At 41.4% G+C, this 72089-nt stretch overlaps 1 protein-coding gene across 1 annotated transcript; it reads right to left on the minus strand.

The window, feature by feature from the left end:
- Positions 1-17509: 17509 nt before the first annotated feature.
- On the minus strand, positions 17510-46410 carry LOC124804735. Its single transcript, XM_047265029.1, has 2 exons — positions 46202-46410; positions 17510-21156 (listed from the first exon to the last, which is right to left on the minus strand). The coding sequence occupies exons 1-2, from the start codon at positions 46364-46366 to the stop codon at positions 20845-20847; spliced, it is 477 nt and encodes a 158-aa protein (XP_047120985.1). The 5' UTR covers positions 46367-46410; the 3' UTR covers positions 17510-20844.
- Between the last annotated feature and the right edge of the window lie 25679 nt (positions 46411-72089).

The following is a 72089-nucleotide window of genomic DNA, read 5'->3' on the forward strand; positions in this document are numbered from 1 at the left end:
CGGTTATCAAGATTTAAGTGAGTTTGAACGTGGTCTCATAGTCGGCACACGAGCGATTAGACACAGCATATCCGAGGTAGCGATAAGTGGGGATTTTCCCGGACGACCATTTCACGAGTGTACCGTGAAAATCAGGAATCCGGTAAAGCATCAAATCGACATCGCTACGGCCGTAAAAGTATCCTGCAAGAACGGGACTGACGCCGACTGGAGAGAATCGTTAAATGTAACACAAGTGCAAGCATTCCTCAAATTGCAACAGATTTCTGTGCTGGCTCATCAACAAGTGTCAGCGTGCGAACCATTCAACGAAACATCGTCGATATGGGCTTTCGGAGCTGAAGGCACCCTCCAGTACCCTTGATGACTGCAGGACGCAAAAATTTACGCCTCGCCTGCGCCTTTAAACACCGATATTGGTCTGTTGATGCCTCGAAACATGTTGCCTGGTCGAACGAGTCTCGTTTCGAGTTGTATTAAGCGGATAGACGTGTACGGGTATCGAGACAACTTCATGAATCCATGCAACCTGCATGTCAACAGGGCATTGTTCAAGATGGTAGAGGCTCTGTAATGGTGCGAGGCGTGTGCATTTGGAGTGGTATGGGACACCTAATACGTCTAGATACGACTCTGATATGTCACACTTACGTAAGCATCCTTTGTGATCACCTGCATCCATTCATGTCCATTGTGTATTCCGACGGACTCGGGCAATTCAGCAGGACAATGCGTCAACCAACACGACCTGAATTACTACAGAGTGGCTCCAGGAACACTCTTCTGAGTTCACACTTCCACTGGCCACCAAACTTCCAGACATGAACTGTATTGAGCGTGTCTGGGATGCCTTGCAACGTGCTGTTCAGAAGAGATCTCCACCACCCCCCCCCCCCCCACCCCCCGCCCCCGGTACTCTTACGGATTTAAGGACAGCCCTGCAGGATTCATGGTGTCAGTTCCCTCCAGCACTATTTCAGACATTAGTCGAGTCCATGCCACGTCGTGTTTCGGCACTTCTGTCTGCCTGTGGGGGCCGTACACGGTATTAGGAAGGTGTACCAGTTTTTTTTTTTTAGTGTACTATTACACAGCGTCACTAGTTCAGACCCGGTCCAACTGTCTTAGTGGGCAAGTGATAGGAGAATCAAAGCAACGGCTGAAGAACAGCCGAGCATAACACTTTGAAGTTGTGGCGGTGGAACTTTTTAAGTTCTGCGCCACCCTTCGACGATGGAAGGACAGAGGAGGGGTGCAATAATGCGCCAAGTCTATGGAGAAGGAAAAAAGTGGCTGGACGAGAACAGACCACGGCTAGTGACTGCACGAAAACGGACAGAAAAACGTGGTCATATTGGGCCTATCGTCAATCATAGCCCGAATCCGAGTCCTCCAGGATGGTGAGCGGAACGGGGTGTCGGTGCCAGCGCCGTGGAACTGTGGTGCCGATGGTTTGGAGTCCAGCGACCGTCTCATGGAGGGCGTCCGCTTTACTGTATAGCTGGCGAGCCTTATCGCGTATGGTCGTCTTGAGAAGGGCCGTATTTGTCTCCTCAGGCAGAGTGACAATCCTCGTGAGCAGAGGGGTGTGAAGACTCCACCTGAGAACTTTGTTCTGTAGGCGCTCGAGCGTCAGCATCTGGGACTTACTAACCGAGTGATACAGCCGGAGCCTGGTATCTAAATTCAGCTCTCGGCTGGAGAAGAGCGGGTACAAGACCTTTGTCAACTTTAACCCTTTATGGGTGATGTATTCTGCGTGACGGTGGAAGAAAAGTTTCTTATCCAACCAGACCCCGAGATACTGGGTAGCTCGGGCCCACGGGACCCGGACGCCCCCGATTGAAATGTTATGGCGGAGTATAGAGCGCCGTTTATTGAAATACACTGCCGTAGGTTTGGCCTCAAGGGCCATCTTATTGGAGCGACACCAGGTGACCTTTGCGTCCACTTGCCTTTGGAGGCGAGCAATGATTTGATCGTGATTGTGACCGGTCGTATAAAGCGCCGTGTCATCGGCGTATTGCTACTAGTTTCTTTGGATCTTCAGTATATATAGGCATGACTGCCTTGATAATTTCAGTACGGACGCACATCAGATCCGAGCCTCTTTCGGGAATACAGAACTTTCTTTCTCTCTCTCTCTCTGTTTATGTATTATATTTCATTAACCATATAATATTGTTAATTGACTAGTACGATATTTTATCATTATTTTCTTGGAACGGCGTCTCGTAGAGTAAGATGGGCCCTCAGTCGGTTAATTTCCTCTGAGCACGTCCCGCCTACGCGGCATTCTGGCGGTCACGCCAACGAAGGGCGCTGATTACTTACTACACTCTGTTTTCATTCATTTGGAACTTGTAGTATTTGTTGTATCATTTTCATATTATTCTGTGAACTTCATTATAGTTTTATCTACAATTAGCCACAAGAGAGTATCAGAATTATTGTCACTTAACTACTTCCCCTTTAACAATCTACCTTTGGTCAGGTTTTAATTTATAGCATTTTATTTATGGTATGTACCTGGTGAGTCCAATACAGACTTTAGCGTTTGTATTCTTCCTTTTATTCCATACTGCACAATTATATGACTGAAGAATATGTGTACGCCTACAGTAGTGACAACTGACGAGCGTGCAACACGAACATTTTGCAGCTACTGTACGGCAGTTTTTTTTAACAATAGCGCTGTTAACAAAATGACTCTAGTGTATAAGATATTTCATTTATGTGTGACAATGCTGAGCTGATTTTGTATTTATCTTTTGACGGTGCCACTATGACTCCATTACGTTGGGACACGTTTTTAAAACAGGTATGCCTCGTCATATTTAAAGCGCGTAATTTCCACTTGTATGTCAGTAATACTTTTCATTATGGCCTGTTTTATTTTTTTAAGCTGTAGAAACATACTAGCTACATTTGGTGTTCCCCATGTTTTGCTGCAAATCTGATGATGGTCATTGCCCACTGAAACCGGTAGACCGAGGACCTATCATTTTGTGATCAAAGACGGAAACAAAGAAATTTATTCTACACTTTTCTGGATTACTGCTCCGTTCACGACCTTGAGCAAAAATGGTTCAAATGGCTCTGAGCACTGTGGGACTTAACATCTGAGGTCATCAGTCCCCTAGAACTTAGAACTACTTAAACCTAACTAACCTAAGGACATCACACACATCCATGACCGAGGCAGGATTCGAACCTGCTACCTTAGCGGTCTCGCGGTTCCAGACTGAAGCGCCTAGAACCACCCAGCCACAGCGGCCGGCACCTTGTCGCAGCTTGTGAACACAGAACTCGCTGCGAGCAAATGCGTGAATGGACAGTGGACGCTAATAGCGTGTGGCAAATTGAGACTTTTGGTCTGATGGCCGAGACGGTTAAAGCGAGAGATCCGAGCTCGCATCCCGGTCCGGCACAAGTTTTCAACTTTCGCCATCGAGTTATTTCCATTCCCTATTGCGGATGGGTCGGTCTCTCTTTCGAAATGTGGATTTATGACGAAGCACGCATTTATCGCGCTGTTTACATATTTTTGTCTATCCCCATGTAAAAACTTCACATCACTCTGTCGTTTTTGTTGACACAATTCGGAGAACTGTAACCGGTTTTGTATGTCACCGCCACAGATGAAATGCGTTGCAACAAAGTTTTCGCAGAAAACTGCTTTGGCTGATCCCACTCGCCCATTCAAGCTGCTTCGTGTAGTGGTATGTGGGTTGCATGTTTTAACACGGATAAAACCAAATCCACTTCTCCGACTGACACACACGACGTAAAACTTTAAAACAGCTGGACGAGCAAGTAGAATCGTTGTTACAACAGCATATCATAGACTGATGGTCTTAAAACACACAGGTAAACGAACCGAACCTCTGTCACTGTTAACTTACATTTGGTGTAGTTGAGCAAACATTCGTAGCATCTCTTCTCCTAACAGCGGGACAATACTTGAAGGCACTCTTGTTAATATTTCATCCAGCTCCATGCATTTTATGTCTTTGAAGTCCTCTCTGAAGATTCTTTCTAATGCTACAGATAAAGTATACAGTTCCATAAAAGAGTTGGTTTCATACTTCGGCAGTTATAAATTTATTATTATTCGCGCACGTCCATAATTAGACATAAGTGTCCACTGTAACTTAGCGGAAACATGCTTCTATTTACACTGAGGACCCAAAGAAACTGGTACCCCTACCTAATATCGTGCAGGGCCACCGCGCGCACATAGAAGTGCCACAACACGTTGTGGTATGGACTCGACTAATGTCTAACGTAGTGCTGGATGCAATTGAGAACTTGGATCCTGCAGGGTTGTCCATAAACCCGTAAGAGTTCAAGGGGGTGGAAATCTCTTCTGAACAGCGCGTTGCAAGGAATCCCAGACATGCTCAATAATGTTCGTGCTGGGGAGTTTGGCGGCCAGTGGAAGTGTTTAAATTCAGAAGAGTATTCCTGGAGCCACTCTGTAGCAGTTCTGGTCGTGTGGGGTGCCCGTTTGTACTGCTAGAGTTGCCCAAGTCTGTCGGAATGCGCAACGGACATGAATGGCTGCAGGTGAGCAGACAGAATACTTATGTACGTGTCACCTGTGAGACTCGTGTCTAGACGTATCAGTGGACCCATATCACTCCAACTGCACACCCCGCACAACATTATAGAGTATCCACTAGCTTGAACAGTCCCCTGCTTGACATGCAACGTCCATGGATTCATGAGGCTGTCTCCATACATGTATACTTCCATGCCCTCGATACAATCTGAAACGAGACTCGTCCGACCAGACAACATGTTTCCAGTTATCAGCAGTCCAATATCGTTGTCGACGGGTCCGGGCGAGGTGTAAAGCTTTGTGACGTACAATCATCAAGGCTAAACGAGTGGGCCTTGGGCTCCGAAAGCCCCTATTGATGATGTTTCGTTGAATGGTTTGCAAGCTGACACTCGTTGATGGCCCAGCATACAAATCTGTAGCAAATTGCGGTAGGGTTGCACTTGTGTCAAGTTTAACGATTATCTTCAGCCGTCGTTGATCCCGTTCTTGCAGGATCCTTTTCTGGTCGCAGTGATGTTGGAGATTTGATGTTTTACCGTATTCCTGGTATTCACAGTACACTCGTGAAACGGTCGTACCGGAAAATCCCCACATCATCTCTACTGCTGTGTCCCATCAATCGTGCGCCGACTATAACGCCACTTTCAAACTCATTGAAATCTTGGTAACCTGTCATTGTAGCAGCAGTAACCGATCTAACAAATGCGCCAGACACTTGGTGTCTTATATAGGCGTTGCCGACCGCAGCGCCGTATTGTCTGTTTATATCTCTGCATTTGAATATACATGACTGTACCAGTTTATTTGGTGCTTGAGTGGATTTACTCTTCTGGATGTAGACTGCCGAGAAAAAGAGTGAAGCACACAGAAAACATGGCCGGATATCAAAGTAACTGCGTACACGAACACACCATCGGCAGGTAAGTAAATGGTTAGAGTTGTAATTCTCTGTAACAGAACAACCACGAGAGTGCATTAGTGTTGTTCCTGTTTAATGTTGTTACCAGGCCTGACAGGGTATATAAGCAGCGCGAGCCGGGTCAGGTGTTAAGTGATCATTGTGAAGGATATGGAGATGACGAGTACACGTGTGAGACAGCGTTATCAGCACCTGGCATAGATTGAAAGGGACCTCGTTGTGAGTCTCCATTTGGCCACTTGGTCGATGTCAAGATTTGTAGGGAATTCAGTGTGGACATTGGTCTGAGGTTGAGTTACTTGGGAACCCGTTGGCAGGCATACTCGTCTTCAAGGTTCCAGCCGACCACGTCTGACCACCACAATTGCAACTCTGTGTTTCAGCCCGCACCATGGGATAGGGACCTGCAGTAACCGCTTTAGGGAATTACCTTCCCATGTGTAGGCTGCCATTGACACCACAACACAAACGGCAATGTTTGTAGTGTAGCAGGACTGGGAAACATGGACTGCTGATGAAAGGCATCGCACTGTGTCCAACGATGAATCGCGGTTCTCCATTACCTGTGATGACCATCGTCAACCAGTATGGCGGCGGCCTGGGGAGAGGTCCCTTTCTTCTAATGTTTTGGAGAGGTACAGCTGCGTTACTCTTGGCTTCATGGTGTTGGGAGCCATTGCGTATTTCAGGACACAGCTGGTAGAGATTGAGGAAACTCTGGTGTCATGGACATCCTGCGTCCTCATATATCACCTCTCATGTGACAGTACTGTGGTGCCACTTATCAACAGGTCAATGCACGTTCACACATGTCACGTGTCTCTACGAATTGTCCACGTGATGTTTTGGTATTTCTGTGGTCAGAAAGATTCCCAGACCTGTCACCTATAGAACATGTGTGGGACCAGCTCGGATGTCAAATATATTCTGGTGCCAGTATCCAGGACATTAAGGACCAGGTACAACAGTATACTTATATGGATATGGTGTCTGTTCTTTCGGACATGTCCGAAAGACCAGACACCATTGATGGCCTGCAGCCGTCTAGAAAGAAATTACGAATATATATTAATACCTTCAGCTGCAGACAGGCGTTGATACATATCAACGGGGACAGGTGAAAATGTGTGCCCCGACCGGGACACAAACCCAGCATCTGCTGCTTACATAGCAGACGCTCTATCCATCTGAGCCACCGAGGGTACAGAGGATAGTGCGACTTCAGGGACTATCTCATGTACGCCCCCCGCAAGACCCACATTCTCACCTTATATGGCCACGCACTACATTCGTAGTGTCCCTACCCAACACACTCACTCGTGGAAGACATTCTTACCAAGTCCTGTAAGAGTTCGGGTAATATGTGTGCATATGCACAGAAGAGCTAGGTCATGGCCAGTATTGCCAGAACTATATACTTACATGTCTGAAAGAACAGACACCATATCCATATAAGTATATAGTTCTGCAATACCGGCCATGACCTTCCTCTTCTGTGTGGATGCACACATATTACCCAAACTCTTACAGGACTAGGTAAGAATGACTTCCACGAGTAATTAGTGTGTTGGGTAGGGACACTACGAATGTAGTGTGTGGACATATAAGGTGAGAATGTGGGTCTCGCAGGAGGCGTGCGTGAAACAGTCCCTGCAATCGCACTATCCTCTGTGCCCTCGGTGGCTCAGATGGATAGAGCGTCTGCCATGTAAGTAGCAGATGCCGGGTTCGAGTCCCGGTCGGGGCACACATTTTCACCTGTCCCCGTTGGTATATATCAACGCCCGTCAGCAGCTGAAGGTATTAATATACAGGGTGGTCCACTGATCGTGACCAGACCAAATATCTCACGAAATAAATGTCAAACGAAAAAACTACGGAGAACGAAACTTGTCTAGCTTGAAGGGGGAAACCAGATGGCGCTATGGTTGGCCCACTAGATGGCGCTGCCGTAGGTCAAACGGATATCAACTGCGTTTTTTTTTAAATAGGACCCCCTTTTTTATTACATATTCGTGTAGTACGTAAAGAAATATGAATGTTTTAGTTGGACCACTTTTTTCGCTTTGTGATAGATGGCGCTGTAATAGTCACAAACATATGGCTCACAATTTTAGACGAACAGTTGGTAACAGATAGGTTTTTTAAATTAAAATACAGATCGCAGGTACGTTTGAACATTTTATTTCGGTTGCTCCAATGTGATACATGTACCTTTGTGAACTTATTTCTGAGAACGCATGCTGTTACACCGTGATTACCTGTAAATACCACATTAATGCAATAAATGGTCAAAATGATGTCCGTCAACCTCAATGCATTTGGCAATACGTGTAACGGCATTCCTCTCAACAGCCTGTAGTTCGCCTTCCGTAATGCTGGCACATGCATTGACAATGCGCTGACGGATGTTGTCAGGCGTTGTCGGTGGATCACGATAGCAAATATCCTTCAATTTTTCCCACAGAAAGAAATCCGGGGACGTTAGATCCGATGAATGTGCTTCGGCGACCAATCCACCTGTCATGAAATATGCTATTCAATACCGCTTCAACCGCACGCGAGCTATGTGCCGGACATCCATCATGTTGGAAGTACATCGCCATTCTGTCATGCAGTGAAACATCTTGTGGTAACATCGGTAGAAAATTACGTAGGAAATCAGCATACATTGCACCATTTAGATTGCCATCGATAAAATGGGGCCCAATTATCCTTCCTCCCATAATGCCGCACCACACATTAACCCGCCAAGGTATCTGATGTTCCACTTGTCGCAGCCATTCTGGATTTTCCGTTGCCCAATAGCACATATTATGCCGGTTTACGTTACCGCTGTTGGTGAATGACGCTTCGTCGCTAAATAGAACGCGTGCAAAAAATCTGTCATCGTCCCGTAATTTCTCTTGTGACCAGTGGCAGAACTATACACGACGTTCAAAGTCGTCGCCATGCAATTCCTGGTGCATAGAAATATGGCACGGGTGCAATCGATGTTGCTGTAGCATTCTCAACACCGACGTTTTTGAGATTCCCGATTATCGCGCAATTTGTCAGCTACTGATGTGCGGAATAGCCGCGACAGCAGCTGGGCATCATCATTTGTTGCAGGTCGGGGTTGACGTTTCACATGTGGCTCAACACTTCCTGTTTCCTTAAATAACGTAACTATCCGGTGAACGGTCCGGACACTTGGGTGATGTCGTCCAGGATACCGAGCAGCATACATAGCACACGCCCGTTAGGCATTTTGATCACAATAGCCATACATCAACACGATATCTACTTTTTCTGCAATTGATAAACGGTCCATTTTAACACGGGTAATGTATCACGAAGCAAATACCGTCCGCACTGGCGGAATGTTACGTGATACCACGTACTTATACGTTTGTGACTTTTACAGCGCCAGCTATCACAAAGCGAAAAAAGTGGACCAAGTAAAACATTCATATTTCTTTACGTACTACACAAATATGTAAAAAAAATGAGGGTTCCTATTTTAAAAAACGCAGTTGATATCCGTTTGACCTATGGTAGCGCCATCTAGCGGGCCAACCATAACGCCATCTGGTTTCCCCCTTCAACCTAGACAAGTTTCGTTCTTTGTAGTTTTTTCGTTTGACGCTTATTTCGTGAGATATTTGGCCCTGTCACGATCAATGGACCACCCTGAATAATTCTAATTTCGTCAAAGATACAACAGTTGTGAGTCAGCTTGTCTCAGGAGAGGATGTAATGGCTGTATGATACGCCCCCAGCAGTTGAATGAGTGCGTGTGTCCTGGCTAGAGAGGCCGCGAGATTATAAAGGTAAGTGAGCTCATACTGTCAAGACCTGTAAATTTGACTCGATTTTGGAATCACTGACCAAGATCAGATATCCTCTCAAATCGTGAAATTTCATTTCGTTCGCTCCCCCTTCCGGGTGCTTCACTTATTGTGAGGGTGTGTATTTGGGGTGGCCTGTCTTAGCTGCCACACGCCATAGTAGCGAGATCTTTTGCTAAAATGAGCAACGTGAACAAATAATTTTTTTTCGATTCCACAGTGACGTGGGCGCAACACATCGTTTCAGACTGTTGATTTACACGGATTTTAAGTGAATACGACACTTTGGTGTCCATTTCGTGTCTGTGGTGTGGGGTTGTAGGATGATAATTAACAGAGCCAGTTTTATGAACTAACACTTCATCAGTCAGATTTGGTACCAATTTTTTTCATAAGGTACTGTAGACGTATGAAGCCACTTTTAAGCCTTTAGAACAGGTAAACTGGTTCAGATGGCTCTGAGCACTATGGGACTTAACATCTGAGGTCATCAGTCTCCTAGAACTTAGAACTACTTAAACCTAACTAACCTAAGGACATCACACACATCCATGCCCGAGGCAGGATTCGAACCTGCGACCGTAGCAGTCGTACGGTTTCGGACTGAAGCGCCTAGAACCGCTCGGCCACCGCGGCCGGCTGGAACAGGTAACCTGGAGCATCTGTACTTACTGGTACTTTCTACCTCGTGGTTATAATTAGACTTTGCCTATTTAACACATCATAACACAGAAATTAATTACCATATGAGTACCAAACTTGGTATCATTAATGTCCAAAGTATGGGGTGCATGATTTCCATGCATCACAGTGCCATCGTTCAGTTCCAGCTGTAGTCACCAGGTGCTGTGATCAGTGATCGCGATTCATAGTCTCACACATCTGACGAGTCGCAGTGCACTTGTTGACGTGTTAACATGAGCTTGGACAAAAGAAGCAGGGCCTTGTTGGTGAAGCTCTATTATCAAAACAACAGTAATGCTGCAGCTGCACTTCGAGAATATCGCCGGCTGAAAGAATTACGGAAGGGCCTTCTTTCTCCACCTGCCGTGCGGAGCATTATGAATAAGTTCGAATCAACTGGAGAACTGACCGGTTGCACCGCAGGTGGTTGATGAAATCACTGTTGCTGTGGCAGACAACGTTGCGCGCAATTCTCGATTGACAGTCAGTGCGAGTGCTGTTTCACGGCAGTTGAACATCCCGTGGTCCACTGTACGGAAGGTGCTTCGAACCATTCTCAAATGGTATCCGTACAAGATCCATGCTGTACAGCAGCTTTCACCACAGGACGCACAACGACTTATTGACTTCCCTCTCCACTTTCTCGCAAGGATTGAAGTTGATGAGGACTGGCCCTGGACCATCCTATAGACAGACGAAGCTCATTTTTCTCTGATGGGCGAGGTGAACACACAGAATTGTCGAGTATGGGGATCTTCATCTCTAGTCACTGTATATGAAGCTCCTCTGTATGGTGAACGTCTCACCGTATGGTGTGGCTTCAAAGCCGCGTTCATCATTGACCTATTCCTTTTTGGACAGGTTGGCACTCAAGTACCAAAGACGTGCAGTGTGACTGGCCAGCGTGACTGCGATATGCATCGCCAGCATGTCAAACCCACCCTACAGGAGAGAGACGCATTGAACTCAACAATTTTCATCCAAGATGGGGCTCCACCGCGCATTGCTCGTGAAGTTCACCTGCTTCTCCGAAATACGTTTGGAAACGATCGAATTATCAGACTATCGTTTCCAAATGTTTGGCCGGCACGGTCACCTGACTCCCTGTGATTTCTGGTTGCGGGGCTACCTGAAGGAAAGGGTTTACCAGGAGGACAGTCACACATGTGTTAATCTGAAACGCAGCATATCAAAAGAGGTAGCCAACTTACCTACGGACATGCTTCTTTCTACTGTGCAGAATGCAATCCTGCGTTTTTTCAGACTCTTCTGGACACCGATGGGCGCCACATTGAGCCATTTTGTAGCAGTAATGATACCGGTATGTAATGGTGTGATGTACCGTAGCAGCACATTAAAAGTGTTTCAATTGAAATGATTCTGCGGTATTTTTCTTCCCCATGTCTTTCACATTAATGCTACCAAGTTTGGACCTCATTCAGTAATAGGTTTCTGTGTTATAACGTATTAAACAGGAAAAGTTCAATTATAACCACCCGGTATTTTGAAACAGAGGCGGTTATCGGACACATTTCTTTTTGAGTCATTAATCTTTTGACTGGTTTGATGTGCCGCACCACGAACCCCGCCCATGTGCCAAACTTTTCATCTCAGAGTAGCATTTGCAACCTGTGTCCTCCATTATTTGCTGGTGCATTCCAATTTCTGTCTTCCTCTACAGTTTTTGCCCTGTACAGCTCCTTCTAGTACCATAGACGTTATTCCCTGATGTCTTAACCCGTGTCCTATCATCCTGTCCCGTCTTCTTGTCAGTGTTTTCCATATTTTCCTTTCCTTGACGATTCTGTGGAGAATCTTCTCATTCCCTATCTTATTTGTCGACCTAATTTTCAACATTTTTCTGTAGCACCACATCTCAAATTCTTCTGTTCTCTTCTGTTCCGGTTTTCCCACAGCGTATGTCCCACTACCATACAAAACAGCGCTCCAAACGCACATTCTTAGAAATTTCTTCCTCAAATTAACAGTTGTGTATGATACTAGGAGACTTCTCTTGGCCAGGAATGCTCTTTTCCCAGTGTTAGTCTGATTTTTATGTCGTCCTTGTTCCGTTCGTCACAGGTTATTTTGCTGGCATGCTAACAAAATTCCTTAACTTCGTGAGTCCCAATTCTGATGTTATATTTTTCGCTTTTCTCATTTCTGTTACTTCTCATTACTTTTATTTTTCTTACCGAGCGAGGTGGCGCAGTGGTTAGCACACTGGACTCGCATTCGGGAGGACGACGGTTCAATCCCGTCTCTGGCAATCCTGATTTAGGTTTTCCGTGATTTTCCTAAATCGCTTCAGGCAAATGCCGGGATGGTTCCTTTGAAAGGGCACGGCCGATTTCCTTCCCCATCATTCCCTCGCCCGAGCTTGCGCTCCGTCTCTAATGACCTCGTTGTCGACGGGATGTTAAACACTAATCTCCTCCTCTCCTCCTCTTATTTTTCTTCGATTTATTTACAATACATATTCTGTACTCATTGGACTGTTCAATCCATTCAACAGATCCTGTAATTCTTCATCACTTTCACTGAGGATAGCAATGTCATCAGCGACTCTTATCATTAATGTTCTTTCACCCTGAATTGTAATCCTACTCTAGAACTTTTCTGTTATTTCTATCATTGCTTCTTCGACACACAGATTTAATTGCTCGGGTGGAAGATTACACCTCTGCCTTACACCCATTTTAATCCGAGCACTTCATTCTTGGTCCTCCAGCCATCAGATAAGTAGAAATCTTTATGTATCAGTATCACAACTTAGTGTAACTGAGCCATACTTATTTGTGGCAGGTTCTGTGGAGATCAGACATCAGATCACGTGCCATAAGTACTGCAACTATTTCCATCTGGTTGGGGGCTTCACCATCATGCAAGTTATTTCCTGATAAAGTATTCAACCACAACGAGACTCCAATGGACTCCTTCCTGTGTGGTGGAACTAATTCTGGTGTGTGTGGGAGTGTGTCCATTAATGGCCCTAATATTAATTTTAAAGAGACTCATATACAGGGTGATCAGAAACAGTCTGAAAAGCTTGAAAGGGTGTTGCACGTGAGATTGTGCTGAGAAAAAATTGTTGAGAAAAAAGTTCGATACATTGCGTCGTTTCCGAGTTATTAAGCACTGAATTTAGCCAATCAGGTCGCCGCTTGCGAAATTCAAGCACTTTCACGCGCTCAAATGCAGTAATGCACAGACACCTCTGGATCCATGAGTTCCACTTTTTCGTATGCTCATCACAAAGGTGTCCAACCTTTTAGCTTACCTGGACGACACTGGAAGAAGGTCAGGATGTTTGGACCGCACATAATATACTGAACACTATCAACAACCGCCGGTTAAAGAAGAAACGGTCGAAGTTATACAGTTAACACATATAAGTAATATGCCGTTTCCGCAAGGTACAAATTTAAGTTAGGAAACCAAACGAAGAACGCCTTTGATCACGTTGTCAGTAACAGGCTACTTGAATTTGCCCGTTCAACGACCTCTTTGGCTAAATCCAATGCTAATTAAATCGGAAACAGCACAACGTATAAAATTTTTTTCTTAACATTCATACCGTGCAATAGCCTTACAGAATTTTCAGGCTGCTTCTGACTGCCTTGTACACACAATCAATTTCATATATCACACTGAGCTAATGGTGTAGATCAGGGGCGTCCAATCTTTTAGCTTAACTGGGCCACACTGGAAGAAGGTGATTATGTTTGAGAAAAAACGTTCGAAGATCTACAGTTAGCACATTTAAGTAATGTAGAAAGTATGATTCTTTGTTCTAAATAATCAAGACAAAATTAACTTAATATTTTATATGTGAGATTTCATTAATAATTTCGTATACATGTGTAATTACAAATCGTAGAATTAATGTAACATTTGCCTTTCAGTTTGTGAAACTAATGTATCAATGCCAAGTTCGAAGTGGTTCCTATTCTCAGGATGTTCTCAAGGTGTCCATCTGAGATTTTCGTTCTATTTTTAATGTTTTTGTGTCTTTACTCTTGAAAGTAGCTGTTCACAAACGTACATGCTTCCAAACAAAAGTGACTTGTATAATCCATGACTGTACAGTAAGGAATATGTCTCTGAGAGGACACGATTTGTAGAAGTTCCACAAAGATACTAGAGCAAATTTTTCGTTTAGATGGATGTCAGACTGCAACTTTGTGTATTCCACCTGAAAATCTTCTGGCAACGTAATTATATTATTTGAAAAGATGTCGCATAAATACAACAATTTTGATTATTTTTTCGGAACTACTGAAATCCATTTTCAGATTCTTGCATCAAATCGAACAGTATGGCTGCACGTTTCATTACGTCTTTGGGATTATGTTTGGCCAAGGCACTGAAATGTGTTTTTTTTTTTTTTTAAGACGTACTGATAAACAGGATTTACCCTTGAGGACGCCTGTTTAAGTTACCTAAATGAGCAGTCAAATCTATCAAACATACTAAATCTGTTATCCAATAGGTATCGTCAAGTTCTGGCATGGATTTTGCTTTTGGTATCACGAACCATTGGATTTCATTAATCAAAGTGTAAAATCTTTTTAACATCTGGCGTCAATTCAGTCGCCTTACTTCTGTAAAATATACGATATCACCATACTCTGCATCCAAACTTCTGAGGAATTCCTGCAATTAATGATTCAGTCCCATAGGAAATTAGTCTGTGGGCTGTCGAATGAAGAAACTGAATTAAATTAAAGTTCATCCCCTTGCACCAAACATCTGCCATGATAGAAATTGCACGCAAAAGTAAAACGATTTCGTGAAAGCCCATTACAGAGACGTTAACGTTCAAATGTAGTTCTTATTTGTAGGAATGGATGTGATAGTTAATTAAACCTGTTATAAGAGAATTACTGTACTGTCAGACAGCAAAACGTGGACAATAATTGCAATCCATATGAAGATTTCTAAGTTCTACCACCTGGTAGTGATCAGAACTACAGTGAAAAAGGTTCTGTATCACAATTGTATTGCAACTGAAGTAGCCATAAGATAACAAGCCAGCACATTTCACGGACCAGCCGGTTGTAGGAACAAGACTCTGATGGCAATGAGATGGACCAATGAGAGAATAGCATCATGTGGCAGGAGTTTCAAACTGAAAATATTCAATTTATCAATAAGTTTACATACACGAATTTTTCTTTCTCCTTCATCATGTGATAGATGCTCATTCTTGGGCAAGATTGATACTTGCTTTGGGCCGCATACGGCCCCTGGATTGGACACACCTGCTATAGATCTTCCTAATCTGTGCAGCTTGCATGCTTACAATTGTAAACTCCATATTTTTAACACGCTCACAGTCTATGCATTGTGATGGGTGTTCCGCTGCCAAGTCAAGCCAGGCACACGGCGTGAGGTTCTTTTGTGGGCTCGGCAGGCACATGCCGTCACGCCTTAGGCTTTGCTGAGGCTCCAGTGGCCACATGGCAATCAACGTGTTAATATCCGAGATAATGAAAGCATCAGGATATGGAAAAATATTATCAGAATTTGCAATAAGTTATTCATTATCACGAATTACTTCTTCAAACATGTTTCATTAGTTAGTTAGTTACTTGTTCCAAAGATCACATTTGATAAACTTGAAGTGGAACGTATGGCACATCCAAAGATTGGCGTCCCATGGTAAAGATGCTATCACAGGTTGCAATCACAAGCCAAAGACAGTCACTGCCAGATGCAGCCATGAATGAGAGATGTCTACGAAGGCACACCCTCAGGAAGTTTTGCACATTGCCACTGCATGGAACTCTACTTAAATATCGTCCAACATATTGATGTCTTCTAAAGACAAGAATTAATTATTAAAGCAGTTTACTGAAATTGATCTAATGATATTTAAATGTTGCAGAAGCTCCTCGACACCCACCAGAAAGTCCAATGTAGAATGTCTAGCCTTGCTATGGCATATTAAAGTACAACCAATTTATTTCCATGGATAAACTGTCAATCAGTTTTATAAGTGTTTATTTCACCCATCTCTGCATAAGAGTGATTTCCTTAAAAACGTAACACATCTATTTTCCTTGTAGTATTGTACTCAGGGCTGGTTTCGGGCCCCAGTGGCAAGATTTTTGTGCAGAATGCAACAGAATTAGCAGTGGCCACTTCGGACACGAAGCTGAGAGGCATAAGGAGCACCCTAGTAAAACTTTTTTTGTACAGCTACGGTGCGTGCCACAATTAAGAGTGAAAACTGACACAGGTGAAAGTGAGTGAGGAGAAAGAGAAGAGCCTTGGGGGGGGGGGGGGGGGGTTTCAGGAGGAGGAGCTTGCCAAATGACAAGTCACTTGTGTGGAAAAAGTTCTCAAACCAGACCTGACTGTATTTGTGAATATGCTGTTACTCTGAAACTCAGAAGCATGTCAATAAATCACACAAGTCAATAAATGTAATGTAAGGTATTGGTTTTAATGTTCCCAGCTGCTTATTGAGATGTCTACAAAATACTTTCTTTTGTACAATGAAAATCCTTTGCTGAGTGAGGAGTTATCCCAGAATATTATCCTATTAGATGTAAGAGAATTAAAATAAGCGCAGTATGTTAAGTTACTTTTCCTGGGACCATTTCTGCAGTTGAGGTAAATCTGCATACTTTCTAATCAACTTATAGTATTTGTGGTAGAAATAAAACAAATTTTCAGTTTAATTCCATTATTAATTATATTCTGAAGAGTCTTCAAAAGCAGTGACATCTGAAAAAAAAAATGGAACAAGCAGTTATATCATTGAGGCTGCACGATTTCATGTATCAAAAGGACGGCCCTAGAGTAATGCATGTAATATGCTCTTCGCATCATTTAAATGTCATAGGTATTCTATTTGTACTTCATTCGATTATTCAGGTGGTTTTATAGTAATTTAATTGATGCTCTGCAAATCAAAAATGATTAATTACAACTTCTGTAACAGTTTTTAATGTGACACATGTGCAATGGAGACAGTTGTCATCAAACTGCAATATACTTTGACTTTTGACAGCTATTGATACTCCAGTGTACAGTGTGCTTTGTATTCTAAATCGAGATTGCTAACTTGGTATTCGAAGTCATTATTTATTAAGAAATACCTTTGACAATAGAACTTAGGTAAGTGACAAGATCATTGTGTATGATACATTTACAGCGCATATGGAAAATATGACTTCTCGTTAGAGAATGCACTCAGTGCTGTTTAATCGCAAAGTACATTTCTACAAATTGTATTTGGTAAGTTGGGAAAAGTTGTCTGCTCTTTCTGCTGTATTCATAGTTAGCCATATTAATTATGTGGCAGGATTATTAACTTTCCTTTTAATTATTTTAACTGTTTGATTTTCTGAAACAGACGCCAAATCAGGTACAAAAATAGCAAACAGAAAACTCAAAAGAAATTATTACTTTAATATTAGTTTTAAAAATAAGAAAACCATTATATACATTTATCAGTTTGAATTGTACACAAAACTGTATCTCAGCTGTATTATAATGACATCATTTTACAGTGCTATCCAATAATAGTGATTCTTTTGGAATGGACAGAGGTACAAAATGTTATCAATGAAATTTTTTCATATATTTGAGTTCCAGTCCTGTATTTAAAGTTTAATGAAAACATAATTGTTTTTGATACAGATTTAATGACAAACAGATACATATATTACACAATAAAAAGCACAAGTTTTCACAAACATAAGACATACACCATAAAATTCACATCACACAAACAATCAAGCATTCAAATGTTCACTGAAGTATAAAGTTGACTGCTAAAGGTCAAAACACACAGTGAAGTCAATAAATAAACAACATAAATAGTCTTTGGCATAAATTTAACAAAATTTTAACTTTCAGTGGCAGAAATAACTCTCACACATAACAGTCAAAAAATCAAATACTGATGACATTATTACAAGCAAGACAAGAAATTCCATACACCACAAAGAAAGACAGCCCACTGAGGATTGCTACAGAAACATGAAATATCAAAACTACTTCAACATAATGATAAATAATCTATAAAAATAATTATCACAGACAGACCACATGTTTGTATTCATGTGAAGTGCTAATAAACTAAAACAGTACAAATCACAGCAATGAAGTACTGCATTAAACACAAATGATAGTGGAAAATTGCTGAATATAAATTACAAAAAATTGTAAAAATTACTTAACTGCACTGAAGTTCAAAAGTGTATATGTATTAGTGAGAAAGCATCAGATATTCTGTTGCATCCCAATAGCATACAAATTAAATTTATACAGTTTATGCATTGTCAACGTAACTTGAATTCACCTTCGAATAGACGTCTGAAACCTTACAGAGGAACATGCATGTGATCAACCTACAGAATTTGTTTATGTACAATAGAATAACTGTACCCTTCCTATATACTCAAGTTAGTAGAGAGAAAACGTCAGTCATGTAGAAATGTACCTACATTGGTCGAAAATTTACAGAAAATATTGTTCCTATAGAAAACATACCTGTTTTGGTCGGGAGATTTTCAACTATAAAATTAGTCTCCTCATATAAATGCTATATACATTTCTTTTTGTATAATCTATGAAAAAGTGACCTCCAAAATAAACAGTACTGACTGATACATGTATAGTATATAGATCATTTTACTATTTAACTTAGTGTTGTACCAAGAGTATTTTATACAAAATGAAACACTACATCAGAGTTACTAGTGGTTTGGTCGTAGTCAGCACAAAGAGTTACAGATTAACTGCATTGTTTAACATGAACTTGCATTTGACAGAAATAACTTTTTAACACTGCTGTAAGGTTTTACTTGAAAAATGCTGGGGACTCCACAAGTTAAGTCAAATGTTACAGTAGCAAAATGATGATGAAATTGGAATTTGGTCTCATCTAAATAACTCACAGACATATTGTTTCAAAATTACTCTCAGAAATTGTGAAAGGTTTTCAAGAAATATATAATTTCACTTCTATTGGCTGGTATTAATAATGAATGTCAACTAAAGAGTTAAAGGGGGAGACCTTTGTCAGTGCTAACATGCCAAGTTCACAATTCAAAGATCTGGAACTTGCACATCACGAAAATTGGATGAAGCTATAAGATTATATTACAATATACTATAGTGAGTGTTAATGACAAACATTTGCTCAGAACCATTTACAGAATTCAAGATACATTAGACACATTTTTAAGATATGTCATCCACATAATCTTATCTGAATGAAATGAACAGTGTTTCAAATGCAGTTCAGTATGGAAGCACACATCTTTGATAAACACTTGAATCAGTTTACAACCTCCTTCAGTAGGTACTTGCAGCATTTTTGTCTTATTGTGAAATCTGAAGTAACTGCCTCTCTGCTGCACTAACAATGAGATACGGCTCTGCCTTATACCACCTTCAGATTTTTTTGTTGCAGCACTTCGTAAAAGGTCAGTTCAGAGCATTCCTGAGGTGGGGGACAGAGTGAACAATAGGACCACATATATATGAATTACCTTGCCAGAACTACAGAAGTGCAGGTCATGAATCTTCCCCTTGCTGTGTTTTCCAGTGCCACAGTAACATTTTTGGTATTTACCATTTATTGAGTTGAGTTAAATGGCCAATTAAATTTAGTTTTGGTGTTCCTTTATGATCATGTAATAAAAGTCTATGATGACTTGTACAATGAGAATGGAACAGTTTACTGAAATTTAGAGACATACAGGGAATATCAGACAAAAATAACAGTTTTTGTACTGAGACTGCTACAGTCCCAGGTTCGAATCCTGCCTCGGGTATGGACGTTTGTGATGTCCTTAGGTTAGTTAGGTTTAAGTAGTTCTAAGTTCTAGGGGACTGATGTCCTCAGAAGTTAAGTCCCATAGTGCTCAGAGCCATTTGAACCATTTTTTGTACTGAAACTTTTTTGATACAGTATCAGATAACAGTTCTTGTTCTTTATGTTTCTGCCATTAAGTGGTTCATCAAATGGAGAGTATGGAAAGTTAATCAGATACCATCTCACTGGTAAAATTTACACAATAATAGTACCCAATAAGACATTGCCTGATGGGAGCATATCCAGTGTACACCAAAAAAGTCAACAAACTTTAGGGACAGGTTCCTTAATTAGAAAATGTCTAATAAACATGGGTTCTAAAATGGATACCTTAAAAGCTGTGAGCATTTGCTCATCTTCACTATTGAAACACATCTCATCTACTGAACAAATGCTCAGTGTTTTGGATTAAGTATCCTGTACCTAAAGTATGTCTGATTTTTTGGGGCACCCTGTATAATCCTTCAATTTTCGATCATGACATGCATATTGTCTGTGGCCTTGTTGTTACATCAATTTCACACTGTAAAATAACTGCTCACTCTTCTTAGTCTGATATAATCTGCAGTTATTATATTATTCCTGCACAAATTCGCAGCTCCGTGCTCTTTTTTGTGTTGCTGATACACCACATCCCATTTAGAAAGACTGCAGAAAAAATTGTGGCAAGCTACACACTTTGCCAAATCCTCTGGGCTGTGTATCTGTTGCGGGTCTCGGTCCCTACACTCAGGAATGCAATAAGTGAGTGGCTGACTATAGTTCGCATAAGCTACCTTCCCTCTGCCACAGATCCACTCTTCTCGTGCGACACAGATGGGCTAAAGGAAAGGGAAATCAGTTGTACGACGACTCTTTCACGTGCAATAGAGAGTTATCCGGGGCATCCCCGCGCACGTGACGACACGTAGGACCTCGGCAGACTCTCCAGTTGTGAGCAGGCTGCAGGCAGATGTGCACCGGGGCGAGAGTAGTGCAGGTAGTGTGGGGTGATGCCTCGGGCGGACTACAACTCCTCGTCCTCGGCGACGGCAGGCAAGGGGCAGGGGGCGGCGGCGGCCGCTGCACTGGGGGACGAGGGGGCGGCGGGGCTGAACGCCTCCAGCCACGAGTCCAGGTCCCGCGCCGTCGCCGCCACGAACGTGAGGCTCGCATCCGCCGCGTCGCAGCCCTTGTGGCGTACGCTGAAGGCGAGCGGCGCGCCCTCTGGCCGGGACACGGTCGCGTGCCGCAGGTTCACCACGCCCAGCGGCCGGCACACCTTCTTCTGCGGGAACACCACCGCGAAGTGCTCCAGCGACGTGCGGTACACCTTCACCTGCAACAGCAGAAGGCGCTCTCAGTTTGGTTGGTTAGGCTCGGGTATAAAGGGACCAAAGTACAAGGTAATCCGTCCTTTTTTCCACAAGCAAACAAGTCTCTAGGTTGTTGTTGTTGGCCGGCCGAAGTGGTTGAGCGGTTCTAGGCGCTACAATCTGGAACCGCGTGACCGCTACGATCGCAGGCACGAATCCTACCTCGGGCATGGATGTGTGTGATGTTCTTAGGTTAGTTAGGTTTAAGTACTTCTAAGTTCTAGGGAACTGAAGACATTAGAAGTTAAGTCCCATAGTGCTCAGAGCCATTTGAACCATTTGTTGTTGTTGTTGTGGTCTTCAGTCCTGAGACTGGTTTGATGCAGCTCTCCATGCTACTCTATCATGTGCAAGCTTCTTCATATCCCAGTACTTACTGCAACCTACATCCTTCTGAATCTGCTTGCAAGGGAACCTCCCCATCGCACCCCCCTCAGATTTAGTTATAAGTTGCCACAGTGGATAGGCCTTGAAAAACTGAACACAGATCAATCGAGAAAACAGGAAGAAGCTGTGTGGAACTATGAAAAAAATAAGCAAAATATACAAACTGACTAGTCCATGCGCAACATAGGCAACATCAAGGACAGTGTGGTCTCAGGAGCGCCGTGGACCCGTGGTTAGCGTGAGCAGCTGCGGAATGGGAGGTCCTTGGTTCAAGTCTTCCATCTGGTGTAAAGTTTAATTTTTTATTTTCAGACAACTATTATCTGTCCGTCCGCCGTCCGATGCGATCACTTTTTTGGGAGTGATTATCACATCCACAAGAAAACCAAAATGGGGCAAGGTAGAAGAATCTTTTTACGCATTCGTCAAGTGTAAAAGTTAGGTGGGTAGACAACATATTCCTGTCATGTGACGCACATGCCGTCACCAGTGTCGTATAGAATATATCAGACGCGTTTTCCTGTGGAGGAATCGGTTGACCTATGACCTTGCGATGAAGTGTTTTCGGTTCCCATTGGAGAGGCACGTCCTTTCGTCTACTAATCGCACGGTTTCGCGGTGCGGTCGCAAAACACAGACACTAAACTTATTACAGTGAACAGAGACGTCAATGAACGAATGGACAGATCATAACTTTGCGAAAATAAGGAATGTAAAATGTTCACTCCAGGGAAGACTCGAACCAAGGACATCTCGTTCCGCAGCTGCTCAAGCTAACCACGGGACCACAACGCTCCTGAGCTCAGGCTATCATTGATGTTGCATATCTTGCACATGGACTACTCAGTTTGTATATTTTGCTTATTTTTTTCATAGTTCCACACAACTTCTTCCTGTTTTCTTGATGATCTGTGTTCAGTTTTTCAAGGCCTATCCACTGTGCCAACTTATAACTAAATCTGAGGGAGGTGCGATGGTGAGGTTCCTGTGTTAGTGTATTCATCTCCCCTCTACGATTTTTACCCTCCACGCTGATCTCCAATGCTAACTTTGTGATCCCTTGATGCCTCAGAACATGTCCTACCAACCGGTCCCTTCTTCTTGTCAAGTTGTGCCACAAACTCCTCTTCTCCCCAATTCTATTCAATACCTCGTCATTAGTTATGTGATCTACCCATCTAATCTTCAGTATTCTTCTGTAGCACATTCCGAAAGCTTCTATTCTCTTCCTGTCCAAACTATTTATCGTCCACGTTTCACTTCCATACATGGCTACACTCCATACAAATACTTTCAGAAACGACTTCCTGACACTTAAATCTATACTCGATGTTAACAAATTTCTCTTCTTCAGAAAAGCTTTCCTTGCCATTGCCAGTCTACATTTTATATCCTCTCTACTTCGACCATCATCAGTTATTTTGCTCCTCAAATAGCAAAACTCCTTTACTACTTTAAGTAGTAATCTAATTCCCTCAGTATCACCCAACTTAATTTTACTACATTCCATTACCTCGTTTTGCTTTTGTTGATGTTCATCTTATATCCTCCTTTCAAGACACTGTACATTCCGTTCAACTGCTCTTCCATGTCCTTTGCTGTCTCTGACAGATTCACAATGTCATCGGCGAACCTCAAAGTTTTTATTTCTTCTCCGTGGATTTTAATGCCTACTCCGAATTTTTCTGTTGTTTCCTTTACTGCTCGCTAAATATACAGATTGAATAACATAGGGTAGAGGCTACAACCCTGTCTCACTCCCTTCCCAACCACTGCTTCCCTTTCGTGTCCCTCGACTCTTATAACTGCCATCTGCTTTCTGTACAAATTGTAAACAGCCTTTCGTAAAACAACTAAAAACAAAGGTGTTGGGGAGGTAAAGGGGGTAAAACTAACGGGGAAACACACCGAAAGAGAAAACGAAAGAACCGAACCAAAGGGGGAAACGTACAAGAAAAGGTTAGAGGAAGGTATTAAAATCATATAGCAGATGGCTTGGGCTGGCTGCTCACAAGGATAAAGGATGAGCCGGCCACTCTGCAACATACTAAAATCGCCAGCCTAAAATACAAGGCGAGAAGAACACACAGGGAAAAGATGAACCCAGTACGTTGTCCTTGATGGTGAGTGTTCATCGGAGGTGAGGGTATCATCTGGAGTGCCCCAGGGAAGTGTGGTAGGTCCGCTGTTGTTTTCTATCTACACAAATGATCTTTTGGATAGGGTGGATAGCAATGTGCGGCTGTTAGCTGATGATGCTGTGGTGTGCGGGAAGGTGTCGTCGTTGAGTGACTGTAGGAGGATACAAGATGACCTGGACAGGATTTGTGATTGGTGTAAAGAATGGCAGCTAACTCTAAATATAGATAAATGTAAATTAATGCAGATGAATAGGAAAAAGAATCCCGTAATGTTTGAATACTCCATTAGTAGTGTAGCGCTTGACACAGTCACGTCGATTAAATATTTTGGCGTAACATTGCAGAGCGATATGAAGTGGGACAAGCATGTAACGGCAGTTGTGGGGAAGGCGGATAGTCGTCTTCGGTTCATTGGTAGAATTTTGGGAAGATGTGGTTCATCTGTAAAGGAGACCGCTTATAAAACACTAATACGAGCTATTCTTGAGTACTGCTCGAGCGTTTTGGATCCCTGTCAGGTTGGATTGAGGGATGACATAGAAGCAATTGAGAGGCGGGCTGCTAGATTTGTTACTGGTAGGTTTCATCATCACGCGAGTGTTACGGAAATGCTTCAGGAACTCGGGTGGGAGTCTCTAGAGAAAAGAAGGCGTTATTTTCGTGAATCGCTACTGAGGAAATTTAGAGAACCAGCATTTGAGGCTGACTGCATTACAATTTTACCGCTTCAACTTATATTTCGCGGAAAGACCACAAAGACAAGATAAGAGAGATTAGGGCTCGTACAGAGGCATGTAGGCAGTCATTTTTCCCTCGTTCCGTTTGGGAGTGGAACAGGGAGAGAAGATGCTAGTTGTGGTACGAGGTACCCTCCGCCACGCACCGTATGGTGGATTGCGGAGTATATAAGTAGATGCAGATGTAGACGAACAACAAGGCAAACAAAATCCAAAGTAAAAGTGATGAAGAGGTAAAGGAGAGGGAGGTTGGTGGCCTGGGAGAGGAGGCCAGACACCCAACCTTAGATGGTATGATAAGAACCACCCTAACGAATAAACGTAAAACTAAATCAGCCATTTTCGCATGGTCGCCCAACACCGTAGGCAGGGTTTTGGGAAGGTTAACATTTCGCCATAGAGGGGCTGAAATTGGGCAGTCCATTGGTGAACGACAGTTATATGGGTGCCACAGCGACACCAAGGTGGAGCCTCGTGACGGAGGAGGTCAGCAAAGTATGGCCGTTGCGGAGCCAGCAAAGGACAACTGAGTCTTTGCGAGTAGCTCGCATGGATGACAGCCACACATTTGTTGTCTCCTCGATAACACGGAGTTTGTTTGGGGTACTGAGGGTGCGCCATTCAGTATCACAGACCGCGAAAACTTTCTTATCTCAAAGTGCTCTACACCGACACTAAGAGGGAAAATCATCAAGTTTTAATCAAAGGGAGAGATTATACATAGAAAGGCTGTGACACGTTGTTCAGCGCTCCCTGCGATGCCACACTGTACTACAGACAGGCCCAGAAAAATGTAGACTTTCTTTGATAGTTAATATCTTTGGAACAAAGAGCAGCAGCGTAGTCCATTGTTTTCTCAACTAATCTTGGTGCACGTTTTCCAGATGACAATGCAGCAATGAATGAAGTACGACTGTCGTCTGAGCAATGCTAGACCGTATTGAAGTGGTACAGGAAGTACGAAAACATGATGGAGGCACAACAGCAATGGCGGAATGTGTATGGAATTCAGTCACGAACACATACAACAATTTTTCGTACTAGCGATAAATTTGAAGCTGACGGTACTGTTCAGTATGTGCATAAGGAAAGGTCTGGCTGACCAAAAACATCAACAAGTCCAGCTTCCAGCGCTGCAGCGTTGCAACATTTTACTAGATCATCTCAAAAATGTGTGAAGTAGGGTACACGTGAAAGTGGGGTAAGCCGATCAAGCGCAGACTAATTCCGAAGGCCGCAAGGTGGAAAGTGAACATTCTGAGATCACAGGACGCTGTGAACGAGGCCGACCCGTATAGAAGGATGGAGTACTGCAAATGGTTTGAAGTTACGCTTCGCAAGGATGAACGGTTTGCAGAAATGGTAATCTTGTCCGACGAGGCGTAATTCAAACTGAACAGTACTGTAAATCGCCACATCTACGTGTACTGAACTCTGAACATCCTCATGTTCACGTGAACGAACATATTATTAATCTATTAGGTGTTAACGTGTGGCATTATCTGTCATCGCGTGGTCTGATTGGCCCATTCTTCTTTGAAGGTACCGTAACTGGTGAGGTATCTTCATATACAGCAAACATCGATTTTACCTGCCATCCGAGAGGTGCTTGGGAATGAAAGATTTTACTTACAACAATATGGCGCTCCGCCTCACTACCACAGAGACGTCAAACCAAATTGGATGAAAATCTATGTGGGTGATGAAGAAATCGAAGAGCAGCTGTTGAGTACCCAGCATGGTCTCCAGAACTTACACCTCTTGACTTCTACCTATGGGGAACGTTGAAAAGTGAAGTTTATCAACAGAAGCCAGCTACACTGAATGAGCTACGAGAAACCATCGAGGCGTCCCGTGCAGCTATCACACCGGCAACACTGACAACGTAGTTCGTCCAACAAGAGCACTGTTGTGTCATCAGTGCTGTGTTACTCGACCACGATATTGCTGCACCTAGCCTACCGTGGCCGCTACCGGTAACACGCGGTGACGTCACAGTGAGCAAGTACGGTGGTGACGAAGGAAAAGGCGTCGCGCTGTGAATGCTTACAAGACAGTTATGTGTATACTATCAAGTGTTTCAGCATCTCTTCGTGAAATAACACGATAAAAACTCACGATAATCCTACCAAAGTGCCCTCACCCCCCAAGTGCAGTAATATTGTTGTCCACTAATACACATTCTTGAGCCATGTGTCTACTGCTCGTTCCTGTCGGTATTGTTATTAAAATAGCACTGATCGCTTTTCACATTTTCTATAATAACGCAATTTTCAAAGTACTGAAAGTTTTACACATAAAAATCTTCGTTTTTAAAAAAGATTTATTGAAAAATCAAAAATTTTAGCACTGCTGCTATGGTTAATTTATGTTTCGGTATTTTTATCCCGTTAGTAGTAAAAAGTAAAAAGTACATGTTATAGCCGAGACCAAAAAAATACCGGTTACTTTGAACTAAAATACCGGTGTCGGCTTTAATCGAGAGGTATTTCCCATCCCTACAACGAGTCGATATAACCAAGAACAGGAAACGTCAAGAGAAGTCAAAGCCCTGGTGCTTGAGGAGGGGCGTATCATAAACGCGGAGTTAGTGTAAAAGGTGAATATCAGTCATGGTTTGATTTCCAAAATCTTGCACGACCTTTTCAACACGACAGACATCGCCGCCAGTTGGGTTTCGCGGCTGTTCATAATCATGAAAAACCTGCAGAACTGAATGAGCTGTGGAAATGTTGCAACGGAGTCAGGCCAATCCAGAAGGCTTCTTTAGTCCCTGAATCACCACGGAAGCGTTGTGGGTGTATCGCTATGACCAGAGTTAAAGTAGCAAAGCAAGCAGTGGAAATAAGTGTATTCGCCACCGCCGAAAAAGAGGGAGGCCCAACCATCATAAGGAAAGATGACGGTGTTAGTGATCAACCTCCTGACGAGATTACGGGAGGCGTTGAAGGCAAAGCGTCGCGGGAACCAGTTGGACAGGGTGTTGTTCTCGGTCCACGACAATGCCCCATCTCATTTTGTACCGGGCACATTCACACATGCTGCTTCTTTGGACTACCAAATTCTGCCCATACCCCCACCCCGCTCCAGCCCCGTATTTTCTTCGTATGACACCTAGTGATTTATTATTCTTTACTCGGACGAAGAAACCACTGTATGGCACGTACTCCCAGAATGACGGAGGAGGTGACTCTAGGTGGAACGTGCTCTTAACGATCGAAACTAAGACCCAGGGTCTCCGCTATGTTTTCCATCGTACAGAAAAATAATCTCACTGAATGGTGAATACAGTGATCAGTCAAAACATTATGACCACTGCCGCCTGGTAGAGTTGCAGGCACGTTTCGCGATAGCAAAAGTATGTAAGCGGAGAAGACACGGACGGGGATCATCCTAGCGACGATATGGGTTACAGATGGAGAAATCCATTGAGATTAACGATTCTGACAAATGGCAGATTATTACTGCGCGGAACCTGTAAATGAGTATCTCGAAAAAGGCGAAGCTGGTCGAATGTTCACGTGCTACTGTCGTGAGCTTCTGTGGAAAGAGATAGGACAGCGAAATTACCACTAGACACTAAATGGTTGGACGTCCGCGACTCTTCACAGAACGTGGGATTCAGAGATTTGTCTGCTCTGCAAAGTAGGATAGATGGTGATCTGTGGCATCTCTGCCGAAAGAGTACAATGCTGGTGCACGCAAAAGTGTTTCGGAGCACACTGTTCATCGTACATTGTTGAACATGGAGCTCCGCAGCAGACCACCCCTACGTGTTCACATGTTGACCCAGCGATATCGTTAATTACGACTGCAGTGGGTACGGGACTATCGGGACTCGACCGTCGATCCAGGGAAATGTGTCGGCTCTTTGGGTGAATCACATTTTTGCTACTCTCGGTCGTTGGTCGTCTCCGCAAACGGCGTCATCGAGGTGAACGGCGGTTCGAAACGTGCAGAGCGCCACGGACGCAGGCAGGTGGGAGCAGTATTATGCTATAGGAGACATTCTCCTGCGCTTGCATGGGACCTGTGGTAGTAATAGAAGACACGCTGGCAGCTGCGAACCACCTGCATCACTTCATGCTTTGTGTCTTCCCCAACGGCGACGTTATCTTGCAGTCAGCAGTATAATTGTCCGTGTCTCGGAGACAGAAACGTGCTACAGTGGTTTGAGGAGCATTATAGTGAACTCACATTGGTGTCTCGGCGACCAAATTCGCCTGATGTAAAACCTACGGAGCCCATCTATTTCGCTACCGGGCGCAATCGTCTTGTACGCAAATCAGCGGCCCGCTATTTACGCGAATTGCGTGACCTGCGCGTAGACATCTAATGCTACATATCTCCGCAAACCTACCAGCACTGTCCGATCCCTGACACGCAGAATCAGTGGTGTATTTCGTTCCAAAGACGGACAAACAAGCTGTTAAGCAGGTGGTCATAATGTTTTCCTCATCACTTTACGTAGAGGATGACTAACACCTTCAACACGTTCCATGGTCGCAGCTTGATTTAATTGTGAGGTGATTAAGACTTCATGACTAACCCAGAATGGATGTTGGTTTGAAGACGAGGGGTTGACAGCCGGCCTTCAGCATAGAAAGATCTAACGTATTGCACGTAAAAATGCGGGAAGACCGCTTGTGTGGTTACACGATTGCCGAACAATCACTGGACTCAGTCAAATCCATTACATATCTAGGAGTGTGCATAAGGAGAGCATTATCCCATACATGCTTAGAACTTTTTTCAACACTGATTTTTATGATTTTCACAAATGTTATTTATTATTGGCCATAGACAAAAGCTGTAAGAGTAACTTATAGTTGTGAATTGCAAAAGGGTGTTTTTTTTTTCAGTGAGTCGACATTGACCCCAAGGGCGCATAAAGTTGTACACTACTTGGAACAGGAATAATCAAAGTAAATCATATTTTACGCTTATCGGTTTTTATTATGAAGAATTAGATAATTAGTTTTTATTATTACGAACTATGAACTATTAAGTAATCATACCTGGTACACTATGTGATCAAAAGTATCCGGACACCCCAAAAACAAACGTTTTTCATAATAGGTGCATTGTGCTGCCACCTATTGCCACGTACTCTCATATCAGCGACCTCTGTAGTCATTAGACATAGTGACAGAGCAGAAGGGGGCACTCCGCGGAACTCACGGACTTCGAACGTAGTTAGGTGATTAGGTGTCACTTGGGTCATACGTCTGTACGCGACATTTCCATACTCGTAAACATCCCTAGGTCCACTGTTCCCAATGTGATGGGGAAGTGGGAAAGTGAAGGGACACGTACAGCACAAAAGCGTACAGGCCGACCTCGTCTGTTGATTGACAGAGTCCGCCGACAGTTGAAGAGAGTCGTATTGTGTAATAGGCAGACATCCATCCAGACCATCATACAGGAATTCCAAACTGCGTCAGGATCCACTGCAAGTACTACGACAGTTAGGCGGGAGGTGAGAAAACTTGGATTTCATGGTCGAGCGGCTGCTCGTAAGCCACACGTCACGCCGGTAAATGCCAAACGACGCCTCGCTTGGGGTAAGGATCGCAAACACTGGACGACTGAACAGTGGAAAAATGTTGTGTGGAGTGACGAATCACAGTACACAATGTAGCGATCCGATGGCAGGGTGTGGATATGGCGAATGCCCGGTGAACGTCATTTGCTAGCGTGTATAGTGCCAACAGTAAAATTCGGAGGCGGTGGTGTCATGGTGTGATTGTGTTTTTCAAGGAGGGGGCTTGCACCCGTTCTTGGTTTGCGTGTCACTATCACAGCACCGGCCTACACTGATGTTTTAAGCACCTTCTTGCTTCCTACTGTTGATGAGCAATTCGGAGATGGCGATTGCATCTTTCAACACAGTTGAGCACCTATTCATAACGCACGACAATAACATCCCTGTAATGGACTGGCCTGCACGGAATCCAATAGAACACCTTTGGGATGTCTTGGAACACCGAGTTCGTGCCGGCCCTCGCCGACCGACATCGATACCTCTCCTCAGTGCAGCACTCCGTGAAGAATGGGCAACCATTCCCCAAGAATTCTTCCAGCACCTGAGTGAACGTATGCCTGCGACAGTGGAAGCTGTCATCAAGGCTAAGGGTGAGCCAACACTATACTGAATTCCACATTACCGATGGAAGGCGCCACGAACTTGTAAGTGATTTTCAGCCATATGTCCGGATACTTTCGATCACACAGTGTACATGAGGAATCTAAATCATAATCTCATTATGCAGGAAACTCTGTAAAGCATTTGTCATTAAAGTTTATATTACATGCGACAGTTTTATTCTTACAAAACTCGCATCTTCTTCTGACCTGATCAGTGAGAAAAATATCATGAATCTGTTGGGTCGCAGCAGGGTCGTTATCGATCCAGTGGGCACATATGGATTAATGTGGAATGTGACCATACAAAACTAATAATAGGAAAGACATATGCCTATGATTCATTGCAAAAATCCTCGGGAAACATAGTACATCTACAAAGGAAGCATCTTACGAAATTCTTGTCGACCGACACTATCTCCTTATTCAGGAACCCTTAACAGGTAGCACTGATAGAGGAAATAGAGAAGATCCAAAGAAGAGTGGCACGTTTTGTAACGGATTCGTTTTGGAATAACGAACGCGTCGCGAAGATGCCCACCCACCTCCAGTGGCAGACACTACGAGAGAGGCGTTGTGCAGCAGAACTTGCTGTAATGTTCAGATTTGGAAAACATAGGTTCCTACAAGATTCAACCAACATGTTGCTTTCTCCGACATGTATCTCACGAAGAAACAGGCAAAAAGTAGACGTATTTGATAGGTTCAAAAATGGCTCTGAGCACTATGGGACTCAACATCTGAGGTCATCAGTCCCCTAGAGCTTAGAACTACTTAAACCTAACTAACCTAAGAACATCACACACACCCATGCCCAAGGCAGGATTCGAACCTCCGACCGTAGCAGTCACGCGGTTCCGGACTGAAGTGCCTAGAACCGCACGGCCACCACGACCGGCTTTTGATAGGTAATACGTAAAATGTGCACGAACCAAGAAGTAACAATGGGTCTGTAAGACCAAAAGGGAAGCGCTCGGATTAATATGATGCAAGGCAGGAATGCACTTTTTTCCGTCTTACTTTAAATCTAAGAAGCAACGACGGAAATAAAAGAAGGGTTCAGGTAGAAAAATTTAGGGTGAATGGACAACAATGATAATATTCGCCGATTGCACTGCTGTTCTCTGTGGAAGTGAAGCATTACAGAACCTGCTGAGTTATTGAAAACACTACACAGAGTACAGAATATGGATTCAGAGGTAAACAAAGAAATAATACAGTATTAAGTAGGAACAGAAATAATTGGGGCCAATATTATGGATAAAGTGAAGAAATTCTGCTATCTTGTAAGCAAAACAAAACAAACAGTCGAAGCAAGCTGCACTGGCATATGTAAAGTGAACATTCCTTCCCAAAAGCGATCTACTACTACAGCACCAAATTTAGTAATAGGTGCTAGCCACAAATTTCTGTTTAGTCTTCGTCTTTTTGCATGGTTTTTTTCTGCTTCCTTCCGCGTTTCATCTCTCAAAGAAACGATATCATTTTCTCTTGCATTCCCTTTCCCCTTTTCAGTTGCATAACGCTCCCTTTGCAACTCTCAAGTCTGAATTTTTTCTTCAACTTGTCCAAATCCGATCTCCTTAATTTCTTACTGTTTTCGTGATTTCCTCAGCTTTATTCTGCAACCCGTAACTAATAAATTATGGGCAGAGTCCACAAAAATCATTATTCCCGTACTTTCACGGTTGAAGCGTGCTAAAAATGAGGGATTTTGTGTCACTTATTTGGACAATTTTATTTCCACGATTTCTACGGGTTAGATATGTAGGGGGGTAAAGAATATTCGTATTTTCTTCTCTCAAAGACTGTTGTTGACGTTTTCAAAGCAGGTTATCGCGAAATTTGTGACAGTTTTATTCGAGTGGCTGCCAGGATAGATTTCTCAACGTATCTGATGTCCTCTCTCATCAGTCAAACAAAACTGTCAACCATCCACCCATACATTTGAGCAGTATTCAAGTATGAACTGAATAAGTGTTGTAGGCATTTCTTCTATTGCGGACTAATTGCAATTTCCTAGTACTCTACCAATGAACCATGGATTGTCATTCATTTTGACTACAGCTGAGGATATATAGTCGTTCCACTTCTCATCCATACAAACTATTGCTCCCAAACGTTCGTCTGACACGAATGAATACCTATGATTTATTAATGGTGTACTCAAAGAAAAGCACTTTTACGTTTCGTGAAGCGAACAACTTCGGCACCTAACCTTAAGAACCAATAGGTAGTCTTTGGTGCACAATATTATGTCGAGATTTAACTGGATAGGAATGCATATTTCACCGAAGAGAATTTCCAGATAGAAAACTGCATCATCTGAGAAAATTGAGATTGCAGCTAATACTATCCGCTAAGTCATTAACGCATAATGGTAACATTGCAGCAGCCACCCTCTGAGACATACTAGACATTGACGTCTACGCGTATTCTCTTCAAATCGCTGTGAAGTGCATGGCAGAGGGTACTTTCCGCTGTAATAGTTATTAGATATTCTTCCTGCTCCATTCACTTATGTCTGCATATCCCCGATCTGCCATACCCATATTTACACAGAAAAGCGTTGGGAAATATCCCGCACAGACCACTGTGCCAACTCCTAGAAACGCACAGGAAGCCTGGAAGTGGCTTCCTAATAGCGAAGCGGTTATCGGCGCTTTGCTGGCGCATGTCTACTGCGCTGACGCATAGCTGGACAGAACTGCGAAGATACTGAAAACTGAAATAATGGCGTTCCGCTCTGAACAATATGTACGTCACACTATCCGCTTTAGATGTCTACCCTTTTACATGAACGACCGCTAGTAACTGCAGTTTATGATAGAGCATGGTGGAGAGTAATTTCATTACACGCTAGAGACAAGATGGCGTTACATCGTTTATTTCGTGAGCTGCTTCCACATAGGCACGCAACATTCAGGACAAAAGAAGCGCAATTTGCCGCAAAGGTTATACTCAATGTGTCAACAGCCTAGCCGCAGTGGTAACACCCGACTCTAGTTAGATCACCGCCGTTAAGCGCTGTCGGGCTTGGTTAACACTTAGATGGGTGACCGTCCGACTCTTCAGCGTTTTCGTGGCCTGTTCGGACTGGTTTTTTTTATATTTAATGGAAATAGTGGAAGAAGAGGCTCCTAGTTTGTACTGTGGCGTCACACGTTTTACATGCACCGTATCATTGGGCGTCTCTACAAACAGCTCTTTGGCAGCTCTCTGTATACAAGGTTAAATCTTTAGAAACGTGACCTCTGTCTGTTGGTAAATATTTTACAGAGGGTATTGCATTTAAAACGCAGGATAATTTACAAAATCAAATCAAATGTGTGTGAATTCCTATGGGACCAAACTGCTGAGGTCATCGGTCCCTAGACTTACACACTACTTAAACTAACTTATACTAAGAACATCACACACCCACGCCCAAGGGAGGACTCGAGCCTCCGGTGGGAGGGGCCGCGCAATCAGTGACTTGGCGCCTCTAACCGCGTGGCCATTCCGCGCGGCGATAATTTACACTTCTCTACTGCCGAGTGAGTGAAATTTATGCACCGGTACAAATATTGGTAGTGAAAATTACCAGAGGTTTGTTTGGCTGTTACTAATGCTCTTACTAATGGAACAAAGCACAACCAGGATACCCTTCTAGCATTTGGACCTAGAGAAATTTCTTCGACAATGTAATACGCAATAAGATGTTAGCAATACATCAAAGCTAAAGTACGTACATAAGCAAGCTTATGAACCGCAACACGCATGAAACTCAAATGCAAATAATAAAAACGGAATATTCATCTTTAGGTTCAAGCTCTTGTGTCCGTGCTTCTTTACAAGTAAATCTGGTTTTGGATGGGATCCGCCTTGAGCAAAACACAAACCACAGCATACGGTAACAAGAAAGAAAATAAAAACCCACTGATGATGCTGTAACGTCAGGGAAACATGTCTGGGTAAAAGAACAGAAAACTGTGTTTTGCTCAAGGTGGATCCCATAGAAAATCAAAATTAATGAAAGTGGAAACTAAAGAAGTATAAGTCCAAGACGGGTGTAAGCCAGGGTTGCAGCTTATCACGACCGTTCAAATTTATGGCGAGGAAGCAGTGAAATAAAATTTGGGAGAAGGAATGACAATGCTAGGGGAACATACACCAATGGTGAAGTTCCCTTACCTACAGGGCAGGGCACTAGCGAGAGGTTGGTGAAATGGGCCACCGAGGACGAAGGCCCACAGAGAGGTGAGAGAAATTGACCAGAAAAAAAAAGAAATACAGTTTATGAATTAACCGGGAGAAGTAAGCCTGCTCCCTGTGTTCCCATCTTCTGCTGGCGAGGAGTAGCCTCTCCCTCGTTCCGTTACTTCAAACACATGCTATTGTCACAGTGGCACTTCGTCATGTAACAAGACTTGCGGTGTTGGCAATAAACAGTTCTAAAAGGATACTGCATTCACAGATATGGAAGATTGGCTCCTGCTTCACTGACGATGTCAGGTAATCACTTATTACAGTCCATGAAAATTTCACTAGTTGGTCTATCTAAGCCTATATCTGGTTTGCTATTTATTGACATGTTTATATCATCTGCAAACAAGCAAAAACTTGTGATCTGGTAATGTTACTGTTGGAAGGTCATTGACAAACACAAGAAAAAGTAAGGGCCCTAAGTTGGAACCTTGTGTGACACCACATATATGGCTACCTGTGTTTAGTTCATACAGCTGTTGCCTGCACAGCGCATTCAAGTTCGACAGTGAAGTTCTTGCTGCTGCTTCGCTACGGGAGGCTGACTAGGCGTCCCGCATTTAACAGAATCGTCCCTAATGTAGCTTCAGTGTTTCGTTATCACGACGAAATACATACGCGACTTATATTGTCTTGTATTTCATTAACCGTCCCGTATACTTTGAAATGGTGTGTTTTTAAACGTGTAGCATAACCAAATTGGGAACAAATGTAGTTATACCCAAAGAATAAAGAAAATACGCTCTTTGATTAAACCAAACTGAATGAGTACTAACATTTTCAATTTCATTACATATAACTGCTGCAAGAATTTGTAGCTCATTACTGCATTTGTGCTAGCTCTACGTGGAACTATTGCTACTGCAGAAAGGATGTTCTCAATCACAAATACTTTATGAACTGATGAAAACAAGAGGTTTAGTGTGTAAACTGTTAAGAAAATAATTATAACTAAGATTCATTTTCAGGATGCTTCATGTGTTGATTTTTATAAAATTTCGTTTGACAATATCAAACTTCTGCAAAATATAAGAAAAAAACATTTTTCAGAAACAATCCACAGCGAAACTTTCAGGCCAATTGAGAGTGAAACATAAGTATCCATATTAATCATTTTCTACCCTACTTAAAGACATTAAAGTGGAAAGGAAAGACATTAAAGTGGAAAGGAGGGTTTGGCGTCATTGGCCGGGAGGCCCCTTACGGGGCAGGTCCGACCGCCTTGGTGCATGTCTTCTTACAGTCGACGCCACATTGGGCGTCCTGCGCGCCGGATGGGGATGAAATGATGATGAAGACAACACAACACCCAGTCCCTGAGCGGAGAAAATCCCCGACCCAGCCGGGAATTGAATCCGGGGCCGTTAGGACGGCAGTTCGTCACGCTGACAATTTTTTTTTATGGTCCGTTGTATTTCGTCTTAGCGGACGTCACATGACTTCCGTTGAAATTCGTTGTTGATATTTTCACTCAGTTTTTTTTTAATTGCAGAGGCTAGCCAGCTCTCTGACCGAACACGCTGAGCTACCGTGTCGGCACATCTTTCAGTGCGAATTTTAACAAAATGGTACGATTATCTATGCACCTTTAGCATTAACAAAAGTTTCCACAAGATTTACATTCATTTCAACGTCTAATTTCGGTCCCATATTTCGGTTCTGGAAATCTGGTCACCCTACGCTGTAGTATTGTAGGTCCTCGCGGACGTGTGTCGAAGAAAATATTGTATTTCACCAAAGGCTTCTGAGTTCTGCCAGCTGAGTACTGGAAAGAAATGCGACGGAAGAGGAATGAAACCAAATAGGCGAGGGGGTATGTTGTTTCTTGCCCCTAAGCCTTCTAAACACTGAGGGGAGTTCTTAGTCGTTGTATCTACAATCATCTATATTCATTTAACGCCGAAGATGAACCTTCTTGTAAGCAGACGGAGGGGGGAGGGGGTACCGCAAGAAAAATTATATTATCTTTGTTTAAAAGAAAAGTGTCATATAGTAGCCAACCTAGAGCACAGGTTCCTCGCGTAGTAAGGGCTTCCAGAGGGCTTGCAAGGTAGCGCTTGCAGCCGTGGAGTGGGGAGTCTCTGCGGTGAGTCATAAGCGCAAAAAAGAAAGCGGACCGCCTGCTACGGCCCGCTACGCTACGGTGAAAGGCGGCCGCGTTGCCAGATCTGCACCAAGCCGGTAAGGCCACCTTTCTGACACTCCCCCGCACCCGCAACAAGGCTGCGTTTCTCGAATCAGTCGCTTTATTGTACCTCAGCACTTGCCCAGTGAAAAAGACATCGACACTCAAACGAGTTTCAGAGGTATTACATTAGGGAACGAGGTACCGGAAGCAGTAAGTAGATCAGCCTTGCTATTTGGGTAACAAATCAACTAATGGCCGAAGTAGAGAGGATATACAATTCGAACCGGCTACAGTGCGGAAAGAATTTCTGAAAAAGAGAAATTTATTAACACTGGATATAAATTTAAATGTTAGGAAGTGTTTTGTGAAGGTATTTGTCTGGCGTATAGCCTTTTCACGGAAGCGAAATGTGAGCGAAAAACGGTTCACAACAAAAGAGATTAGAAGCTTTTGAAATACGGTGCTACTGTAGAATGCTGAAGATTATGTGGGTAGTTCGAGTAATCACTGAGGAGGTACTAAATCGAATTGGGGAAAAAGGGATGTATGGTACAACTGGACTAAGAGAAGGGATCGGTCGGTAGGACGAACCCGGAGCCATCAACGAATAAAATTGAAATGGCTCTAAGCACCATGGGATTTCACATCTGAGGTCATCAGTCCCCTAGAACTTAGAATTACTTAAACCTAACTAACGTAAGGACATCACACACATCCAAGCCCGAGGCAGGATTCTAACCTGCGACCGTAGCAGCAGCGCGGTTCCGGACTGAAGCACCTAGAACCGCTCGGCCACAGCGGCCGGCATCAACGAATAGTTTGGGAAGGGGGAGGGGAGGCAAAAATTGTAGAAGGAAACCAAGGGATGAACCAAGCAAGAAGGTTCAATGGTGCAGTAGTAATTCGGAGCTGAAGTGGCTTGCACAGGACAGACTATCGCGGAGAGCTGCATCAAATCAGTCTTCTGGCTGAACGCCGTAACAACAAGCCTCCGTAAGCGAGGTCGCTGACACGCATGTGCGTTGGTGCTCGACATTTTTTTGTAACATTTTGTTTTTCTTACAATTGCTTGATTACAATTGAAACCAAAATTAAAGTGAACGTGTAAACAATACAATTTAAGAAAAGATAGACAATGGTGCATTTAGAAAATTTTATTGGAGGACGAGGGTCTGAGTCCAGGGCTTCTTGTACGGGAAGCAGACACTCCCATTCCCCCCCCCCCCCTCCGCCTCTTCTGTTTTATTTTTCACAACACTTACGTCTAGTCAACAATGTTGACTGGAATACTCTCTTTCAAATTCTGAAGGTGGCAGGGGTAAAACACAGGGAGCGAAAGGCTATTTACAATTTGTACAGAAACCAGATGGCAGTTATAAGAGTCGAGGGGCATGAAAGGGAGGCAGCGGTTGGGAAGGGAGTGAGACAGGGTTGTAGCCTCTACCCGATGTTATTCAATCTGTATATTGAGCAAGCAGTGAAGGAAACAAAAGAAAAATTCGGAGTAGGTATTAAAGTCCATGGAGAAGAAATAAAAACATTGAGGTTCGCCGATGACATTGTAATTCTGTCAGAGACAGCAGAGGACTTGGTAGAGCAGTTGAACGGAATGGACAGTGTCTTGAAAGGAGGATATAAGATGAACATCAACCAAAGCAAAACGAGGATAATGGAGTATAGTCGAATAAGTTGGGTGATGCTGAGGGAATTAGATTACTACTTAAAGTAGTAAAGGAGTTTTGCTATTCGCAGAGCAAAATAACTGATGATGGTCGAAGTAGGATATAAAATGTAGACGCGATGGCAAGGAAAGCGTTTCTGAAGAAGAGAAATTTGTTAACATCCAGTATTGATTTAAGTGTCAGGAAGTCGTTTCTGAAAGTATTTGTATGGAGTGTAGCCATGTATGGAAGTGAAACATGGACGATAAATAGTTTAGACAAGAAGAGAATAGAAGCTTTCGAAATGTGGTGCTACAGAAGAATGCTGAACATTAGATGGGTAGATCACATAACTAATGAGGAGGTATTGAATAGAATTGGGGAGAAGAGGAGTTTGTGGCACAACTTGACAAGAAGAAGGGACCGGTTGGTAGGACATGTTCTGAGGCATCAAGGGATCACAAATTTAGCATTGGAGGGCAGCGTGGAGGGTAAAAATCGTAGAGGGAGACCAAGAGATTAATACACTAAGCAGATTCAGAAGGATGTAGGTTGCAGTAGGTACTGGGAGATGAAGAAGCTTGCACAGGATAGAGTAGCATGGAGAGCTGCATCAAACCAGTCTCAGGACTGAAGACAACAACAACGTCTAGATAATTTTTTAATTCGATTTTGTATTTCAGTTACTGTCGTCATGTTTTGAGTTCCTCCTCCATACACGTCCGGAAGTCTGATGAGTATTTCTTTGTCTCTTCTAATTTTGAAATGACCCATATTTTCTATTAACCGATTTTTTTGTGTTACTTTTGTTGCTAAGATAAAAGTTTCTTTCGGTTCTAATAACATCCCCTGCATCTGAACGTACGATAGGTTCGTTCTCCGCATTATTTTAGGTCATTATGCAGTTCTTCAAGTTTTCTTGACACATGAACTTTTAAGTTAAACTATTTATCCTATTGCAAATTCAGCATTGGTTAATGTGTGACAATATTTTCGTCTTAGTATTTGGCAGGTATGAATTATGATCACCGCATTTAAAGCAAATGTCCTGTTTACATTCCAAGCCCTTTCCCAGTTTTTCACTCAATTTGGGCTGCCCCTCCCTACCACCACCACTATCAACAACGGCAACAAAGGTATGATAATACAAAACACGCAGACTCACTGTAGGTGCTGCTCCAGATTCAGTTCTGGGGGCAAGAGATGTCACTGCCCTCGCCCCCCCCCCCCTCCTCTTACTCCCGCACACACAGAGATACAGCTTACCATCACACGAACATTTAACGTGCCACAGACGTCTAAGACTTTTAATAACAAAAAAATATAAAGAATGTTTAATCATAATAACGTGTTTACCCCTCCTTTTCCTGCTGCCCCGCCTCCCGTCCTAGATACCCGCCTGATTAGTAATCTGCACTAGACAGTTCCACGTAAGACACCTGGCACCTAAGGTGCCTAAGTACATCCAGCCTATAGCGCATCAACTATGGGCGCAATATCCCTACGATACCTATAAATACAGTTCATTACTGTTATTGTTAACATTAGCTAACTGGGACTCTGGCGATCATATGCCTAATAAAAAAGAGTGAAAAAATTGTACTGAGATAGTCATTGTAAATATTGACGAGGGCTACAGGTGAGCAGAAAGTACTTTCAGAGATTTTAAAAAATACAAGTCAACCTACGTGGTGCAGGTGGGAAACGTCAGTTATATCCACAAAATATGGCAGATGACAGGGATAAGCCAGAGGTCTCTACGATGGTGAAGGTGGCGGAATAGGTGGAAGATGGTGCTTACTTGCGTATTGCCGGGATAATAATTTCGATCCTCGGTTTGACGAGGTCAGAATCAGTTGATTACAGTAGAAACTCTCCAACGGCGTAGTATGTGTAGTCAAGCAGATACGATTTCAGTTTGTTTCTTTCTCTATTAAGTTATTTACATCACTGCGTAGATGCTAGGTCCTTATGGTTAAATACCTAACTCCTTTCCATCCCTCACTAAGATTGAAAAAGTAATAATGCTAAGTCATTTCTCCCTTTAGTATCAAACATATGAATGTTACTGTGATTTTCGGACTGTGACTGTTGACAACAAAATTCACGCTGAGTAAAAATACTGTTAGCCTGCAGTTAGTATGCCCAACGATCTCAAGACCTGTGTGCAATACTTTTTAGAATGGCCACCACACGTTCTTACACGATTCAATGCTACATGCGCGGCTTTGCCTCACTGACGCGTTACCCAAGAGTATGATATCACAAGACTTCAGTGAATGAATAAAGGAAAAATAAATCACACTTCTGACATTTTCGACACCAAAACCTGATATTTTCCGTAGATGCATTGTTTATGTGTTTAAGAAGACGTGTAACATGCGACTCCCGACAGGGGACTAGGTGTTGTGTGTCCTTCATCGTCATCATCATCATTATTGACTCGCAAGTCGCCGATGTGGCGTCATCTAAAGAGGACTTGCAATACGGCGGCCGAACTCCCCCGCAAGGGGCCTCCCTGCCACCAATGCCATAGTTACGATCATCTCTCTCTCATCCAGTTCACGTTCGGAGGAGGCTGACGCGAACGATACAGATGATTCGAACTAGGAAAAAAGTTCGCTGGAATGAATCATATTATCTTCGGAGTCAGCAAAGCAAGATTACATGACCTGGTATCCAAAACTGAAGAAATAGAAGATTTTCCTTCAAAAGAAGGAATGGGCGATCAGCAGCTATAGGGTCGGCCAACGTAAAGACATTTTTTGGCCTGAAACTTCCTGGCAGATTAAAACTGTGTGCCCGACCGAGACTCGAACTCGGGACCTTTGCCTCTCGCGGGCCTAATGAAAGGAAAATTTGTATGGCAGCTGCAGATGTTTAAGTCACGCTCCCTTCGGATTTTGCAGTGTTTTACATTATGAGTGAAATCCTTAACTTTCAAAAACCTCTATTTAGTAACACTTGCCGTCCTGCCAAGCACGTATTTTGCTGCAAGACTAGATGTGGACTTGTTCTACGTGACAGTCACGACAGAGGGCTACACTCGACGTCTGCGTGCGGACCTGTTGTCTTATTCTCAAGTACATTTAGTCGGTGACCATGTTTGAACATTGAAATGAGAGAGCACATTTTCATACTGCATCGCCTGTATTTCACGACCTGTAACTTACTGGTTATCGGTTGATTGCTTTGGGGGTGGGGGATGAATGAGCGTTTTCATGATACGGTATTTGAATTTTTCCACACTATGGATCTTTTCTCATTATTGCGACCGGTAAGTTTTGAGAGTAACTCGCGATCTTTGAAAGTTGTAGTGAATGAATGGAAACCTTACGGCCTGTAAATTGGTCCTTTGTCAGGTAGAAACACGGTTACTTGGATTATATCTGAGGTTCGCAAACTACGTTTAATTTGGCTAATATAACCTTAGTATTTTTTTAACGCAGACTGATTTTCGTAATTCTGATAGTAGCTTCGGTAGTTTGCTGAAAGTTAGAGACACATTGTCTAGCAAAATGTCCAGTAATTCTGCAGAAAGTTAGTGAAGAGGAAGAGAATTTGAAGAGGCAAAACGATGTCTCCTGGCCGGCAACGAGAAAACGAAGAGGATTTCAAAAAATCCGAGCTTTACAAAAGCACGATAAACGTATCACTGTTATTAATCATCCTGCCCTCTCGTACGCCACTAACAGGGAGAAATAGTTCAGTAGCGAGTGCTTCTACTACGTCATCTTTGCCAAAACCTGTGACCGGTTTCTTCTCTAATCCTTTTCTGAACTGAGCTAACAAACTATAGACATACTGTCAAAAAGAATAGAGTGGTAATCACTAGCTGCCGTTTGGAGACTACAACAAACACCAAATAATAGCTCGGCAAAATCATCCAAATTCAGACCGAGAGAAATGGCTAAGACATATTTAGTGTTACAAATATTGACGTCAACACTGATGTCATTCCTGCCCGAGTGACGTTAGGTATATATTTATGAGAGCCGGCCGTTGTGGCCGAGCGGTTCTAGGCGCCTAAGTCCGGAACCGCGCTGCTGCTACGATCGCAGGTTCGAATCCTGCCTCGGGCATGGATGTATGTGGTGTTCTTAGGTTAGTTAGGTTTAAGTAGTTCTAAGTCTAGGGGACTGATGACCTCAAATGTTAAAGTTCCATAGTGCTCAGAGCCATTTGAACCATTTTTATATTTATGAAATTTTATTTCAGTCCATTTGTATTAGATTTATTTCCAAATATTCATACAATTTTGTTCGTTTTCTGTTTCACGTTGAGTTTACGAGATGGTGACAACGGGCATGGTATTTCTTTGTGGACGTGAAGCCTTGCAGTGCAGGTCAACACAAATGTCATGACCACCGCGAGAAGATGGATCCGACTCATTGTGCTTTACTACATTAATTAAAAATAGTTGAAATCAAAAACTTTACAATCGAGTCTGTAGTTGATGAAATGAAAATGTTTAGTATCCATCACTAGTAGGACGCCAGTGGAAATAGTCCATTTTATGTCGTATTGACGGAGTGAAATTTACGTATGTATCGTACAGACAATAAACATCGATCTGAGAAGATTTGTGAGAGAAAACGTCATATGAATTCTGCGTATTTTATTTCAAGAATATTAAGTATTTTACATCCCTGTATCTGAAACTAACTGAAAGTCATAGAATTAAAACTATTAAACATATTGACTGAAAATAATATTCTCTGATACTGCTGAACTTGGAGTGTACCATCACTGAACGATAGTCATTGCTTACTTTTAATAATTCGACCTTTTGTTCTATAAGCGCAATTTATTAACGCTGTTCTCCATTCATAATTGTCAATCGAACCAGCTTGTTTACGAGAAATGTATTTCAGCGCTATGAGAAAGCTAATATACAGGGTGATTCAAAAAGAATACCACAGCTTTAGGAATTTAAAACTCTGCAACGACAAAAGGCAGAGCTAAGCACTATCTGTCGGCGAATTAAGGGAGCTATAAAGTTTCATTTAATTGTACATTTGTTCGCCATTTCAGCCAATAAAGTTTTTGGTCCCTTTTTCTTCGAAGGTGCTACTGTAACTGGACTACAGTATCTGGAGATGTTAGAGAATTGGCTGTTCCCTCAGCTCTAACAAGAAGCACAACAATTCATATTTCAGCGGGATGGAGCGCCACCACATTGGCACTTATCTGTCCGAAACTACCTGAACGTCAACTACCCGAGGCGATGGATCGGCCGCCAGGCAGCCCGTGACAGAGCACTTCATCACTGGCCTCCAAGAAGCCCTGATCTTACCCCCTGCGATTTTTTCTTATGGGGGTATGTTAAGGATATGGTGTTTCGGCCACCTCTCCCAGCCACCATTGATGATTTGAAACGAGAAATAACAGCAGCTATCCAAACTGTTACGCCTGATATGCTACAGAGAGTGTGGAACGAGTTGGAGTATCGGGTTGATATTGCTCGTGTGTCTGGAGGGGGCCATATTGAACATCTCTGAACTTGTTTTTGAGTGAAAAAAAAACCTTTTTAAATACTCTTTGTAATGATGTATAACAGAAGGTTATATTATGTTTCTTTCATTAAATACACATTTTTAAAGTTGTGGTATTCTTTTTGAATCACCCTGTATTTACGAATATAAGAAGGACAAAGAAAAATTACTACTAAATAGTTTCAGATATGTGGTGTTTCATTGTGTTTCCTAGAAGTCCAATATCAATGAATTCATAAAAGTCACAATGAACGCCAACATCAGTTTCAAGAGAAACACCGCACATTGGACTCGAATTCACGAGGAATAATGTTCAATCAAATCCCCGCCGGTGATCCAGGTTTGGCTGTACATTATGACCTTGGAACCTGAATCCTAATCTCCCTACCTTAGCGTATTTTTGGCTGTAATAATTTTAAGAGCCCAAACATTATTCTTGAGCGTAGGGTAAGATGGCAGATACACTTCGATACTTCATTCGACAGTTCCATTGTGATAGTTTGAAACTGAGTTCGACCTAAGAACGCAACAGCTCCTCCCGTCAGACACGAGCTTAGAATGGCTCCACGTTGAGAGCGGTAAATACCAATCTACTAACTCACGAGACGCTCTTTTCAACAGGACTGCCAATATACTTGTGCAAAAGGTTGGGTTCAGAATTACCACTTACACTGTACAATACAGATTGCATAGCTAGAGAGAGTTGTTAGCCTTGACGCAAACGAAGCAACAGACCTCAGTTACACTGGCGCTTTCTTATTAGGTCAAGGACTTTTCTGGTAAAACTACGCCGGCCGGAGTGGCCGTGCGGTTCTAGGCGCTACAGTCTGGAACCGCGTGACCGCTACGGTCGCAGGTTCGAATCCTGTCTCGGGCATGGATGTGTGTGATGTCCTTAGGTTATTTAGGTTTAAGTAGTTCTAAGTTCTAGGGGACTGATGACCACAGCAGTTAAGTCCCATAGTGCTCAGAGCCATTTGAACCATTTGATAAAACTACTCCCGTTTATCGATGATCTTTCGCGCGGTTTGAGGAGCAAATACAATGCAATACTACAAAACAGCAAACATATTCTACTGTTCGTCTGCCCGCGAAGGTAATATCCATTGTTCTGCTTACCTATCAAGTTTATCTCACCTGAACCTCTGGACACATCATAATGCGATGGACGTTATCGTTCTCTAAGCGCTAAAATCTATTTCATGGCGTTCAAGAATCACCAGCAAGTTTCAAAACGCAAGCCTACAGAATTACTATTTAGCTTCATTATACTACGGCACAAATATCTCACAACTGAATGCGGAAACACGATGTACGGCAAACATTTCCCGCTCTCAAATTTTACATTAATCAATGAGCTGACGGAAAACATTTCCCGCTCTCAAATTTTACGTTAATCAATGAGCTGAAATACTCGACGACTCTACAAAGAGGAAGTGGAACTTACGTCAATGAACGAAATAATATTTTTGGGAGCGCGACAACCTCATTGTGAAAATTTTGGCACAAAATAATTACGGTCATAATTCTACTACTTTTGCAGGTATTCTATTGGCCGAGTACGTTTTATACTATGCAGAACTGCTTCCGCTGCACGTTCAAATCACACTAAATGTCACATCTCAACAAAATCTTTATTCGTAATTTTTACTATATTTTACTGAAATGATTCGAACCCAAAACATGTGTCTCAACTATCTTTGGTTGGCGATTTTCAGACAGCTTATGCGGTTTACAGCTCAAAAATATCGCTTTGAAACCGATATAAACTATAACAAAAGGCTTTTTTCGGTGATGACGAAATGGATAATTGCAGCGAATTATCTGAAAAGTTACTAGTATCGTAGCTGTGATGCTGCAATGTACCTCGGAAATTTATCTAATCAACGATATTATAATCCGGATTCAGGAATATAGAAGGAAATCAAATATTAGTTTACATAAATGGACTGTGTGAAAAGAGAGTAACAATGGAATTGCAACGTTTACCAATGCATTTGTGTTAGGCAGGAGAGCTTACGTGTCACAGTAAATAGCAAAATAAGAGGATGTTCGAAAATTGAAACTGACCTGCACTGCTTGGCTGTGACGCTTGTCAGGCCCAACTAATGTTATAGGCCCGCTCATCATCTCGGCACTCCACCGCCGCTGTTCCGCATCTGGCGACGACGGCTGCGGTGGCGGCGCCCTGGCTAGATAGCGCGCCGGCATCGAGGTGACCACGTCGACCGGCATATCGGCACAGACTTCCCGCTGAACAAATTCTCACCGCCGCGGGATATGGCGAAATGCAGCCCGAGCAGCACGGGCGAATGATTATAAAGAAATGCTGTGACTACTAGCGCTGCATGTGGTAACTGCGAGAACTAATCTTGTGTTTCACGATTTGTCCGTGGTAGCATGTTCCTTTCCCAGCAGCACCGTCCAATAAATGCCACCTAGGAGTGTACTTCGGTAACACTGGTGGAAGGGACGGTCAGTGTTTCCTACCACCATTGAAATAATCTATATGGAAGTCACTGAAAGAAATTTAACGGAGAAGGTATGCTAGTGGAAATAATCAAAAGCTGAAACTACAGGACTACAAATGGTAACTTAACAACCACTACAAATAAAATAAAATAAAATTAAATAAAAAAACAGATTGTCAAACTCATTATGATATGTTGGCTATCAACCTGACGTCTTCTTGGTGAAAGCTGTTACACTCAAACGGCCCCCTATCTTAGCCAACATTAAAACTTCATTTTCATTACCGTTTTTTTAAATTACGTCCGTTATTTAAAACGGGTCAAGCATTAAGGACAGGTATACCCACAACTAGAAAACGTAATTATGAACAAACTTATTCCATATGACATCATTGATTGAAAGTATACAAAACATGTCTACTTACTGATTTCTCTCTCCCCAAGATTTCCAAATACTCTAAATCGAAATGTGGCAGAACTAAATTGTTTTAGGAGTTCCAAAATGTGGTTTTTGAGTATAAATTCTCATCAATATCGACCTAAAAAATTTAAACTGTTCACCACACCTATTATTTTCTCACTGTGTGTTACACTTCTCATTGGTGTAGTACCCCTAGATATGCAGAACTGAATATGTTGCCTCTTTCTAAAATTGAGAGTGATGGTATTTGCAGAAAACCAGTTAGTTGATGACACTGTTAAGAACATTTTTAGAGCTTCTTCTGTTGCTGTTTGTGTGCTTGGATTGATTACAGGAAGACTGTCATCTGCAAAAAAAACTAATTATGCTTCTTGCATATTAGCTGGATGTTTGTTTACATATAAGAGGAACAATGACGGACCTAAAATTGAGCCATGGGGAACTCCATATGTGATTTCTCCCCAGTCAGAAGAATCTTCCCTGATTACATTGGTTGAATTACGAAGTACAACTTTCTCCATTATTTTGTGTAGAAATGACATTATCCAGTTGTTGGCTGTACCATAAATACCATAAAACCTCAGTTTATCTAGGAGGATAGTGTGAGACACACAATCATATACCTTACAGATAGGTCACAGAAAATACAAACTGGGGGCATTTAATTATTTATTATTTACCACTTGTAGAACCTGATCATATTCTCAGTAGCAGAACTCAGATTTTACAGAAAAATATAGAATGTTGAATGCGCTGCAAAAAAGTTAAACAGTGATTTATTCATTAGATGAGGTAGCAACAAATCAAAATCAATTTGGAAGGCAATAAATAATAACTTCAGTAAATATAAAGCGAAAAACAATGAGGTCATTATAAAGAAGTATTAAATGTTATTAAGACACCCCATTAGATTGCTAGTGTATTTAATAATCACTACACAAATGCAGTGTAGTAGTAGTAGTAGTAGTTTTACTCACTTCTGCAAAAATATTGGACGTGTCTTGTTTGACAAGGATGGGATAGGTAGTGTAACACCTGATTAACAACTTTGGAAACACAGATAATAAAAGTATAATAGTTGCCATAAACAAAAAGACAATGTTTTGGGCTCATACTTTGTCTTGTTACATGTTATACGTAAGTTATTTGCATATATTTTGTGACTCATTCCATATGCTAGCATCTCACACATAAAAAAGGTTGTATGGAATATTTACGGGTAATAAATAAATACAAACATACCTAGTAACATGTTCAGAGGTAGAAAATGTTTATAACAAGTTGGACATAAAATTTCTTATTTAATTAAACATAGTTCAGACAAGATAAATACCCAACTATCTTATATAAACTTTTTTATTAAAAAAATAGGCTGTACATTTAACAAACAGATTTACATTCAAGTTTTGCAATTGTCAAGCTTTTCTAAAGTAATTGATAGAATAATGTGTGAGGGACTGTTAAACTTTATTAATAAATACAAACCACTTCTCAGAGTATATAATTGTTTCAGAAAGAACATGTTAACTGAAATGGGTGCATATCAATTCTTGGAACAGGTCCTAACTGCAGTACAAAAGGGTGAAATAAATGTTGGGTTATTTTTGGGCCTATTGAAGTTATTTTCTCTTATTAGCCACGACCTATTACTAGAGAAATTATATTTTTATGGTGTCCGCAGTGGATTGGTCCACAAATGGTTTAAGTCATATCAATATGATAGACATCCAAGAGTGGAAAAGCCTCATAATAGCAGACTGTATTTCTCGACGTACTGGAAAGTTTACTGTGGTGTGGCCCAAGGTTCTATATTGGGTTCTCTGTTGTTCACAGGCTTCAATAGAGGGTCCTCTGCTGTTCTCAGTCCTCATAGATGATTTACCAAACCACTAAACAAGAGAGGAGGCAGTGCTTTTAGCAGATGATACAAGCCTTTTCATCAAAGCATCGAATGCAGCAGATTCACAAGAAAAAGTCAACATCTATTTCAATACCTTGCAAACCACTATAAAATGCCTGGCAGAGCATGGTTCAGATTAATTGATGACACCTTTGTAATATGGATTGAGGGTGAGGACACCCTATCCACATTTTTCCAGCAACTCAACACCTTTTCCTCTGTTTGCTAGCCAACGAGCACCCTTCCTTGATGTTGACCTCCACTTCAAAGACGGCTACATCAGTATCTCTGTCCATATCAAACTTACCAACTTACCAACAACCAGCAGTACCCCCACTTTGACAGCTGCCACCCATTCCCTACCAAGAAGTCCTTTCCATACAGCTTAGCCACCCATGGCTGTTGCATCTGCAGTGATGAGTGGTCCCTCTTGAAAAATACCAAGGGTCTCACTGAGGCCTTTACAGACCTTAAGTAACCTCCCAACCTTGTGCAAAAACAGATCTCCCATGCCTTATCTTTCCAGTCACCCACCACCTCTCAAAGTCCCACCATCTGGCCACAGAGGAGTATCCCCCTCATGACTCATTACCACCCAGGATTGGAGCAATTGAAATACACTCTCCACCAGGGTTTCAACTAGCTCTCGTCGTGCCCTGAAATGATAAATGTCCTACCCACTATCCTTTCCACCCCTAACACAGTGGTACTCTGCCACCCATCGAACCTACACAATATCCTCATCTATCATTACACAACCTCTGCTTCCAACCTCCTTCAGTCATGGTTCATATCCCTGAAATAGACTGAGATGCAAGACCTGTCTCACACATCTTCCCACCACCACCTACTCCAGTCCAGTCACAAACATCACATATCCCATCAAAGGCAGGACTACCTGTGAAACCAGTCTGTGATCTACAAGCTTCAACCACTTCTCTGCATTCTACATGAGCACGACAACCAACGAGCTTTCTGCTTGAATGGCTACTGACAAATTGTGGTCAAGAAACAACTGGACCACCCTGTTACTGAGCACACTGCACAACACGACATTCTTCATTCAATGACTGCTTCACAGCCTGTACCATCTGGATTCTTCCCACCAACACTAGCTTTTCTTAATTGTGCACAGTAGCTCTCCCTGCAATATATCCTATTTTCCCGTAACCCTCTTGGCCTCAACCTTCATTAGTCATTGTCCTTACCCATCTATCCCCCTGTTCCCATTCTAGCACTACACAGCTCTCTATTCCATCGATGCACAAGTCCTTTTACGTCTCTCCTTTTCTGCTAGCTACCCCCCCCCCCCCTTTCTCCCCTGTCCACCGTCTAACTTGCCAACAGCTCCTAGCTGCCTTACCCTCTCTCCACCTCATCCCTACATGGTCCCACTAGCAGTAGTTCACTGTGCCCCACCCCTAACCTGCTATCCCCCCCTTCCCTCCCCAGTCTTCTCCTTAACCCCCACCCAACTACCTCTCGCATCATGCACTGCTTCTTGTCGTCTGACTTCAGCTGCCTGAGACTGTGTTCAGGTGTGTGTGAGTTGCATTTGCATTTGTGTGTGTGTGTGTGTGTGTGTGTGTGTGTATGTGTGTGTGTGTGTGTGTGTGTGTGTGTGTGTGTGTGGGCGCGCTCGTGTGCGTGTGCGCGCGTGTGTGTGTTTGTGGGGAAGTTCTAATTTCGACAGAGGCCTTGTTGGCTGAAAGCTCATTTTGTGACAGTCTTTGTTGTGCCTATCTGTGACTCAGCTGTATGGTGAGTAGCAGCTATCCTTTTCATAATATTATTTAATTCCATCCTATATTTTCCATTGTTTGATAATCTTTGTTCGTTAATTGGAAAGAAATGGGGCGTGAGTCATGCTTGGGTAGCTCAGTACAGAGCATTTGCCCGCAAAAGGCAAAGGTCCCGAGTTCAAGTCTCGGTCCAGCACACAGCTTTAATCTGCCAGGAAGTTTCATATCAGCGCACACTCCACTGCAGAGTGAAAATCTCATTCTGGAAAGAAACACTTTCTCTGTCCTATGTCAGTCTGTATATTGTACTGTCAGAAGGTATCCATATCAAAATGACAACTAATTAAATTTTTTCCACCATTAGAAAAATGTGTTTTAAACAAAATTTTTCAATACTTACGGGTATTAATGCTTGAAGTTTCACCCCTTTCGATTTGCTCCCTACTGCATTCAGCACTCTACAGCCCTGTACAGGAAAGGTTGGTGTGTGAGTTCATTTTTGTAACTCATTAAACAAACCTAGTGAGATTACATTTGTTGATGCACCTGTATCCATTACAATGTGCATATCTAAATCAGCTATCATAGCATTTATTAAGGCCTGTACATACTCCCTTCTGTTCGCTTCCAAATTGTCCACATTTTTCTGACACAATCCTCCTTGATATCTACTTCTTTGTACTATGCCAGAAAATAACTGGGAATTAGTTGTGCACTCCATCCCCTTTCTTGTTCTATGAATGGTGGCCTATCACAACATGTTTCGGTCTTCCTGATTAGTCGGGGGTGGGGGTTAATCTCCTCATTTTAGATAACCTCCACAATGTGCACAGTGTGGACTTGACTTTGCCAGTTTGTGTCTTGCGATGCCCTTGAATTAAATTCTGTTTGACCTTGACTTCTGCCCACTACATTGTTCTGCTGATCGTAGCTACTAGGGGAAGGACAGCCTGGTTATCTACACAGATCAGCCCTTACCAGTTATTATAATGGTTATTTCCATCTGCTGTGGTTACATTTTGGATCTGTAGTCTGAAACGCCTCTGTTCGGTGTACGCAGGTCTGTGGTATCCCTTAAAATTCTCATTTGTGTCCTCAGTTTCCGAGGGCCATAATTACCTCTTGTGTGATTATTATTATGCAGATGGAACAGGTGCCCATTGTATTGGTTGCTTCTGCTTTGCAGATTATTGTTCTGCAGTTGCGACTCCCCCTCTTCATAAACAAGGCCAACTGAGTCCAGAATGTATAAAAAAAAATTACATCATTCTTGGGAATTTTGATCAATTTTTCCTTGACATGTGCTGGTAGGTCACTTTTGAGCATTTTTAGTACATCCACGTGAGACACTTGATTTGTCCAATGCCTTGTATTGTTCAGGTATTTTTCAAAATACTTCTATAGTCCCCCATGTTTACTATTCAACAGTGCTGTGTTAAGTACCTCTTGCTGTAACCTCTCTTGGACTTCTATGGATCAGAATTTGTCCAAAATGGCATGCTCAGACTGTTCATAAGTATGACACCACTTGGCCATATGAGCTGCCCATAATAAAGCATCACCTTCAATGTGCCCCACAAGGAATCTGATCTTCTGTGCCTCAGCCCAGTTCTGTGGTAACACTTTATGGAAGGCTCTGATGAATACCACGAGGTTTGCTCTTTTACCCTCTGTAGTAAAAAATCGCAACCTGCCTATGCCAGAGTAACCCTTCATCAGCTTCATGAGTAGACAGACAGGAGGTACTGTCTGCTACTGATGTTGCATTGTTTGGCTGCACGTGGGTACACCCCCTGTCCGCACATGGGTACACCCCCTGTATGCCGGTGCAACTGGTATTGACATTGGCAGTGTCTGTTGTATTTTATACTCCCCTTCCTCTCTGCCTGAAGGACTAGTGGTAAATGGTAGATAGATATTGCATCTCTCTATTCTGCCTGACTGCACCTTATTGCTAGTGATTAGTGGCTCCTTTGTGATATCAGTACTACCAGTCAAACTGCTCCACAATTTTTCTTCTGCTGCCTTTGAACCTGATTCAATCCTGGCAATTAGTTAATTTTCCTTGTCCTTGACTACCTCTTAACCACTGATACCTAGGTCTTATGCTCCTGTGCTACCGTATCTGCTAGTGTCACACCCTTATCTAGCAATCATGATTTGGCTCTCACCATTAACTTCTTTGCATTCTTATCAATTCTTTCTTGGGTTTTCTTTATGAACTAACTGCTCAGTTTTAAATAATTCACTTCTATAGACAGTTCCTGTACTTCCTCAGGCAAATGTTTACATATAGTTTGAAATTTGGTAATAGTATCTTTCATTTCCTTTACACTTTTATTAATTTCTGATTGAGCCCCGTGCATTTTAATAAGTATGTTGCTTATGTTTTCCAGCTTACCTGCCATTTCCTCCTGTGCCTTGTCAACATCTGATACCTTTTTACCTAGCTTATCTACTTCCTGAGACAGATCTGTGAATAACTCCACTTTTAATTCTTTTCCCATTTCGGACAACTTACATGTTACATCATTTGACAGGTCAGTGCACTACTATTTACTTAAGTCATCAAATTTTTGCATTTGTTCATTTGAAATTTTTGTGTCACAATTCCTAAAATCATAAATGTTTGTTTGTTGTTTGAAGAATCTTTGACTTTTTGTGTTAAATTATTAAATTTTTGTGTTAGATCATTAAAGTTTTGTGTTTGTTCATTAAATTTTTATATTTCTTCAGACCAAAGTGCATTAAGCATTTTCAATTTTCATCGTCCTTTGCACAACTCGTATTAATGTTGCAGTATCATTTTGAACACCTACTGAATCATATCTGATTACATTTGGGTCCATTGCGCTATCATGCCTTTCACTAGCCTCCTGTAGAAAAAAAAAGGATTATTCCAGTGATATTCATTAATTTATTTCATCTACTGTAAGTAAAGTCATGTCCTTAATCACAACATTGCTATCCTCAATTGTAGTTGAACTTAAATAATACTTGGTTCTTGTCTGAATCACCAACATGTTCACTCTCACTATAAATTGTCACTGTGTCAGCTGTGGCATCATTCTGTGCTAGTACGTTAATTACTGAATTGTCAACAAGGGTTTTATCTACTGTATCGATTTCTGTCCTTGTAATTTACTAATCGCAAAATTTTAAAATGAATAGACCCTTTCTTAATTAATCTGAGAAAATTTTCTAAGTTATCCTGTGATTTATTGCAAACACATACTGCAACTCATTGTTGTTGTACTTACACTCACTCAAAATTATCAGCAAAAAAAAACGATTTTTAATAAATACACTATTTTACTACAATTTTAAATGCTCCAATTTTTTGGATGAGAGGGGAGAGATACTACCAAGTGCAGCCATGCAAGCTATAATTTTTGTACCTTCTCAATGGGTTTAACAATTTTTTCTGGTAGTTTCCAAACAAATTTTATTCTCCATCCATGCACATCCTTCTTTTGTGGCCCTTCCTCTCTTTCTCTTGCCAGTATTGTTCATTTCCTGTAACAAAGAAAACAAAAGATAATTAATACACTGAAAAACTTTTACATGTTTTATATGTTTTAATTATCATCCTTTTTACAGTCACCAGTTATATTGGTAAATAAGTACTGGTACCATAAAGAGGTGCAAATAACATGGATTATTTTGAGGTGTGTGACTGGTGGATACTTTCACCAGCACCAATTCACATGTCTATGTTTGCTCCGGTTACCACTGTAACAGTCTAAATTGATTTATATATTAACTCTCCTTTGAACAGAGTGATATGTACTTCCTCTTTCTTGAAAAAGAAGATGCAGCATCCAGCTGTGATAAAATATGCAGTATAATGCAATTATAAATAATGTCGCTGTATGTTCTGAAGTATGCAGGTTACAGTGTATCCAGGTACCATCTTCATGATTAAGCAATTTAGAAATGAAAGAAACTGCCTCCCTTTCCAGAAGATATACTGTAAAAAGTTTTACACAAATATATTTTGTTGTCTGACATGCATGCAATATGTCTACCCAGAATCATGGACAGGAATAGACCAACTGTTGAAGAGTGAAAAATTTGATATCGCATTAAGGAAATGTTACAATATAGAGAGATGTTCATCTTTCTTTTTGTAAATATCCCTTTTTGACATGAGCATGTTTATACTGCCTCTCTGCCCTGCACAGTGTTCTGATACTTATTAAATGACGTATATTTTATGGCTAAAACAAAATAAGATCTATCACAAATAGCAACTATGTGTGCTCACCTATGAATCTGCTGATATTTCAATGCTTGCATGGTGGTGGCAGGGGGAAGCTTACTCACCATATGCTAGTCTTCAGCATGATGATGGAACAGGGTGAGCTGAAAAAGGGGCACTTGTGCGGGAGCAGCAGCTGACCAGGCATGAAGTGCAGATACTTGCGCTGTGAACACAACAACCTGGATTGCTGTGTGGGTGCCTAGGCATTGCCATACTGGCTGGCGGTGTAGTTGTTGTGTCAGAGGCAGCACTAGTAGTGGCAAAATGAGTCCCAACCAGAACACAGGGTTGCCGTGAGGACTTTGATCATGGTGTCAGCGAGGACTGCTGTTTGTTGCAGTGAAAGTGACTGTTGAGTTGGAAAGATTGCACATGCCTGGCTAGGCAGCCAGTTCAGACACAGAGCATGGAGTAGCTCATGAGGAACTTTTCTGATGTTGACCATGCTGTGGAGGTGCTGCTGGAGCTATGACAGAGTTCTGCCACTTACATAATTGCCAGTATTCAGCCAATGTACACTTTCAGCTGGAGATACGGAGAGGTGGCATATGAGTTCCCTCATGAGATGCAGGTACGGCTCGGTGGATGATGATGCAGTGATGATGTCGGCAACCATGGCGGTGTTGTACTGGTCAAGCTGGCTGACCACATAAATGTACTTCATATTGACAGTACTACTGCATAAAGTCTGGAGTGGTTTCTAATCAAATAGACATGCTTCAAAAATAGAATGACTTCATTGCTCGTAGTATGATGCATTTCAGACTTAGCCATCTTCAGATATCAGCTAAAAAGTTGTAAAGATACATGGAAGTCACAAAACAGAATCAGAATAATGAATCTTTGCAATTTTTGGCAGATATCTGAAGGTGGCTAAGTCCAAAATGTGTCATAGTATGAGCAACAAAGTCATTCTGTTTTTGAAGCATGATCTTTTGATTAGTGACCCATCCAGCCTTTATGCAGTACCACTGTTCATTTTCAACATGGTCACCCATCCCCTATGCGACTTCATATCACAATTGTGGTACTTTGTATTTTGTGACATTACACAACTTCAATGGAAACTGGTCTCAACCAGTTTGAACGAGAGGGCTGGGCAGGTAGGCCAGAAAGGTGGTAGTCAGACAGGGATGTGAGAAACCATAGAATGCAGCTCACAGGGAGAACATGGCAGCAGTGTCAGCAGCAATAGCACGATTGGCAGCAATGACCTCGTTGGAGTTAATCATGATGTACCAGAATTCCAAAGCAATTGATCAGTACCAGCTGAGTGTCACCACTTTGGGATAATTTACATAGAACAGGCATATTATGGTGCATAAAAGACACAATTGCTCACTCAGTTAACATTCAGTAACAGCCCTGTCAATACAAGAAACTAGCGACAGAAATGGTCACACTGTCAGAAAACATTACCCATTGCAGTGCAACCGGACATGACCCATCACAAGTGCAACTACTGAAAACACTGTGCAGTATCCGTTGCTTGGGTGACCAGCACATTCACCATTGCACAAGTGACCACTGAAGAGACTACACAAGCCACCAACCAAGTGACCATTGAAATTGCAGCATATCCTGTCACACGAGTAACCACTGATAGCGCTACCAAATCTTTCACTTGGATGACCACTGAAATCACAGCATTTGTTTCAGCGCAAGTGAGAACTGATGTCACTACACAACCTGTTTCAAGGGCAACCACTGAAATTGCAGTATCATGACAGTGCACATAACGAACCAGCACACTCCAACAAGTGTGTGTAGGGGGGATGGAGTGTGGCGTCACCGCCAGACACCACACTTGCTAGGTGGTAGCCTTTAAATTGGCTGCGGTCCGTTAGTATACGTTGGACCCGCGTGTCGCCACTATCAGTGATTGCAGACCGAGCGTCGCCACACGGCAGGTCTAGAGAGACTTCCTAGCACTCACCCCAGTTGTACAGCTGCCTTTGCTAGCGATGGTTCACTGACAAAATACGGTCTCATTTGCCGAGACGATAGTTAGCATAGCCTTCAGCTATGTCATTTGCTATGACCTAGCAAAGCGCCATTACCAGTTACTATTGATGCTGTAAAACATGTACTGTCAAGAGCGATGTTCACCATTTATGGATTAAAGTTAAGTATTCCAACAGCTACGTCCTTTTTTGCTAAAGTCTAACTTCCTTGTCCTGTTCCAAACCTCACGCCAGCCTGCGTGAGCTAAAACGCGTGCCTTTCAGCTTCCTCTCATAGTGGGTTGGCTGTCTTGCCAATCCACAACATGGAGGAAGTTATACACATGTCTAGTGAATTTGCAGCAAAGGGTACACATTAGATTTCTCTGCTGTGTAACCCTGCTGAGCTCCCAAAATTGGGCATATCGTGGGATGACTCTACAGTTGGTTGAAACTATATACCACGCTAACAAACTTTAACATTAGGGTTATGTATTTCTGCTTTTATGTTGGCTGACCCATCCATGTACAAGCAGCACTACACAGTAATTGATGCTGTAAATTGACAGGTTAGCTAAGGCTTTTAGCAGCAGTACATTTTGGCCTGTGCTGTAATTTCACACCTTGGCTGACAGGTGACAATACTGTGGCTGGCTGAGGCTGGCAATCATGGATGGTAGTCATCACAAAGAGTTCAAATTACCAGGTGAGCAGTACTGGTGCAGAATTATCAATTTTATGTGCACGCTTAGCTTTATTAGTTCAACAGCTGACAATTCTAAATGTTTATCTATGCTAATTGGTATCAGGCCTTCTCTAGCTTTAAAATGTGTGCCACTTATGACCTATGTACACAATTCCCCAATCTTTTAAACAGTTCTGCAATAGCAAGTTGCACATTAATATGATGATAGCACTATACGTCTTGTACCAGAAAAGTGTATTGTGTATTCCACGAGCTCTGTACAGTGCTTAGCTTTAAAAAAATAGTGAAAAAATTGCATATTTTTAAATAGAAATTAAGGAAGATGATATTAACCCAAAGTTTATATAGCATCAAGGAACATTTTATTTATAAACATTGATAAAGCTTCTTTGATAGGATTATTTTCCTGTTACTCACATTGAAACTGGACTGCTCCACCGTGGACACTACCAAAGACTAGAGATACACCGCACATTTATATAAATACATGAAGAGTGTCTAAAGTTTATTTTTAAGCGGGTTGAATGTCAATGCAAAAACCATATTTATTACATCTGTAATGTGATGACTATGACGTATAAAGATTCAGCAAAATGTCTGTAGTCTTATATGTAGCTACAAATTAATGAATTTGTAAATTCTCTCTCTTCTTGGGTGATGAATGTTTGGCAATGTCACCATGGTGTTTAACTGAATTTACATAACATGTTGATACTGGACAGCCTACACAGACTACAGTGGTGGAAGTGCATGACAGAGTTCAAAAAGGGTAAACTGACTTGATCATTATCCCTGGAGACCAAACACCTGTCCTGAAGCCACTAGATGTGTGTATAAATTGGCCTTTTGAAGCTGCACTCAAACAGTGATATACACAATGGCTGGCTGATGAAAACCACAAGTTCATGCTGAGTAGAAAAAAATCAAGCAGTCAGATTTGTCCCAGATTTGTGAGTGGATAAAATGTGCGTGGAACTCCATTCCACTACCAGTGGTGGAAAAATCCTTCAAAACATTTGGTAGCACAAATTCAATGGATGGAACCAAGGACGATGCTTTATGGAAAGATGGCAATGATAAAATTTATTTTGCACTAGAAACGATGTTGATGAATGTGAAGATGAATACAATCATTAAGTCTGAATATTTTTTTTGTAAATATCACATACATTAAAGCCAATATTTCCTTTTTTTCTTTTCCCTCCCTTAAAATTAGGATGAGTGGATTATTCAATGGTACAAATTATTTGTATATATGCAGTATTTATTTATTTATTTATTCATCCAAGGATCATCTCACAATGATATAGGATTTGTCAAGGTAATACAATGCCAATCAATGGGCTAACATATAACACACAGCATACGTAACATCATTTAAGAGGATATGAACAGGTAGCCAATACGGATAGCACAGGTGGTTGCCATAGCCTTGATTAAGGAACCATCTCAGCATTTGCTTTAGCAAGCCATGAAAAATAAGGAAAACCAAAGTTAGGATGGATGGATGGAGCAGCTCCATCAGAAACTGAGATCAGTGCCCTAACAGCTGCACTACCTCATTTGATAATTCTCTGATGAATAGTGTTTCTTCATTTACAATGTTTCAAATAACTTGTAATATGACACACAGTTTTCTTCCTAACTGCCTACACACTGGAGACACTCCTGGACTGCTTCTGGGCACTCCTTATGTAAATCAGTTCCACTCTTCATTGCTACTCACATTAAGACACGCATAAATGACTCCTGGACTGAGAAGATGCTACTGTGGCCCTTGGTTCAATTCCAGACCTCATATTCAACTATCTGCCACTGTCCACCTGAAAAACTAAATCACTGGACGTTACTATCATGCATTATACATCTTGATAGAAGATCCTTGTAAAAGTAGCAAACAATATTCACGTGCTGAAATGTAACAAGCTGCTGTAGTTATCCCCTTTCATTCCTATTCATTACTCAGGCTCCTCTAACCAATCTTTAACTGAGTAATGTGCATTATTTGTGAAGAATATTGTAGCTGCCTCTTCAAACAAATTTGTTTTAACATTCTTTTTCACTTCCTTTAGCAACTTTTTATACAATTTTAGTCCCTGTTATAAGTTTTGAGTTTTATGTTTGTTTTTCCTGGGATGAATGTAACTACAAACTGGCTCTAGTTCCAAGATTGTGTATAAAAGTATTTAGGCAGAATTTATGAATATTCTCCATGGTGAACACCTAAGAAATGAGTGTATGTAGGGTATGTCATCACAAGTCACTGGCTATTACAAAGATGCTAATATTTTAATGGTGCCTAACTGAGAAATTGTGACTTCTTTTTGCAGTAACCCTGTAAGGTCTGGGGTATACTGAATTGAGTGATGGATGCACAGTAACATCCCCGAGCCACACATGGGACTTTTAACCACCATTGTGCACAAATACTCTTGGTCTCCATATATGAGAGAATTGGTAGGCTGAATGTGCCTCATTCTGATGCTGGGTTATTCTGCAAACTGAATACATAGCTCAGGGACAACTGGCTGTGTGGATGCTGGCATGATTAATTCTCTTGAAACCCTCAGCTACTCTCTACAGACTAAATATGTGTGCGAGAGCAATGTATGTCCTCCTTCACTGTCAGTCTTATCCCAAGTAGGACTTTAGGCTTCAGACCATGATGATGAGGAAAGTTTTGAGTGTGTGGTAAAACCACACACCATTTTACCATTCCGTTACTGGAGAAGGTATCGTGGAAGAATGTATTTGACATTCTAGTCACAAGCATTACCTATCCCATCAAAGGCAGGGCTACCTGTGAAGCCAGTCATGTGATCTACAAGCTAAACTGCAACCACTGTGCTGTGTTCAACATGTCATGACAAACAACAAGCTGTCTGTCTACATGAATGGCCACTGACAAACTGTGTCCAAGAAACAGCTTGACAACCCATTCTCTGAGCATCCTACCCAACACATTGTCCTTCCCTCCAATGACTGCTTCACAGCCTATGCCATCTGAATCATTCATACCAACATCATATTTTCCGAATTGCACAAGTGAGAACTCTCCCTGTAACATGTCCTACATTTCAGTAACTCCCCTGGCCTCAACTTTTGTTAGTCACTGTCCATCATCCACCTATCCCTTCACTATTCCCATTCCAGCACTACACAGCCTTACATTCCACCAGCACCTACTGCCTTTTCACCTCTCTTCTTTTATGCTCCCCCTCCCCCCCCCCCCCCCAATCACCTTCTGCTTCCATCTGTCTAACCTCTTGACCACACCTAGTTGCTCTACCCTCTCTCCTCCTCACCTCTGTATGCTTCCCACAAGCAGCACTTTACAGTCCCCCCACCCCTACCCTGCTATCTGTCTCCCTTCCTGCTCCAGCCTCCTCCTAGCCTCCAACAACCAGATTGCCTCTCTCATCATGCACAGTTACTCACTGTCTGACTTCAGTGACCACAGATAGTGGCCCTGTGTGTATGAGTTGTGTTTGTGTGAATGTGCATTTTCTACTTCAGAAGAAGGCCTTTTGGTCCAAAGCTTACTTATTTGGCTGTTTTTTTGTTGTGCCTGTCTGTGACTCAATATCTCCACTGTATGGTGAGTAGTAAACTATCCTTTTAATAATGTTGTCATTACTCTGTTCCTCTGTCCTGGATTTTCCATTGTTTGATTTCAATAATTATGTTATATCTTACTTTTCCTATAACCATCCATTACTTAGCCTACATCAGAATAAGATAGATGAACATGTGGCTCATTTAGATAACGTTTGCTCTGGGGAATGATCCATACCCTGAAAGAATACTTCAATGTGCAGAATGTATTGTTTAACAGGTACTTTTTACTGCATTTTTAAATAAGTTCAGACCCTAGTCTGGTCAACACTGTCACTGAGTGTGCTGAAATAACTGCTATTATGTGCTGTTCTGGAACCCAGTACATCACTCCTTTCTGTAGTGTGGGCCAATTTGGCAGAACACCTTAAATTGTACTAACGTAATGTTGGAGATTTTTTTTAAAAAAAGGACCTGTGATCAAGACCAGGTGGAGCCAAGCACCTGAGGTGGTAGTGAGAATCTTGTTCAGGAAGAGACTAGCACCTGAGATGAAAGTATGAATCACTGAGAAAAATTATTACTGTTTTTTAATATGTCAGTGTAGTGAACAACAATACATCAGTATTCAGACTAACAGTAATAACTATTACAGCATTGGTTAAAAACAGTCTTGGTTGCAATTATTTTTTTCCAACTACGCTTTTCGCCTTCTTTAGACTTCTTCAGGTTGATCTACTTAGAAAACAGAGAACAAATGCATCTATTTAAGAATCGTGATTGCGTTGTGCAGACTTGAATAACCTAAAAGCATGTATAAACAGATCAAATACTGAAAGAGCAAATACCTTAATCTGGTATTTCTTAAAATGATACTTTAGAGAGTGCAGCCAAAGGGCATCGTTGAATACATCAGGCCAACATCACCTTCATTAAACTCAGTAAAAACTAGAAATATAAAATAGTAAAAACAAATAAGTAAATTCACCAGTGATCAGACACTCAGAAATATAATCATATTGCCGAAGCCTTATGATAAGGCCTTACCTTTTCTATTTGGACGCGAGTGACTCCAAGACCTACATAACGCGTTTCTGTTCACAGGAGTGAGTAACAGAATAAGGTGATGCTCAGGTAGTAAGCATAATGCACCACAGCGTTGTGTGCTAGTACTGATGCCTAATATAGAATCACCTCAATAGGTGGCGTTGCCATGCAGCTGCTGGTAAGAATGAGAGCTCGTAAACTGGATATACATACCCACTAAAACTTTATACATGTAATGCACATAAAACATTAATAAGATGGAATTACTAGGAGCAACACCTGTGCAGTAACTCATCCTAAAATTTTGATGAAGTAAAATGCAAATGAAGGTGGTAAATTAAAATGAGAAAACAGGGTGTATAATACAACATAACATTGCAGTACATAAACAGATTTTATGTATCATATACCACTAGAACAAGAACATTAAAAACACAGGACCGTAATTTCAGATGAAGAAACCCCCATATAATGCTCAATACTGTGTCATTCGGAGCTAGAACTTCTACCTAACAAGAAAACTATTTTTTTTATAAAATACAAGTAAAATTATTACACTTATACATACACACTGATATGGAAGACGGACGTAATGTGAGTAAACTTTTTCCGGATTTCCATTTTTTCAATGATGCCCTTTGGCTACACTCCCTAAAGGATAGTTTTAAGAAATACCAAATTAACGTATTTGCTCTTTCAGTATTTGATCTGTTTATACATGCTTTTAGGTTAGCTAAGTCTGCACAACGTGATCACATTTCTTAAACAGATGCATTTGTTCTCTGTTTTCTATGTAGATCAGCCTGAAGATGACTAAATAAGGTGAAAAAATTGCAACCAAGACTGTTTTTAACCAATACTGTTAAGCACTGGTTTGCTGTATGCCACATATGGACTGGAAGAATTTCTACAACTATTACAAATAGCATGTTTTTAGGCTGGTCATATATCCAAGTGTGTGTGGCATAAGCAAGCCATTAATGTTTATTTTCCCCTAGACAGCAGGTCAGATATTGAAGTGTGGCCACAAGGACACAAAACAAATTGTTAAGAGAAATAAGACTTCAACTATGAATCAGAAACTGGTTTGGACAAGTTACTCTTCTACCATTTTGACCCTATAGGGTCATAAATACCATTTTGCAAAGAATACCAATATTACCATAACATCTTTCTGTAAGAGATTCCTTAGTTTAAAAATAAGTAATTTTGTTACTTCTTTATCTGGGATTCTGTATGTCAAAATAATTAGAATATTTTATCTCATTAATTCCATACAGCAATTTTCTAATATGTCCTCATCATTTAGAAAATTTTTAGTTAGTATGCAGGAACCCCCATGAATTTTGTTACTAATACAAAGACAACTGGATACAACATACCTTTTAAATTTATCAAGGATTTTGGTGCAGCCATTTGTTACCAAATGAAGATTTGGGCAAACAATTAATATATTTTTCCCTCTTATCAAAAAAATTTATAGATCCTCTTCTCCTCTTCTCCACCATTTATATGTTTCATATAAAATCCATTTATGTTTAAATGCATCAAAAATGTGTTTTTACCATTAACTCCTTTTTATAGTTTAGATTTTCGTAACTGAGTTGTACTCTTTAATTTTTTAGGCAGCTTGTCACCCTCACCACTTTAGTTTCTCTTGTTATTTATGATTTTGTACATGTCAATAAACATCTTGCTGAATTTTGACTGTTGTATTATCCCATGTAACCACTAAATTTTTTAGTACTGTGAAGGCAGCCATTCACAGAAGAAATCAGTGAAGCATATGATAACAATAATAGAAGATGTATTAGCTTTACTAACCATGTTTAAGCATCACCTAAGTGTGAATGATGTTAAACCTCAAGAATATGATAGCAGTAAGTAAATATTTAATTCTTTTTGTTATTCTAGTATAGGGCAGGGCCATCCCATGCCAATTGGCCTAATTTTGGGAAAAGTTCGCAGATGACCATCACAGTCATTTTGTCAAAATTTTGTGTGAACATTTACTTATGTCCCATTGAAAATTTGTAAAGTTTTGCTTTTACTGATCTAATACTTGCAAAGATTTAGTCGTTTGTTTGACCTCATAGCACAGCTATCAACATTAAACCCCTGAGTTTTCATCAAAATTGACGCGTAATACCTCTAGCAATATTTTATTACAAGAAACGAAACTAGAGCAAGTTTTACAACTTTTTGCACTCCCAAAATCAATATAATAAAAGATGATTTCTTAAGAAATTTTAATATGGATAATTTGAAGCAAAGCTGGCTGAAAAAATAGATACCTGAAAAAGTGTAAAGTTTAGGTTTTCATATCTTCAGATGTCATTGCAGGATAAACCTGTAAAATCTTACAAATACAAGGTCTTAGTATGAACAAGTTGAGGGCAAAGTTGACGATTTTTGTAAAAAATGCCAAAAATGAGTATTTTTAGCCCACTTTTACAAAAAAGATTCTTCTGCAAATTCTTTTAAACCATTTTAGAAGACCCATGTTCTAAACTACATAAATAACTATATTTGGCTTTGCAGTGTGATCATATGGAGCCCTAAACAACTATGACAAGGTGGAGGTGCATTGCAAATGTGCCCTTACTCTGCTGGTAATCAGATTACGTCTTTTATTATGTTCAGCAGTTGTTTAATACTCTCTGGAGAAGGTAACATCGAAAGTCCTGATGACTAGGAAATGAGATCAACTCAAAAGAAATCGAAAAACTTCAGCAAGGGATGATATTCTTCACAGGTTTGCAGCCGGATCGTTTCATCAGCCAGACACAATATTTCGGCGGACCAGCTGGCCACCATCTTCAGGTGAGTTAATGCTCATGTACTGCCTTGCCAGAACTAAATTCCAGCCACAACAACAGAAACCTTTATACACCACGGACAGAGCACCACACATACGAGAGATGATGGGCAGCATCTCCTGGCGGCAAGTAGACATGCTGCACGCCGGTGGGAGAAGATGGTGGAAATGATAAATCACAACAGCACTAGCTAGAAAAATCCAATGATCGAAAAGAAGACCGTTGTTGTTTAATGTCACACAAAATCGGATCCATATCTTACTTAGAGGAAAATCTTTATCCCTGTTAATAATATTACTTGCTATTCTAATTTCAATGGATTCTTTAAGAACACATTCCCAATAGCGAGAAGCAGGAGAGATCAATTGTGTCTTGTCATACATCATCATCTGTCCTTCGTTAAGGCAGTGTTCCGCCACTGCCAGCTTCTCAGGCTGGAACAACCGAGTGTGCCAATGATGTTCCACACACTGGTCCCGAATAGTTCGAATAGTTCGACCAATATACTTCTTTCCACAGTGACACGGAATTTCATAAACCCCGGCTTCCTCAAGCCCAAATTATCTTTAACTGAGCCAAGAAGGGCTCTAGTCTTGGCCACTGGCATAAAAACACTTTTAATATCATATTTTCTTAAAATTCTTGAAATTTTGGATGATATACTTCCCGCAAAAGGTAAATAAGCAACAGCTTCAAAAGTATCCTCTATTGGCTTGCACGATGGACCAAACTGCAGAGCATGGCATATAGCAGTCAGTATGAATATCTTCATGCGACCAGCTGTCATCCACCACACCAACGTAGTGGAGTTTTGCAGACTTTGGTGAAAAGAGCTTATGCCATTTCTAATGAGGAACATTTGAAAGAAGAGTTTGATCATGTGAAGATTGTTTTTAAACAGAATGGATATACGGAACAACAATATTGTCAGGCGGACTGCTATGAACTGCACCAAAATTTACAGAATGCGACAATTGTGTAAACCTGAAGGCAGTTTATGCGATATGTGCTGCAGCTATTATGCAATGATTTCACTACCAAGATTTCAGGTGCCTTGGTAATCCACAGTTAAATTTTGAAGTTCATAACCATCTTGTCATTATTTTTTAGGGCCTGATATGCTTGCAGTGCAAAACCAAGCCTAGTTTCTTATGTGCTTTAGAACATAGTCCTTCTAATGAAAATGATTTAAAACAATTTGCAAAAGACTCTTATTTGTAAAAGTGAGATAAAAATACTGATTTTTTGCATTTTTACAAAAATTTTCAAATTTGCCATCAATTTGTAAACTATTTGGAATCTGTAAGAGAGTAAAGAGTTATAGCCTAAGACCTTGTCTTGGTAAATTGTTACATGAAAAGTTTCAAGTTTATTATGCAATTACTTCTGGTGATATAAAAAGCTAAATTTCAACTATTTCAAGCTTCTATTTTTTTGACCAACTTTGTTTCAAATTATCTACATTAAAATTTCTCAAAGAATTTTTCTTTTTTAGTATTTTGCTTAGGAGAGCACAAAAAGTTGCACAAGACTGCCTAGTTTTGTTTCTTACAAGAAAATATTGCTAGAGATATTATGACTCAAAATTGGTGAAAACTCAGAGAATCAAGTTTGACAGCTGCTGTATGTGGTCAAACAAATGACTATACATCTCTTTAAGTATTATATTGGTGAAAGTAAAACCTTACCATTGTTCACTGGGAACATGTGTAAACGTTCACACAAATCCGTGATGGTCATGCTGGAATCTCTAGACTGCTTTGCATAGAATGATACCATTGTAATCACCTCATGTACCAATTTACAGAGACCATCAAGTATCTGTATCTACATCTATACTTTGCAAACCACTGATCTGACTGAATATTTATGCAGCTTCTTTCAGGCTTTGAAATACAATTGAAAATAAAAGTGAAAAACTAAAAAACAATAGTCAGTAGTGCTTATTTTATGTTCTTACACAAGGTTACTATTAATACTGTTCGCAAGGGTCCCAACCCACTTCCCTGGGGCATAATCAAATTTTCTTCTGCATCTGTCGATGACTCTCCATCATAGAAAACTTCCTGATTCTTCCTGGTTGTCGGGTTACAAGAATTCTCAAACGTATAAAATACTTTTCTATTACGCTTTGAAATACGATTGAAAATAAAAGTGAAAAACTAAAAAACAATAGTCAGTAGTGCTTATTTTTTGTTCTTACACAAATCACAATGACAAAATAATGTGTCTTCAACATTGACACATTGTTCATGGTCCCAGCCTTTACATGTGTTGCACTGAATGAAATTTTCATTGTAACACTGCCCTCAGATTATGCAGTTGGGAATACATGAAGAAGATGTAGTAACAGTTGGAAAGAATGGAGCTCTCCTGCATGAAGAAGATGGAACACTGCAGCTATAATTTTCTGCTTATCTGCATTATTTTTATAATTTCTCCTTCTTTATTTTTTGTTTCATCTCCCTTCATTGTGCTTTAGCTTCCTTCTCTTTGATAAGTGCCTTTTTAGCTACAAGCATATTTTTGTAAGGTGTAGATGTTAGGATTCCACTTCTCTTACTTTGTACTTTACACTTGAACTGATTGGTAATGGTGAAATCTCTGCCAATATCTGTTGAGTATTCAGTAATATCAAAGTAGCTACTTCTTGGCACTGGCCACAGTTTTGGTATGGAGCCTCAGGCAAGTGTGAAGTATGAGAGGGTCCTGCATTTGAAGGCTGGGTGAACATTGGGCTTTCTTCAGCAGGATTGTCTGAGTTAGGCTCTTGTCTGTTAGGCATGTTTGAAGCATCAGCTGACTAATGAAGTTGCTCTTGGTCAGGATTGATTGATGTCTGAACTTGAGTTTTTGGTCTCTCGTCTGCTTCTGGAGTTGAGTTGGTCAGTGACCCCACAAAGTTTAAGTCAGAAAACACATTTGGATTCAATGGATACATTCCAGTGCACTCAAACCCAGATTGTACCAATTCCCTTTCACAGACTCTGGAACAGTGGAATTCACCAACCCAGCTATATCCTTCAGGGTTATTTTCGTGTTACAGTACTACCTCATCCAAAAACCATGTGCTTCATTACATGCACTTTTAAATGGTTTCATTATTGACTGATCCAATAGCTGCATCTTATGGGAAATGTGAGGTGACAGACATCATGTGAATACAATTTTGTTTTGCATAGAGGATTATGTCAATATTGTTGTGGTCATCTGTGATCAATAAGACTGATCTCTTCTCAGTAGGGTTTATGCATTCAACAAAACCTTCCATCCATTTCAGGAATCTGTCTTTAATGATCCACTCACTCATTGGCCCATTAAATGTGCTTCGTGGTGGAGGGTGCATTTTTAAGTCATTGGCTATCCTTGCATGAAGGGATACAAACAAAGGAGGGATGAACTGATCTCCTGCTGCATTTATTGACAGCAGAACAGTCACATTCCATCCTCTCTCCCCAAATGTTAATTTCCCAACTTGTTTTTTTCTTTTTTATAGACTGTACAAGTCTGTTGTCATGCACACAAGATACACTTTTTTCATCAATATTAAATATCCATGACACTGTGAACTTGTATTTCTCCATAAGCTGATTTAGCTTATCAAAAAATATGGTGAACTTTTCCCTAATGAAACCAACAGCACGGTGCAGGCTTGTCGACTTGGCTGTTCTCACCTTCAGTTCAGATGTCAATTCATAAAGTAATTATAAAATCTTTTCCAGCCATCCATGTTTTTTTCATTGAAGCAGTGTTTGATTTTTAGTTTTTCAGCAAGTTTGTAACCTAGTTCTAAAAATTCAGATTTGCTTAGTGGCATCAGTTGACTACCCAAAGCCATAACATGATTGTACAGTATCTTCTTTTGTTAATGATCAAACATTCTAGTAAATGTACCTTCATTGCCAAGCAATGTGGCTTAGCTGTTGCCTCTTTCCCTTCCAACAGATTTTTTGACACGATCTCCTAATGTAGTCCTAGGAACGCCACAACTAGCACTGGCTGCATTTACTGTCACTTCTTTGGAAATAACTTTGTTCATGGCCAACTTTATATCTTCTCTGTCCCAACTGCCTTGTATTTTCCCCATGATTTCCTGGAAGAACCAGAAACCATTACAAAACTTGAAGTTTATTTACCAGTGTGAGGTCTGATACCACCCAATTACACTTTGTCTGAAACCAGCCAAACAACTCACAACATATGGATGGTTATCTACCAGCTTGTAATAACACAAATGAAACTAGAGCATGTGAGTTGTATATGTAAGCTCTAATAAATGTTGTGCTAGCAATAATATATAAATACACTTACTTTGCAATAAGTTGCTGCACCACAAAACTATCTCTGTGCATCTTATCACTCACGAAAATACAAAAAAAAAAAAAAAAAACTAAAGCATGAAACACTCTATTCATAGTACAACTCCAGTATGGCATGAGATTGGCTATTTAATTTTGATAAACTCACTGTGTGCTTGATAGGTTCTGCCTCCAGCAGGAAATAATGAAAACTGCTTTTATGTGGTACAGCCTGCTGTCCCATACCAGACGATCTTCTCTTAAGCATACATGCAGAACTGAGTCAAGTGATTCTCAGAAATCAAGAAATACCACATCTGCCTGAATGCCTTGTTCCAAAGCTTTCAGTATGTCAGGTGAAAAAAGTGAATGATGGGTTTCACATTATCAATGTTTTTGGAATCCATTCTGGTTGATGTGGAGTAGTTCATTCTGTTTGAGATACCTCATTACACTTAACCTTATAATATAAGGGGCATTCAAATGAAACCTGTCACTAGTGTAAAGTAACAGTAGTTATTTTATTAGCTCAAAAATGTTGTTATACACAGTACACATACTCAAAATTAGTTGCCAAAACTGTTGGCACATTTATCTCATTGCGACACTAGACAGTCAATTCCATCCTTGAAGAAGCTAGTAGGCTGCTGTCGGATACAGGCCTGGACCCACTCACAAACTTCATCATCCATTGCGAATCAATGTCCAAGTACAGCTTGTTTTAGAGGTCCAAACACATGAAACACACACAGTGAAAGGTCGGGACTGTACAGTGGATGTTCCAGCATTTCCCACTGAAACTGCTGCAATGTCGCCTTCCTGCATTGGCCATGTGTGATCAGGCATTATTATGCAGGAGGATAACGCCATTGGACAACATGCCTCAGCATTTCTACTTGATGACTCATCTAAGGTTCTGTAAAGTGGCCTGATAATGCTGAGCATTGATGGTGGTTCCCCGTTCCAGGAACTTGACAAGCAGTGGGCCCTTATGGTCAAAAAAAGAAGGATATCATGACCTTACCAGAACTGGTGTGCACGGCCTTTGCAGTTGCATGTTTCCGCTGCTTGCTTTCTGGTTCAAAATGGTAACACCATGTTTCGTCACCTGTGACAATATGCAACAGAAAGGAGTATTCCTCCTCATGATAATGTTGCAGATGATAACAAAGCAGAAGGGAGGACAGAATCAGAAGCTCCCTGAGTAATTGATTAGGCAGTACTTCTGTTCAACGTATATTACCTTACAATAAAATAAAATAATTATCCATTTCTGATCGAACTCCATATGAAAGTTGTTTTACCTTTTCACTAGTGGCTGTTCCAAGTAAGTGTTCAAAAACACACAAGTTCCTGATGTGGTCTATTGTAATTTAGAATGGGGTTAATGTAAATAACTAATCCCAATATGATAATCATTTACTGCTGTAATAATCGTGATACATGTTCGAACTTTTTCACTAAAGATTCAGGTTCAGTTGTACTATGAAAACATAATTTTAAACAAGTTAACAAATCCTGCCTATGGTGGATCAGAAGCCACATCAGCCCTTTGCATATTCTCGATAATTGATCTGAAAAATATTCTGAAACTGACAAACTAATACATCAAAATTTAGGAGAATATGACTGTATCTGTAACGTAATGAGTACAGTAGAATTGTCTTCAAATATTATAGTTAATCACGAAGTCACATCAGTACAAAAAACAAATACCTACACATGGCTGATCAGATGCAGAAGAGGTAGAAGGACAGCAAGCACTTGTCTTGCTGTCTCCCAAAATATGTAAAAGCTGACCTTCTGTTATTTATTAAGATACAAATTAATCTTTGACATTCATTTTACAAACATTTTAAATTAGAGCAAAAGGGAAAATAACCCCTTGAATGGCTATGAAGTCCATGTTTTGATGAGGAGCCATTCAGTGTCCTGATTTCACCTTTGAGGTTCTACAAGGGTGGTTTGAAAAGTTCTCAGAATCACCACGAGAGATCAGGGCTAGGGCAACAAGTTGTTCACATGATATCCATTGGACTGTTCTCTGTAAACATGTGCCACGTCAGAGCTCTTGGAAGAGAGTTGGGGTGATGGCGTGGCTCTGTTGTTCCCGCATAATGATTTGTGAAGATGGAAAAAATCAAGATTTGAGCAGTGATTAAGTACTTTGTAAAGAAAGGTATGAAAGCAAAGAACATTCATGCTGATTTCCGAAATACACTGAAGGACTCTGCTCCTTAATAGTCAACAAGTGGACAAATGAATTTAAATTTGGTCAGGAGAGCTTAAATCATGATCCGCACAGTATTCGGCCAAGATGTGTCACTACTCCAGAAATCATTGCAAAAGTGCACAAAATGGTCATGGAGGACTGCCGATTCAAAGTGTATGAAATTGCTCATGCTTGTCAGATGTCAACTGAAAGAGTATATCACATTTTAATTAAAGAATTAGAAATGAAATCTGCAAGATGGGTGCTGTGACTCTTGACACTGGATCAAAAACGCATAAGAATGGACATATCGGAACATTGCTTGGCCCATTTTAGGAGAAACAAACAAGATTTTTTGTGCCAGTTTGTGACCACGGATGAAACTTGGGTGCATTACTATACCTCAGAGACAAAACAGCAGTCAAAGCAGTGGAAACATGCTGATTCTCCACCACGAAAGAAAGCAAAGACAATTCCTTTGGCAGGAAAGGTCATGGCATCAGTGTTCTGGGATGCGAAGGGGATTCTGTTTGTAGATTATCTCGCCACTAGGCAAACAATTACTACAGAATACTATGCT

Source organism: Schistocerca piceifrons, chromosome 7, assembly GCF_021461385.2.
Source record: "Schistocerca piceifrons isolate TAMUIC-IGC-003096 chromosome 7, iqSchPice1.1, whole genome shotgun sequence".
Classification (NCBI taxonomy): domain Eukaryota; kingdom Metazoa; phylum Arthropoda; class Insecta; order Orthoptera; family Acrididae; genus Schistocerca; species Schistocerca piceifrons.

What these genes read in the sequence shown, in the direction of transcription:
- LOC124804735 (XM_047265029.1), bottom strand. Translation starts at nt 46,366, where the DNA reads ATGCCGGTCGACGTGGTCACCTCGATGCCGGCGCGCTATCTAGCCAGG. An exon ending in GTCACAGCCAAGCAGTGCAG is followed by an intron (nt 21,157 to 46,201) that starts GTCAGTTTCAAT and finishes CTGCTGTTGCAG; the next exon opens with GTGAAGGTGTACCGCACGTC.